The sequence below is a fragment of the Myripristis murdjan genome, chromosome 24, assembly GCF_902150065.1.
Source record: "Myripristis murdjan chromosome 24, fMyrMur1.1, whole genome shotgun sequence".
NCBI lineage: Eukaryota > Metazoa > Chordata > Actinopteri > Holocentriformes > Holocentridae > Myripristis > Myripristis murdjan.
Genome location: NC_044003.1, coordinates 14,298,672 through 14,370,760, shown reverse-complemented (window position 1 = coordinate 14,370,760; position 72,089 = coordinate 14,298,672). Strand labels below are relative to the sequence as shown.

Genomic DNA, 72,089 nt, shown 5'->3' with positions numbered 1-72,089 from the left:
ATGTGGCATACCAAGGTGTCTGCTGCTGAACTGCTGCCGCCTAACTGCAATGGACAGCATTTTAATAGATGCCAATCAAGCCACAGCCACATACCATGCTGTGTACACTATAAACAAATCATGTTGTAGTAGTTTACTGCTGTATTTTTTCAGGTGCAGACCAAATTAACCAATTCACCTTCAACACAAAGGGCAGCAGTTCACTAACCTTGAGCTGCAGAGAAAAAATCTTACACAGGCTATTGTTATTGTTTTAATAGCTTAAATCAAGGTGCTTAATTTATATCAGTAACTGGATGATTTCTGATGTTATCATTATCATTTTTATGAAAATATGACTTGGCAGTTTTGTTTTCCTTTACTGTTATTCCCTATAGTTATATGATAAATAAAAGTAGCCACAAAATTAACTACACAGATTCACCACACACCCAAGGGCAATAAAATAACCTTGTGATACATGTTTCGGTTATCATGTTAAGGTTAATGGTGGTAGTAATTGTCTATTGGTAAACACCAAACCCAGATGCAACAGGCAGCAAAGGTCTCCTCATCTCTCACCTTGTCAGCTGTGAACTGGAAATACTAATCACAGGACCAAGTTTCTCATAATTTCTCTCAAAAGGGTGCGTTTTCCTCTGTAACTCCAAACTCCCCTCGTTCAGATCCGTCAGCTGTCAGTGTCAAAGTGGCATGAAACTGCATCAAACAGGTCGGGAAGGTGATGCACAGTGACGCACGGAATCTGTCGCTGCCGCAGAGGTACAGACAATCGGCTCTGTTGTGAAGAGCAGCTTCAGACATTTGGACTATTATACTACAGCACCATGTGACCATCACAACTCTGCAGCTCCGACTGAAGTTTCTCAGCCCACTGCCAGACAGAGTTTGCCGGTGAGCAAACTTTCTTCAATCTGCCTGTCGAGGTACTTGCGCCATCTGCTGGCCATATGGAGTTAAACTGGGCTACCTTCAAGTTAGAGCAGAACAGGGCCCTCAATTATCAAACTGTGGATTCCACACTAAAAGGTTTCATGAGCACAAATCAGGCAAGGCACGTAAGCTGAACAAAATATTCAGACGTGCGCAAACGTGCGTACACACACGTGTACGCAATTGCCCTTCATAAATTACAAATCTACCTGAAATATCACGCACGTGCACGGGCCTCAACTTCCACCCAGTGCACGGCCACCATTAGCCATATTTGGTCAAGAAACGCTCCTCATGAATACCGATATGCATTTTGAAGAGTTTGTCCATTCAATTTGCTTTGGGGAGAAAAAAAGTACAGTTAGAGCACAAGGCAAGACAAGGCAACTATTACTTATGTAGGCAATAAATAAATATATACAGGCATTTCAAACCTCATTACAAAATAAAGATATGGAAAAATTAACAAATCTGAAAGAAAAAAATCCCAATAACATTTACGGAACACCGCCCTTTTAACTCAATTTTAAAAAAATCTTAAAACATAGACTAATTCTGCTTGAGTTAGGTGCAGCGCTAAGTTACCGCTGTAAATTCAGATGTGAGAAATAAAGTGGTCTGACATTGGAAAAAAGGAAAAACAAAGAGAGAGAGAGACGTGGATTTGGCTGATAATACTGCTTCAAGTGAACCAGGGGCCTGTTGCACAAAACTAGGATAAGGGATTAAGTCGGGACATCTTGGTCATCCTGGATTAATTTATCCTTCATCCGGTTGCACAAAAGTGGGATAGTGGGATGTGTTATGATATTAGTTACCATGGTGATTTATTCTGTGGAGCTAGCTTGCTCCAGACCAGGCTAAATTCCAGGATCTATTTAATCTCATCCAAGCCCCCAAGTGACTAATCGGGAGGACCGGGAACCCTGGGCCGCCTCCGCCTCCACTGGCAGCTCTTTTTTTTTTCTTTTTTTTTTTTTGCAGACGCACCCTGACGTAACACGTCCATGCACTCGGTCAGTGGTGTTAGAAAGATGGAAAATAGAAAGAGCAAGGGTGTCGCGGAGAAGGCAAGAATTAATAAGAGGAAAGCTCTGGAAACAGACGCAGCCAAATGTGCTAAAACTGGCAACTTTTCCACTAAAACGAGCTCGTTTGAAACGACAAATGAGGACGATGAAACGGGTAAGGCAAGATGTTGAACTTTGCCTGCAAACCACCGTTCAAGTTAATTAATTATCAAGTCAATTAATTGTGTGGCGTTGTGGCATATAACATAACGTTATATAATTTAAATAATAGTATGATGCGACGCCACATAACTGGGAAACTTTGTCTTGTAGCCCCTCAGAGTCAGAAGCAAGATCCAGCACCAAGCACCAGGCATGAGCTCACATGTCCAGAGTGGGCAGGTAGGATTGCTCATTGAGTGAATATTAGAATTAATATAATGAAGAGTATGGTGTAGACCTGCTCTGTATGAAAAGTGTCCTGAGATGCTAGATGATTCAGCACTACATTACAGTTTTTTTTCAATCGCTTTACCTCCTTTGTCAACTCAGAAATGCTGGTATCAAAACAGTTAATCCATAGGCCTAATGAGAGGTGCACTTCCCAAAATAACACATTTTGTTTGCAAAAGGCTCTTACCGTGACAAAACATTTCAAACATGCAGCAAAAGCACATTTTGTCACCGCCCAATACAACTCGCAGTCAAGCGACATAATCCAGCCACTCACTCACTTCATACTCAACACCAAAATGCAACACACCTTTTTTAGTCTGAGCAGGTTCAACCTTACTTTTTTCCTGTGTGTATTGCAGTCATATTTTTGACAATTTACATAGTTACATATTATAAAGCAAGTAGCAAAATCCAATATTTCCCTCAAACAACTCAACTTCTGCCCAAATGAGTAGATTTCTTCTATCAGCTTTACTGTACTGTAACACAGCTGACAGCACAATACAAAATACAGCTGTCAGTGTGAACAAGGTTCTCCTGTGTGCTACACATTCAAATGTGAACTTACAATAAAGAATTGCATCCAAACTCAGAAAGACTTTGAAGTGAAATTATACTGTATTGATGGGAAAAACTGAAATACGGTAAGTCACATACAGTATTACACAGAAAAACAGAATACAATTTATAGGCCCCTTTTTTGTAGGTGCAAACTGATTGATTGTTGAATGGTGATTTGTGGAAAGGGCAGTGATGCAGGTGCACTAGTGATTTCACAGTGATGCAGGTCATTTCTATCAGCTGTGAGCAGATGTTTTGCTTTTGACTACCACAGAGAAGTCAATGGAGTCAGGGCCATGTAAATGACACATGAGAAGTGTTGTGCAAAAGAGCCTGAAAAATGTGTGAATCCAATGAAAAGGTATGAACACATTTGCAAAAGAAAACTTCTGCTGTGGTTTGGAGGTGAAGATGACGACAAAGTGGATCCCAGTTTCATTATACTGGAAAAAGCGAATGAAAAAAACTGTAATGAAACTGACCTAAATTGATCAGAATGCTTTGTAAAAAGGGGAGATTTGTGCTGAGAATTTTTAAAATGTGATTTGGTGTCAGAAGCAGAGCCATGAGCCAGTAGTGATGGGGGGATTGCTCCTGTCAGTGTGGAAGGAACAGGTGAGCTGTTGTAACAGAGTGTGTGAACAAGCAAGCATTAGTTCCAATATAACCACTTTATATGCCCAAACGATAGTAGTGACCCGTTATATTTTTTTATCATTAAAAGTAAGATAGTAGTAGTAAGCCCACAACTGAAAGGGAGTAGGATGAAAGTAATATGAAATAAGCCTGCATATTTTGCCATTGAAAATATCTTAATTGGTTAAGTCAAAATGTGTTTTCCATATCAAATGTCATTTTTAAGCTTTGGATATCTGTGAACACTTATCTGAACAGAATATAGATTCTGATATTGTTGAAAAGGATGTGTTGTAAAGAATAATGTTGGAGATGTGCACTCATGTTGAAATAAATCTACATTGTGAAGCAACCCTTACTTGCACTGAATTGGAAATATTTTAGAAAAATACACTGAATTACAAGGCTTTACAGAACAGTGCGCTATTGTAGACTTAACATGTAAGGTTATAATTACATGATTTTAATAATAATAGGTTGTGATCTAAAGTGGGCCGGTCTGAGGCATGAAACTCCAGGGCTGAAAATGAGTCCCACTCCGGCCCTGGTCCTTGGTGATATATGTACAGCATTAGGTAAATATTATTTTAAAACAAAACAACCAAAAAAACTCCTGACGCTCTGTTCTGCGATTCTTTAATTTGATGTAATTTGGGATATTTACAGCCGATGATGATAATTTCAGTTAGTTACCTTAATGTGACGTGAAATTAAATGTGTGGGAGGGGTCATGATAAATATGATGATGGCTGTCACACAGTTTATTTCAACAATCTGGCTTCAATTCACCACTTCATCCTCTGCGTCTCCAGGTTATCCTGTCTCCAACATGCATGGGTCGGAGATTCCGTACAGGTGCGCACATTCTCCCGTCAAGTCTGTTTTTATAGAGCCAAACTTTTATGTGAAACGCCTCTTTCAGGCCACGTTTTGTGCATAGGCAAGGGTTATAAATGAGGGCTCCTGGTTGAATACAGAATTATACTGGAAAAAGCGATTGAAAAAAACTGCAATCCAGCCACTCACTCACTTCATACTCAACACCAACATGCAACATACCCTTTTATAGTCTGAGCAGGTTCAACCTTACTTTTTCCTGTGAGCTACACATTCAAATGTGAACTTACAGTAAAGAGTTTCATCCAAACTCAGAAAGACTTTTCTGAAATTTTACTGTATTGCTGGCAAAAACTGAAATACTGTAATTCACATACAGTATTACACAGAAAAACTCAAAGGAGTTGAAAAATAAAATATAGAATACAATTTATAGGCCCCCTTTTTTGTAGGTGCATACTGATTGATTGGTGAATGGTGATTTGTGGAAAGGGCAGTGATGCAGGTGCGCTAGTGATTTCACAGTGGTGCAGGTCATTTCTATCAGCTGTGAGCAGATGTTTTGCTTTTGACTACCATAGTGAAGTCAATGGAGTCAGGGCCATGTAAATGACACATGTGAGAAGTGCTGTGCCAAAGTGCATGAAAAATGTGTGAATCCAATGAGAAGGTATGAACACATTTGCAAAAGAAAACTTCTGCTGTGGTTTGGAGGTGAAGATGACGACAAAGTGAATCCCAGTTTCATTATACTGGAAAAAGCGATTGAAAAAAACTGTAACTCCACATTATGAAATGGAATGAGACTGTATATCCAACCTTACTGTAAGATTACAAAACACTAAACCCAAGTTGAGGAAATGAAACTAAAGGCAACAGTACTAAACCATGAACCTTGTCAGTCTTGCCCATATAAAAGGAGGTCCCTCTAAACCATGAGACATTTTGTCATAAGGGAATGGCAGGTCTACTTGTAATCACTTCATAAAAATATAGCTGTGAGCAACAATGCTGCTGCATAGATTCCACTGTACATATTTTTCTTCATTTTTTCCCCAGTGCTTATACATTTCAAGGTTTCCAAATATGTGACACACAGAAATGAACAAGTTAAATCATTTCACAACCTTGGTATCTAAATTTGCTCGGTTTCACAACACAACAAACATCACATATCATCTATAAAATCACACAGTCACGGTGATGGTTGCAGGGTGAGAACAGAGAATTCACATGGCTTATATTTAAGAACACTTCTCAGTCAATGTAAATTATACAGCTGTTTAAATGCTTGTGAAAGTTATTTCACCATGGAGTGAGGCTCAGTCTCTGCCTTTAGGCTCGAATGTCTTAGCTGAGTTCAGCCTCTGCCCATTTAGATGTTTCTCTTGGTTTCTGTGTCTGTGCTGTGCTGTCGCTGGTCCTGCACCTCCTGCACCTTCCACAGCCATTGGCTTTGCTTTATTCTTCCATTTATGTATTCTTGCTCTGCTTTATGCATTCTTGGTTGCCCCCCTGTGTTTTCCTTTTCTCTCCTCACCTTTTGCGTGTGTATCTCAAATGCTTGCGTGGTGTGAGTGAGACGGTCTTCCTCATAGGAGTGACCCCACACTCCTCCACTTCTCTGTCCCCTGTGTCCTCCTCATCCCTCTGTCCTCTTTAAAGTAATGTAATAAATCTATGCTTCACTGAGTTACTTATTTGAAAGAAAGATTTTAAAAAAATCTCGAGGAGAATATGTTGTAATTTCCAGTGAAATTAATGATATATATTTTTTTAAACAATATGCTGTTGGCCACACATGTACCTAACTGTTTCTGCGTGCCTATGCATCTGGCCTATGAATACATGTGTATTGATTTTGTGTCTTAAAAACTTGAAGAGGTCTTTACCCCAAATTGCTGATTGCTTAAAATAAATCAAAGTAAAAGGAGTTGGACATTGTGCTTTCTTTTGAATTACAACAGTTAAAAATGAAAACAAGAAAAAAAAAGGTCTGTGCTTTTGTTTGTTAATTGTGCTCAGTAATGGACGTGGGTCAGTGCCTTCACATTCCCATTCATCCATTCATTTTCTATTTCCTTTCTTACTTTCTATTTATTATATAGGCACACTTAATGTTCATAATTGTATATTGTATATAGGATTGTATATAGGAGTGTATATATATATACTTTCTATCTTATTTCTATTTTTATCTGTTTTATCTATTTTACTTGCACAGTGCTGGAGAATTTTTTTTACAATGCATAGACACTTAACTGATTGTATTAACATGACATCAATTAATACCTAAACAATTTTCAGTATATCATCACCATAATTACAGCATAATAACTGATTACTTTTGTATTTATTGATAGCCATAATTTTTAATTTAGAGTTACTGACTTTTATATTGTCAGTTTCACGTAATTTGAAATGTGCTTCAGATTAGTTCTGCAATTTTAACGTACACAAGTAGTGTGCATGGATTGATTCAGTTTGTAACCATGAGCTGCCCTGCGCCGCATTTCAAATGGAGTGCGTGGAAATGGCAGGAAATTACTTTATTGAAATGAAGATGAAAATTGATTTCATAGTTGTTGAAAGAATAATACCATCATTGTAAACAGGCATCAGCCATGCACTCGTCCTTATGAATTTGGCAAGCAGAAGCCCAAATATGCCCCATGTTACAGTATGATTTTTTGAATAGCTATGCATCAGTCCACCTTTAAAATCCAGAATCCAGCGAACAAGCTCGACATGAAACTCTGGGAACCCAGGAAACCCTTTGGACTTCTATCAGTGTCACTACACAGTAACAATTGTGGAAACTTTTGGCTAGCTGTTCTCCACAGGTTTGCAATGAATTTTGAGACAGTCACAATAACACCTCCATGTCTAAGCTACATTATTTTTTAAATTCACACAAGTATTTTATGTTTCCTGAAAGTTAGGGTTATGGTTGAGTCTGATCCCTCACTCACTGCTTGAAGACTTGAACTTGAGCAAGGAGGAAGCCCTGTGTGGACTGACTCAGGGCTCCTGATTGAGATTAGATCAGTGTTTCTCCACTTAACTCCACATTATGAAATGTAGTGAGACTGTACATCCAGCCTTGCTGTAAAATTACAAAACACTAAACCCAAATTGAGGAAATTAAACTAAAAGCAACAATACCAAACCATGAACCCTGTCAACCTTGCCCATATAAAAGGAGGTCCCTCTCAACCAAAAGACACAGAGATCTGTAGATCTCACACTCTTCACGTTGCTGTCGTTCACATCAGCTTCTTGACCCTCAATCTGAGGACAAGTAAGTAGGCTAGTACATATTTCGATATCACTTTTAACTACTAATATGGGGAACGTATTTTGAATGTATAGCCTATTGTGATTTTTACCTTGAACTGTGAAAATCCATGAACAGATATTCATTGAGTTCACTGTGATATGTTGGATTCTGTTTTTCAGGATGAAGCTTCTTGTGGCCTCTGTTTTGTTAATGGCGGTGGTCTGCATGGCCAATCCTGTTGCTGAAGAATGGTAAATCATAAGGCGTTCAAAAATTCAATTTACATTAGAAACAGAGTTATAATAATAGCAAAAAGTGCCATTTCTATATGTGGAGTTTTTTTTTTTTTTTTTTTTTTAACCACAGAGGGAAACATGACTCCTTAAAGTAGCCTAATTATAGGCCTAAATCCTGAATTAATTTTGAATTATGAATTCTGAGTGTAATCCCAGTCCTCTTCCACTAGGTTGTGGGGTGTTGACAGCGGCGGAGGCGGCGGCGGCGGTGGTGGCGGTGGTGGCGGAGGCGGAGGCGGAGGCGGCGGCGGCGGCGGCGGCGGTGGTGGTAAAGGCGGCGGCAGCGGTGGCAGCAGCGGTGGCGGCAGCGGTGGTGGTAAAGGCGGCGGCAGCGGTGGTGGTGAAGGCGGCGGCAGCGGTGGTGGTAAAGGCGGCGGCAGCGGTGGCGGCAGCGGTGGTGGTAAAGGCGGCGGCAGCGGTGGTGGCAGCGGTGGTGGTAAAGGCGGCGGCAGCGGTGGTGGTGAAGGCGGCGGCAGCGGTGGTGGTAAAGGCGGCGGCAGCGGTGGCGGCAGCGGTGGTGGTAAAGGCGGCGGCAGCGGTGGTGGTGAAGGCGGCGGCAGCGGTGGTGGTAAAGGCGGCGGCAGCGGTGGCGGCAGCGGTGGTGGTAAAGGCGGCGGCAGCGGTGGTGGCAGCGGTGGCGGCAGCGGTGGTGGTGAAGGCGGCGGCAGCGGTGGTGGTGAAGGCGGCGGCAGCGGTGGCGGCAGCGGTGGCGGCAGCGGTGGTGGTACAGGCGGCGGCAGCGGTGGTGGTGAAGGCGGCGGCAGCGGTGGTGGTGAAGGCGGCGGCAGCGGTGGAGGTGGCGGTGGCGGCAGCGGTGGTGGTACAGGCGGCGGCAGCGGTGGTGGTGAAGGCGGCGGCAGCGGTGGCAGCACCGGTGGTGGTGAAGGCGGCGGCAGCGGTGGTGGTGAAGGCGGCGGCAGCGGTGGTGGTGAAGGCGGCGGCAGCGGTGGAGGTGGCGGTGGCGGCAGCAGTGGTGGTGAAGGCGGTGGCAGCGGTGGTGGTGAAGGCGGCGGCAGCGGTGGCAGCACCGGTGGTGGTGGTGGCGGCAGCGGTGGTGGTAAAGGCGGCGGCAGCGGTGGCAACAGCGGTGGAGGTGGCGGCAGCGGTGGTGGTAAAGGCGGCGGCAGCGGTGGTGGTAAAGGCGGCGGCAGCGGTGGTGGTAAAGGTGGAGGCAGAGGTGACGGCAGCGGTGGTGGTAAAGGCGGCGGCAGCGGTGGTGGTAAAGGTGGAGGCAGCGGTGGTGGTAAAGGCGGCGGCAGCGGTGGTGGTAAAGGCGGCGGCAGCGGTGGTGGTAAAGGTGGAGGCAGCGGTGGCGGCAGCGGTGGACGTAGCGGTTAGAAACAAATGGACTGACAAGTGTAGGCTACTAGTAGTCTCATGACTGCATCCAAAATTTGAGAAAACAAGATGTATTTCGCCGCTAGATGGAAATTTTCAAAAGTCAGTCATATTTCACACTGCCCTGATGAATAAATCTGTCTAATGAAAAGCAACTCTCCTTTGTGTTATTATAGGCTACTGAATAAGGTGGTATTATTTGATTGAGACAGTCACGATGATGACGAACCTTGTTTTTCATTTTGTCATAAGGGAGAAGAATACAGCAGTGAGCAGCAATGAACAAATCACCACAGCCTGACAGAAAATGTGCCGTGCTTGTTCTGGTTCTTGTCTGCTTGTGCAAGTCTCCTATCATCACATCATCACATTGATCTTCTTTATTGATGCATAGATTGATAGGCTATAAACTTAAGCTAATATACGACCACCAACTGGTCACTTTACCACCCCTTTTTCACAGAGGTGAATGTATATGCAGACAAATGCATTAACAAGACATCCAAGAAATGGTAAGAGGGCTGCTGGAAAATGTCATCTCCAGGCCACATTTTAGACAGAGACTTACAGTAGCCTAGTCTCTCTTCTATCTCAGTATGAGGAGTAGGCTAGCTAAGATGTTGTGGCAGCGCCACAAAGTTTTACATTTATTTCAACAACATAGGCTACCCACTCTTCCTCTTGTTTTGATTTTTTTCCCCCTCTTAGTTGCTCCAGATTCAAAATGCCTCTCAGAAGTCATCTCTCCCCTCACCTGCAGCAGTGTTGGTGCATCTGACCACTGATTGGTCAGATGTAGATTGCTGTCAATCAATGCAACGACGCGTGCGGTGGTGTCAGATTACAGGTCTCTTTTTTTCTCGCCTACTGGCTTGGGCTGACTTGGTCTAGCCTTGCAGGCATCGAGCGCGTACCGCGTGCGACGCGCGCCATGCCCGCGGGCAAAATGAGGCCCCCCAATGGATCGTGAGGCCCTACGCAGCTGCGTGTAGGGAGGGGCGGCCCTGTTTAGCATGACAAAACATTGCAGATATTTAAGATATTTATGATTAACATCTAGAGTGGATAACAGTTTATTGATTATTGTCACTTTACTGTCAGTTGAACTTTGTGTGTGTAAGAAATTAAAACAACACCACCACCAACAAAAAACTCTTTTATTTCAAATAGCTCACCAGTTTGAAAAACAACAACAACAATAACAAAATAACAAACAAACAAAAACAAAAACAAAAAAAACTTCTCTTAAACATTTCTTTAACCAATTGCGTGGGCTTTCTGCAATCTAAAGGCCTACCCAGTTAATGTACTTGTCAAATTTCAAGTTGATTTTTTCTTATAACATAGGTTTTCCAAAAATAGCAAGTCACATATCTCTGAATAATTGAAGAGTTCATTTGCAAAAACAGATATCTCCATTTGAATTTATTAAATCTTTTCAAACTTTTTTGAATTTTATTACAGTTTACTTTATATTTATTTCTATTTTTTATATGTTTATTTAGCCTGGCATAATGTTTATTATCCTAAATCATGCTTTGTTTGTGTGTGTATATAAAGGTGTGTGTACTCCAAGCAGTATCAGTGAAAAAGGTGTATTGATTTTAAGGATGGCTTTTATCTGTTTTTGCAAATGAACTCTTCAATTGCTTTTAGGGCTTACTATAGAAGCCCCTTTGGACACATCAGTAACAATGTGTTTCAGCTAGAGAGTGAGCTGAGGCCTGCATAAAGCTGGATTTCGGCTTAGCAAGGTAACTTCAGGGTTAACCCTGGGTTTTCTGTACCATAAAGGTGGTTTACTTTTTATCGAGGTTGCAGTGGTTACATACGCTTAACACCTAACCTGCTCCGGAGCAGGTGAAGTTCAGGATAAGAGCTCAGCAGACATAAAAGCCCCACCTACTGACCAATCAGTTCTCTTGGAAAATGGCCTGCCCGTTTGATGAGAACCCAGTGGATCTAGGTGCACAACTTGTGCACCTTTTTTTCCAAGTTAGGCTGAGTATTTTTTTCCCCCTTTCTCCTTCTTCTTCTTTTATAAATTAATAACATAAATAATAAATTAAGAGTTCATTTGCAAAAACAGATATCTCCATTTGAATGTATTAAACCTTTTTAAATTTGAGTTTTATTAAAATTTACTTTATATTTATTTCTATTTTTTTTATGTTTATTTAGCCTGGCATAATGTTTATTACCCTAAATCATGCTTTGTGTGTGTGTGTGTGTACATGTGTGTGTGTACTCCAAGCAGTATCAGTGAAAAAGGTGTATTGATTTTAAGAATGGCCTTTATCTGTTTTTGCAAATGAACTCTTCAAATAATAAATTAATAAGAAGACTTCTTATTTTAATTCTGTTTGTTTTTCTCTCATATTTTTTCAAGTGTTGAAGAGAAGAAGGAATTCTTCTTGTTTTTTTTTTTTTTTTTTACTCATGACTCTACACTGTCCAACCAAAAATTGATCTTGTAGACTGATGTAGTGATTGAAAAATATTGATTGAAAAATAAAAGTGAAAGTTGTTGATGTTGAATGTGCAAATTGCACTTACAGAATTATTCAATATTGTGGAAAAATGTGGCAAATTCATTTGATTACAAACTGTGTTGTGGACATAATAGAAATGAAAAGCCAAGCCATAAAAGACTATCACTGCACTTACCTTTTGATACGTTTTGTGAAAATAAAACAAATGAAAGAGAAAAGTAGTCAAGTATCATTAATGTTGTCATTTTGTCAACTGGCCCCTGGCCCCTTGCCATTGCCCTAAAGTGGCCCCCAGGTTCAGGTATTTGAGTAGGCCTATCCCTGCCCTGGAGCCTGCCAAAATAATTAATAGGCTGCTTATGTAGGCACAGCGGCCTACATGTGCATTTTATATTGTGCACTGGTTAATATTGGTGTACCCCCCTCTTTTGAGAAATTGAGGACTTGACCCCCCCAGTGGTGGAGTCGGATTTGCGCCCCTGTGCGGATGTCTGGTTAAGTGAAGCCAGATAACTAAGAGAAACCCCGGGTATGTTAATCCAGCTTTATGGTACAGGCCCCATGTGCAAAAACAAAGCAGAAGAAGTAGCACAGTGTAACAGAATTTGAAGTGGCTGTATTTACATTTCAGCATAACCTGTGGTTTTGAAGATAACTTTAAAATCATTTGATCAAAATGTAGTTTCATGTGAAGTTTATTGTAATTATTTGATGGTAAGCTGACACTTTTGGGCTGTACATCTATCAAATCAAGTCAAGTTGAACTTTATTTTTAACTTTATATTTATTTATAGAGCACACGGCCAGGCAACACATTGTGGTTAGCACAGAATAATAATAATAATAATAATGATAATAATAATAATAATAATAATAATAACAACAACAACAACAACAACAAAAATAATATAAGTGATCACAAAACAAGTCAGGACAAGTGCAGGGACACAAACAGCTACCACCGTCACGCACGCACGCGCCCGCGCATGGACACGACAAGGGACGGCGTGACAGAGGACGCTGTAATGGCGCTAAACCAGCTGAAATCCTCCAGGGTGCAGGACCCAGAGCTGTCATATTTAGCGTCAATAGTGGATATAAGGTAACAGAAAATAAGATGCATGGGCTGCTGCTACTGTGAACACTGCATCTGGAGAAGGACGCACAACTGATGAAGTTAGGGGGGAAAAAAGAAATCCTTTTAAGTCCAATCAGCGTTGTGTTTATTTTAACAGACCATGATGCTTTGTAACGAAAACAATTATTAAAAAATAATAAATATGATTGTAAATTAAATCCTATAATATAACATAACTATAGAACTGACGAAAACACAAGAGCCAATTATTTTGCACAAACACTCAAATGTGCCTGAGAGTGCTCTTGAGTGTGCGCAGGTTCTTTTCTTACCAAAGAACAAATCTCAAATAAGAAAACATTGGTGAATGCCAGAATCTTCTTGAAAACTGCGTAAGTGCTCATATTTAAGAATAAATTTGTTCCTAAGGGCGGTTGGTGAATGAGGCCCAATATTAGGAGTAGCCTAAATAAAAAGAATAAATTGACCAGATGTAGCAGTAAAGCAGCAATTAAAGGACAAGCTTAATGAAAGGCAGAAGAGAAGAGGAAGGTTTTTAAAGGAGGACAGGCTGGTGAAACACCTCACGTTAACTGGAAGCCTGTTCAACAGAGAGGGAGCATAATGGCTAAAAGCAAGTATCAGATTTGGATGTTGTTCTTGATGTAGAGTGAGACAAGGCCATTAGCTGCTTTGGAGACAAGAGGTTCAATTTTGAAGTCAACTCTAGAGTGAACCAGAAGACAATGTGATATGTTCAAGTTTCCATGTCTAGGTCAAGACTCTAGCAACAGCATTTTGAAGAAGCTGCAGACATTTAACCGACCTTTTAGCCAAGCCACATAGAAGAAAATTACAGTAGTCAAGTCTGCTAGTACCAAAAGCATGGACAGGTTTTTCACAGTCTGATAAAAGAATTCTGATTTTTGCATGTCCTTCAGATGACAAAAAGCTGCTTTTGTTGCTGAACATGTCCAGTCATTTCACAACCTTTTTATCTCAAATGTGAGTTTCACAACACAACAACAAACATCACATATCAGTAAAATCACTTTGTCACAGTGATGGTTGCAGGGTGAGAACAGAGAACTCACATGGTCTACAGCTAAGGAAAAAAAAAATAAGTCATTTTAAAATTAAATTAAAATGATGCAGTTATTTAAATGCGTGTGACGGACATTTCAAATTCTTCCCAAAGTGACAAATGATGCGAATACGGAAATTTGTGTCATGCACATATTCATGGTAATTGAAAATTTTGACTGAGTGATTTTATTTCTTAACACACCATAAGTCTTCTTTTTTCTTTAACTTCATGCTAATTGAATTCTATTTCACTACGAGGCTCTGTGCCTTTGTCTGTGTCTTTAGGCTCTAATGTTGTAGTTTAGTTCAGCCTCTGAACTGAAGTTGTTGTGGTGTTTCTCTCGGTTTCTTTCTTCCTCACTCTCTTCTCCACTCTCAGTCTTGACCATGTTGCTTTATGTGTTACTGTCTGCTTTCCTTTGTCTGTGTTTTGCTGCATGGATGTGGCTCTCATCTTTAGACTGCCAGTTTTCTGTGGAAAAACAAGCAAAAGAGGCTAGTAGGACAGAAGGCATTGCATGCAATGCTCCCTCCATATATATATATATATATATATATATATATATATATATATATATATATATATATATATCTGGGGAAGCATTCAAATATTTCAAATAAACTAAGAGCATAAAACACAAAATGGCACAGCTATACAGAACATATCTACTGGATGCATTAAAATAAATGAATCAAGGAATCATTTTTTACATTAAGGGTTACTGACAAATGAGAGAATTTTTTTTATAAAGACTTAACAAAGTCATCTTCCCTAGTTGCTGTAGGTTTTAGTGAGTGAGGATGTGACCTTTTTAAATTAAGTATATTACAATAGTTAAGCAATGGAGAGAAAGTCACTTGTACCACACTTGTAGTACTACCAAATTGCCACTAGACGGCAGGAAAAATACCACGTGCTGTAATTTTAGCATCTATCAGGTTAGACCCCGATAATATAAAATACAGCCCCTTTTTGTCATCTGACGACCAGTAATGTAAGCTACATCTGAGTGGCATGTTTGCCTGGCTCAGTCTAGGCTTGCACACACACACACACACACACATTAGGAATCTGTCGTGTGGCAAAGAGCACCCTGGCGTTGTGCTGTTCTTTTTTTTCGATGATATCAGCAAAATATTTTTCTTGCGGTTTTGTAATTGCTGAAATTGATTTTTTCACTAAGATTTTTAGACATTCATGGTGGACAGACTCTCTTCAGTTGTCTTCATTTGGCCAGGGCTGAAAAGTATTTTTGGACTTTTGTTGTTTTACAAAGTGCAACTACTGTTAAATACTTGGTAGGAGGATTTAAAATCAGTAATTGCAATATCACTGCACGGGGTGATGTTTTAAAACAGTTCTAGTGTGTAAAATAAGATCTCTTTGACATGGGTAGGTCCAGAAGAAGCAGCATATTATAAGATTCTACTAAATTTAAAAAATCATTTGCTAAAAAAAAATGTCGGGACAGCATACATGCACATTAGAACTGACGAGGGATAACAAATGATAATACTTCTGAGAACAAATAAAGGATGTATGTTTCCTGAAAGATGGGATCATTTTGAGTCTAATCCCCCACTCACTGCTTGAGGACCTGTACTTAAGCAAGTGATGAAAGGAGGAAGCCCTGTGTGGACTGACTCAGGGCTCCTGGTTGAGATTAGATCAGTGTTTCTCCACTTAACTCCACATTATGAAATGCAGTGAGACTGCTTTTCTAACCTTTGTGTAACATTGCAAAACATTAAACCCAAATTGAGGAAAACAAACTAAAGGCAACAACACAATACAATAGCCTTGCCCCTATAAAAGGAAGTCCCTCTAAACAATAAGACACAGAGATCCACATCACTTGTAGATCTCACACTCTTCACTTTGCTGTTGTTCACATCGGCTTCTTGACCCTCAATCTCAGGACAAGCAAGTAGTACATATTTCAATACCACTTTTAACTAATATGAGAGAATATTGTTGGAGTCCACTGTGATGTGTTGGATTCTGCTTTTCAGGATGAAGCGTCTTGTGGCCTTGGCTTTGTTGATGCTGGTGGTCTACATGGCCGATCCTGTTGCAGCAAAGTAAATATATCAGGCTTTCTCAAACTTTATTTACACCAGAAACAATATAACAATAAAAGCCACTGTTGTTTCTACATGTCAACTTTTTTTTTTTTTTGTAACCATAGATGGAAGCGGGGCTATTGAAAGTAATATACAAATTTTGTCATGCCAGTCAAAATCTGAAACCTATTGCCTTTCTCCTTCACCAGGCCCAGCTACGACTGGCTAAAGCCTGTCGTGAAGCAACAATATGGAGGCTACATGTATGTTTCTTTCCAAAGTCAGCTGTCAGATTATGATGACAGTAGCCTGTAGTGTACAAAATAATACATCAATTTTTTTAATGCAAATAAAATCTGAATAATTCCCTTCCTCTTCCACCAGGCATGGCGGTGGTGGTGGTGGCGGTGGCGGTGGTGGTTGCCGTGACAGTGGCAGTGGTGGTCATGGCGGTCATGGCGGAAACCAGGTCTACAACCAGATCCAGTACCGTTGATTAATCTTTAAAATTCAACTAAAGGAGTCACTCTGATGCTCTGCTTTATGACAATAAATAAATAAATAAATAAATGAATAAATAAATAAATAAATAAATAAATAATAAAAATCATGTCTGAAAGCATACTGAAACTCTTGTTTTTCAATTTGAGAAACAAATGGACTAGTATACCGGTTAGAAAAGATTTGAAATATCTCCTCTGTTTTATTATAGTGAATAAGGTGGTAATAATAATTGATTAATTTGACTGAAAGATTCAATATGACACAGAACATTGTTTTTCATTTTTGGGGCTTTATGGAGCACTGAGCTCAAATCAGGGCTCGCTTTACCTTGTTACTTCTATATTTTAGATTTCTATTTTACAATGACTGCTGCACTTTCTACAATGCATTTATTGTATATGTTCCAGTTCGAAAATGTTATAAAATGAAATTGTGAATATTGTTAACATATTCTACTGTCTGCATTTTTATTTATTTTTAATTTAATTTATTTTTGTATGAGAAAACGTCAACTTCAGTTGCACAAATGAAAAAAATTTAAAGTTTCTAATTCTTGTCAGTTCATGCCTGGTATTACCCTGGCCGGACAAGTCAGCTGGCTTGTCAAGTTTCCTATCTGCCCCTTAACTGAACAATAAAAAACAAAACTGAAATGTTGCTAAATACAGAGACAAGAACGCAATTTTACAAAAATATTTTTTTTTTTTTGCAAAAGTATTTCTTGGTGTGTCCGTTAAGGGGTGAATGGATGGTAATGTGGAGGCTTTAGTCTAATCATTTAACAATCACTGTTCGTCTGTACTGGATAAAGTGGCTCCTCACACTGGTAGAAAGACCTCCTCTATTAATTCACCCCTATGGATAAATGGAAATATTTTGAGTTTCAGGTGCAAATGTTGGATGACCAAGTGCTTGTGGAAAGCCGCAAAGATTCAGGTATACAGGCTATATCTTAAAGAACTTATGGGCATCCTCAATGACATGGTGAAGGCCGAAAGATCTTACTTCTCTTATTTTATCTTTTTGCAAGAGAAATCCTAAGGTCTTGTTTGATCCAGTAAACAACATTGTCCCTCCATCCACTCCAGATATACCAATTGTCTCTAACAGTGACCGCAATAACCTTAAACATTTGATAAAGAATGTTATAAATGTCAGGGCAAATGTCACACGCTTGTCCTGTCTACTCACAAGTGGTTCCTCCACCCCCTGTCATGGTTCTGCATTTTTGGACTTCTATTGAACTTCTTGGCCTCTTGTGTTTCCCCTGGACTCTGTGTTTATGGACTTTGTTGTTTGACTTCTCTTCCTGCTCCATGTCCCTCTCATATTTAGCTGTTGCTTTGCCCTGCTGTCGCTCTCGTTAGTGTTTTCACCAGTGTCTTGCTACCCAGTTTGCTCATCCTGCCTCCTGTGCTTTCCAAGCCACTCAGCATGTTTCAGTTCAGTTCTTTGTTAGTTTGTTTGTCATTGTTCCTTGGTGTTCAGTGGTTTAGGTTCCTTGAGTTTAGTTTTGTGGTGTTGCAAGCTTGCCTGTGTTGGAACTGTTTGCATTTCCACTTGTAGTGGCATTTTTGAGCCACAAGGGGGCATAGTTTATTCATCAGTCAGTGCCCAATTTCAGGAAGTGAAGTAGAGAGAAGTTCTTCTGCTTTTTTGTTGTGAAAGAAAGTGTTTTTAGGACAGAGATGCTACCTCCTCTTCCAACCGTTTGTTCTTTAGCCCTTTAAGTGGCAATATAATTAAGTAAGCTGTTATTTATAATCGTTAGACTGCATATTGTTTTTAGTTTTACAAGATCTGTTTAATTTTATTGACTACTATTTATGGTCTCGTGCTCATATGTAGATCTATTAATAATAGATCCGCCATTCAGTTGTTACATACTGACTTATTCAACGGACAAAGTATTGTGTATTGGTTGTTAATCAATGCTCTTTTGTACTTTGTTTATTTCAGTTTCACACTTTTTGGCATTAAATCCTGTCCTACCACAACTCTTGCCTGTTCCTTGAAGGATGCAGTGTCAAAGAGAGTTTAACTGGCTGTGGATACCAGTATAGGACAGTCGTCACACTGGGTGAAGCAGTACACTGCCAGTCACGTGAGCCAGGCAATAAATGGCATTTGCTTCATCTCCTGTGCTTGCCTGTTTGCTCCTGCATTTGGGTCTACCTGCCTGTATCACATGTGACACCCCATTCATCTCGGATCCATGGATCCCTTTTGTCCTGTTTCTATTGAGGATATTACTACCTTGTTAAGGAAAATGAAACACTCCTTAAGCCCACCAGATGTCATACCAACTTCTGTGTTCTTCTGTGTCTTCTAAATTCATCTATCCCTGTTAAGTCAATTTTATAAGCCACTCTCTTTTATTAGGGTGTGTCCACAGCTATGTTAAGCATGCTACTGTTCAACTTTTGTTGTAGAGGCCAGATCTGGACCACTTCCTGCCAGACAGCTATAGGCCTATTTATTAATCTCACTTTGTTTTAAAAATTTTTTTTAGAAAATGTTGTTGAAAAGCAACTTGTTCAAACACCGGATCTGCACAGGGTGTTTGACATATTTCAATTTGGTTTTCATAAAATACCCACTGAAACTGCTCTCCTTAAGGTTGCAAATTATATTTTAATACCTGCAAATGCTGCAGAGGCTATGCTACAGCGAACATAGCGAGAAATCGAGTACCGTCTTGATGTGCTTTGTGCAACTAATGGTGCCCATATACTTTTATTTCGTCACATTTGGACTACTGTTATTGCCAGACTGTTAACATAATCCAACAGATGGACATACATTCACGTATTTTAACCTCTCTGCTCTGGCTTCCAGTTCATTTTAGACTTCAGTGTCCACTTTTAGAGCCCTACATGGCCACATTGTACAGTATATCATGGACCCTTTGCACCCTTACACCACGAGCTGAACTCTTAGGTCCTCTAACTGGGGTCTTCGAAGTGCCCCGTGGATACATTTTAAGACTTTAAGACTAAGCTTTGAAACAGTCTCCCAAAACCTCTGTCGTCTCTGGACTCTGTGGTTACTTTGAAAAAGCAGCTAAAGAGCTATCTGTTCAGACAGACATTTCAGTAGCATGTGGTTTTTCATTTTTTGACCTGTGTTTTATATCTGTTTACATTTGTTTGTTTTATCTGTTGCTTATTTCTGTTTCATAAATTTGACTGTGAAGAACAAACTCTATGTACACTATACAGTATAATCAATATAACTAAAGGATACTATATGACTAATTTACTATTTACCAAATTTCCCCCTGGCGACAAATAAAGTATAATTGATTGATTGATTGATTGATTTAATAATAGCCAGGATTCTAAAGTGTTAACAACTTTTATTGTCAGTTTCATGCAATTTAAAAAGTGCTTCAGTTTAGTTCTGCAACATAAATATACACAAATGGTGTGCATGGATTGATTCAGTTTGTATGAGCTGCTCTATGAGTGTGTGGAAATGGCAGGGAAGTACTGGATTGAAATAAAAATGAAAATGGATTTCATAGTTGTTGATAGAATAATATCAACAATCTAAACAAGCCACAGCCATGCATTCATCTTTATGACCTTGACAAGCAGAATCCCACATGTGCCCCATGTTACAGTATGATTTGTTGAATATGCATCAGTCCACCTTAAAAATTCAGAATCCTGTGAAAAAGCTGTATGTGGTGTTACCCTTTGCACTTCTATCAATGTGGTCAAAACACAGTAGCAATTGTGGAAACTTTTGGGTAACAGCTACACTCCAGGTATGGGAGGAATGAATGAATGAATGAATGAATCAATCAATGAATCAATCAATCAATCAATCAATCAATCAATTTTGAGCCAGTCACAATACTACCTCCATGTCTAAACTATATTATTGTTGAAATTCACACAAGGATTTTAACTATCTAAAAAATTGTCAGGGCAACACACAATCGACACGAATCCAGACATTGTCAAATTTAGGGATAACATTTGATGAGAATAAATGAAGGATGTATTTTTCCTGAAAGCTAGAATTATTTTGAGTGTAATCCCTCACTCACTGCTTGAAGACTTGAACTTGAGCAAGTGATGAAAGGAGGAAGCCCTGTGTGGACTGACCCAGGGCTCCTGGTTGAGATTAGATCAGTGTTTCTCCTCCTAACTTCACATTATGAAATGTAGCTAACTGTAATATTACAAAGCACCAAACCCAATTTGAGGAAATTAAACTAAAGGCAACAATACCAAACCATGAGCCTTGTCAGCCTTGCCCCTATAAAAGGAGGTCCCTCTAAACCAAGAGACACAGAGATCCACATCACCTGTAGATCTCACACTCTTCACTTCAGCTTCTTGACCCTCAATCTGTGGACAAGTAAGTAGTACATATTTCAAAATCATTTAACTAATATGAAAGAATATTGTTGAAGTCCACTTTGATGTGTTGGATTCTGTTTTTCAGGATGAAGCGTCTTGTGGCCTTGGCTGTGTTGATGCTGGTGGTCTACATGGCCAATCCTGTTGCAGCACAGTAAATATATCAGGCTTTCTCAACTTTTATTTACACCAGAAACAGAGAAATAGTCATAACAATGTTTGTTGTTTTCATGTGTGGACCTTTTACCATAGATGGAGGGGAGACTCTGTGAAGAAATTGTTGATGCCAGTAAAAATCTGAATCTTCCTCCTTTTCTCCTCCACCAGGAGCGGACCCCAAGGACCAGATCCAGATTATAACCCCCATCACGCAGGCCCTGAGTACAGTTCTTTCTAAACTCAACTGTGAAATTATGATTATGATGACAGTGGCCTGTAGTCTGCTAAAAAAAACACATACATTTTGTTATGCCAAATCAAATCTGAATCTAATTCCTCTCCTTTTCCACCAGGGGAGGTGGTGGTGGTGGCGGCGGAGGAGGCAGTAATTGGTGGGGCAGCAGTGGTGGTGGCGGTGGCGGCGGTGGTGGTCGTTGAAACCAGGTCTCCAACAAGGGCTGGATCACATCTTAATTACAGAAATGCCTGCTTTCCTTTTTTAGAAAGTAATAGATTGACTAGTGTTATCACTATTCTTGTGTCTGCATCAGTCATTTGAGAAAACATGATGCTTTCTGTAGCCAGATGAAAATTTTGAAATGGCAATCAGCATATTTCACACTGCCCTGATCAATAAATCTGCATTATGAAAATTCAAAGCCACTCTCCTTTGTCTTATTGTCATGAATATAATTTGATTGAAAAATTCACTGTGATGATAAGAGTTTTACGTTAAGGGAACAGAAGGTCTACTTGTACCACTTACATCTGTAGTGTTTTGAGAAAATTGTGATCAATGTGAAGTCCGTTGTTTTTTTTAGACCCTTTTCAGTTTGCATACAGGTTTAATAGGAGCACAGACGATGCCATCATAGCCATGATGCATCTCATTTACAGGCAGGGGTGAAAATCGCATTTCATTATTGGGGGGGACAATAAACTGCAAAATTTCAGAGAGTAATTCCCAGGGGAGACATTAAAAAACTGCTGTCTGGCACTAATGTACCACCCTCGTTCTCTCTTATGCTCCTTTGACACTTGCTGTACAGTGTTGAGCCCTCAGCATGTTCATATGTTTTAAATAATGCTATTAAAAGGAATAATCCTCTAACCAAATTTCTTTTGCTATTTTTTCCACTACAATTTCCACTACAGTCCATCAAAGTAGCTTCACAAGAACTAGAAACTCAAAAGAAGCTCTAAAACTAGAGGAAATACCTTGAATAATCCAACTACATCAAACTATTCTTCAAAAAACATATTTATTGTAGTGTCAACAAAAAACAAAGCAAGATATGGCATCAAATAGTGACATACATTATATGTTTGAGCTGTACACTGTCCCTTTTAGATAAAATAAGAAAATGAAATGAAACTATGTCACAAAATAATGCAACTTAAAATGCATAGACCTTATACATTTAAATTATAAACTGTAACTGAGGGCCTATCAAACTCAAAGTACAAATAGCCTACATTAAATCTAGAGACAAACTCAAAATATCAGTAAAATATGAACTATTTCTGACATGAATATCCTGACAGACTTTTTAAAAGCATAAAAAAATCAGTATTTGCTCCTCCTGTGGTCTGTCCTCTCTTTTCCTCACTGTCATGCCCTTGCTTGAGCTTGTAAACAATCATTAGCTAATAGCTTAAACAGTGAGCTGAAAGAGGCAGGTTTTGGACCATGCAGGGGGAAAATATCGTTTTTCATATTACAACCTATTGCTTGGTAAGCAAGTGGTGTGATAAATGACTTATTATTGGCTTTCACTATAGGGTTGCCAACTTTCACACAAACAAATAAGGGATAATTTTGTCACAGGCTACATGACTAGTCTAAAAATCGCACTTATAGTGGAAAGCAAATACATTATATCTCTCTGCCAGTTTTTAAACACACCTGGTATTCCCAAATTGTTGGATATCTCTCTCTATGATTGGGCTTTTTTAATGAGATCCCGGTCGGACTGTAATCTGCTGTCCCACAGCTCTGCACCAGTGGCATGCACAGACATTTTGGGGGGCAGGTGCTCAAGTGAAAAAAAGGGCACCTTCTGCAGTGTAGCTGCTCTGGACTGTGTACTCTGACATTTCTGCTTCATCTGTGTATGTCACATATTCTGGTGATTCATCTCCCTTATCTTCCATGCTGGTAGATGGCCTATTGCAGGACAGCAGAGAGCTGCTTCCCTGTGCTGCCTGCTGTAGCTGCCTAGACCAACAATAGAATATGATGTTTAATTGGGTAAGACTGCTTGGTGTCATCACACCAGACTGTAACTGCCATGGCCTAACTTCAATACCCTACCACATAGCTGTGTTCTGCAGACAAATTTTAATGGGCTATTTGTCATTGACAGTGTTTTAATAATAGCCTATTAAGGTAAATACAACATTACTGCAAGTGTTGTAACATAGAAGTGATATTCAGCTAATATAGCTTCATGCTTGATTTACAATGTCCAAACCATTTTGTGTAGTTAAAATAAATTGTGGACCGCTAATAAGATATTTCAATAAAATTAGATGAACAGTTTTAAATCTGAGCTTGAAATTCCCCTACACAGTTGTCCCTTAACATGACTCTGGTGTTGACTCTAACCTTTCTTCTTCATCTATGTGTTGTGCTTCCTCCTCATCCTCCTTGCTGCTCGTCGATGGCTTGATCCAGGAGAGCAGAGAGCTGCTCCCCCAGGCTGCTTGCTGTAGCTCCCTTTCTTTTTCTTTTCTTTTTCTTTCTTTTCTTGGCATTGTTCTGCAATTGGTAAATGAGCTAAATCAATGTTGTGCTCTGCATGATAATAACGGGTTAATCTCCCAAAATAGACCAACAGTACGGATAAGACTGCTTTGTGACATTACAACAAGCCAGGCTACTTTTTCTGCAGGCATTTTGGACTTTGTCATTTGGCAAATATTTTACTGCAAGTGTTAATTATGTAGCCTAATGTAAACCTAAGGTAAAAAATACTAAATATTCAGCTAAAGTATAGCCTACTGATAGCTTCACATGCTGTACCAACAACAAATTCTACAGTCATTGGCCGTGTGCTGTCTGGCAAAATTACAACAGGGGCATTATTATTACACGCATTTAATCAAGAATTGATCAGTGTCACCATTGGGCCACATACAGTACACTGTTAAAAAAAATAATAATAACTTTTAAAAGGGCACTTGCTGGTCCAGACTAGGGCAAGGGCAGGTGCTCTAGCACCACCTAGTGTCTACCTGTGCACATCCCTGTATATGATGAAAGTTGCCGCATACTTAACCTGTCTGTGCAGTTCAAAAGTAAACTCATGTGAATGACTCAGACTGCTTGGAAAATAATGGGTGGTAAAAATCACACACCCCTGCAGACTATTTTTGAACAGGCCACTATGAAGCAGGCTAATAACATTATCAATGGACCATCACATGTTTTACATTCAGAATATGAACTGCTGCCCTCAAACAAGAAGTTCACAGTAACTTGTTGTAGATTGAACAGGTTTAAAAACTCATCCCTGTGTCTACTAAGCTCTTAAACAGTGGCAAATAGGCTTGGAGGCACTGGCTACACGTTTGCACTGATCCTGAGCAACTGATTTTATTTTATTTATCTGTTTTAGAATGTTTTAAATCTTTAAAATTGTTTATTACAGCTGACTGTATTTTTTTTTTTTTTTTTTTTTTTTACGTTTGAATGTATGATGCTGATTGCTGTCTTTTTAAGGGGTGTAGCATGGGTGAAGAGCCCATGACAAATGTCTCACCTTGCAGGACAATAAAGTTAGGCTAATCTTGAATCTTGAATCTTGAATCTATTCATAAAAATACAGCAGTGAGCAGCAATGAACAAATCACCACAGCCTGACAGAAAATGCGCTGTGTTTCCTGACAGAGCTGCAGGTTCTGCTTATTAAAGTTATTATCATGACATACCAGAAGATCAACTGTCTGTATTTTTAGCATGACAAAATGTTGAAGATATATGATCAGTGTCTAAAGTTAGTCCCAGTTTATTGATTACTGTAAGCTTTACTGTAATTTCACTTGCAAACAAACAAACGGATTTGTTTGTTTCTTTTCCCTTGCTTCTTTTCCCTTAACACAAAGTGAAAAACTCTCATCATCAAAGTGAATTTTTCAATCAAATTATATCCATGAGAATAACACAAGAGAGAATGGCTTTGAATTTTCATGATGCAGATTTATTCATCAGGGCAATGTCAAATATGCTGGTTGCCATTTTGAAATTTTCATCTGGCTACAGAAAACATCATACTTTCTCAAATGACTGATGCAGACACAAGAATAGTGATAACACTAGTCATTCTATTAATTTCTAAAAAAGGAAAGCAGGCATTTCTGTAATTAAGATGTGATCCAGCCCTGGTTGGAGACCTGGTTTTAGCGACCACCGCCGCCTCCGCCGCCGCCACCACCTCCGCCGCCACCACCACCCCCGCCGCCGCCGCCGCCTCCTCCTCCCCCGCCGCCACCACCGCCGGCCCACCTAATGGAAAATGAGAGGAATTAGATTTGGCACGACAAAATGTATGCCAGTATGTATGTGTTTTTAGTGGACTACAGGCCACTGTGATCATAATTTCACAGTTGAGTTTAGAAAGAACCGTACTCAGGGCCTGGATCTGGTCCTTGGGGTCCGCTCCTGGTGGAGGAGAAAAGGAGGAAGATTCAGATTTTTATTGGCATCAACAATTACTCATTTCCATCTATGGTAAAAGGTCCATGAATGAAAACAACAATCATTGCTATGACTATTTCAGGTTAAAGGTTAAAAGACAGGTTAAAGGTTGAGAAAGCCTGATATATTTACTGTGCTGCAACAGGATTGGCCATGTAGACCACCAGCATCAACACAGCCAAGACCACAAGACGCTTCATCCTGAAAAACAGAATCCAACACATCACAATGGACTCCAACAATATTCTCTCATATTAGTTAGCCTAAGTGATTTTGAAATATGTACTACTTACTTGTCCACAGATTGAGGGTCAAGAAGCTGAAGTGAAGAGTGTGAGATCTACAGGTGATGTGGATCTCTGTGTCTCTTGGTTTAGAGGGACCTCCTTTTATAGGGGCAAGGCTGACAAGGTTCATGGTTTGGTCTCACTGCCTTCAGTTTGATTTCCTGAACTTGGGTTTGGTGTTTTGTAATATTACAGTGTGTCTGGACATACAGTCTCATTGCGTTTCATAATGTGGAGGTAAGTGGAAAAAACACTGATCTAATCTCAACCAGGCTTCCTGAGTCAGTCCACACAGGGCTTCCTCCTTTCATCACTTTCTCAAGTCTTCAAGCATTGAGTGAGGGATTAGACTCAAAATAATTCCAACTTTCAGGAAACATACAACTTTCATTCAATATACTATACAATTAAAAAAAAAAAAAGTGGCCTAAGTATTACTGTGACTAAAATTCATTCATTCATTCATTCATTCATTCATTCATTCATTCACTCATAGCTGTGGAGTGCAGCTATTATCCAAAAGTAATTGCTACTTTGTGGTGAACATATGGATAGAAGTGCAAAGGGCCACACCACATCCAGTAATTTCCTGCCATTTCCATGCACTCCATTTGAAATGTGGTGCAAGGCAGCTCATGGTTACAAACTGAATCAATCCATGCACACTACTTGTGTATGTTTAAATTGCAGAACTAAACTGAAGCACTGACGCACTTTTCAGATTACATGAATGCTAATAAAGAGTAAATTGATGATATATAATACTTTAGATATGGTGGTAATCTTGCAAACTAATGAAATCGTTCTCTTGTAAATACCTTGGCACTACGTTTGACTCACAGCTCAAATTCATGGAAAACACTGAGCTTATTGTTAAATGGAGTCAACAGAGAGTTCATTTAATGGGGAAGCTATATTCTTTTAAGGTCTGTGATACCATTTTGTGTAATTTTTTATCATTCTTTTATTGAAATTTTTTTTAACTTTTCCTTTATCTGCTGGTTCAATGGGTTGGCTGTGAAGGAGAAGAACAGCTTGAAAGCAATTGTTAAAGTGTGTTTGAAAATGATTGGCACCAAGCAGAGGAATTTGGGCACAGTCTGGGAGGAATGAGTCGCCCAGAGAGCAAAAACGATAATCAGTCAACCAGACCACATTCTGTCGACTGAGTTTTTACTGCTGCCTTCCGGTTGTCACTATAATGTGCCCAACAGTAGGACAAATCGCTACGCAAAGTCTTTTATTCCTTTTGCTATTAAGCTTTTAAACACAGACCCTACTCATTTTAGATGAAACTGTTATATCTTAGAGGATTATCAATTTATTGGTCTTATTTATTCATGGGATTTTATTTATTGGATTTTACTACTGATTCTATTGATTTTACTGAGCACTGATTTTACTATGTAATTGATTATTATGTGCCACTGTGCTTTATTGTTTCCTTGGCTCTGATTGTTGTATGGGATACATATGGAAAAGCTGCAAATGAATTGCCCTGTTGGGATGAATAAAGTTTTCTGAACTGAACTGAACTGAACTGAACTGAATAAGATTTGTTGCCCACTTGTTGAAAACCAAAAATCAAACATGTAGTAAGGTTATAAAGCCATAGCTTCACTATGCACTTTCAATAATGTCATTATTGTCAGATGTTTAAATGCTTGTGAAATGCTTTTCACAAACATTTAAACAGCAGTATAGCCTTAAATGACTAAACTATTTTTCTTAGCTGTTGACGATGTGAATCTTGTGTTGTCACCCTGCAACCATCACTGTGATTAAGTGATTTCATTGCTGATATGTGATGTTCGTTGTTGTGTTGTGAAACCCATACTGGTGAGCTGCTTCAGATAACAAGGTTGTGAAATGACTGAACATGTTCATCACAGTGTGTTGTAACATTTCATGTCACTTATTTGGAAGCCATGGAATGCATAAACATATTAAAATAAAAACAAAAATGAGGAGAGAAAAACAAGTGCAGTGGAATCTATAGAAATCCATGAAGTCAGGTGACTCACCTAGATTAAACAGGTTACACTCCTGCTGCCATTACAGTTGTTGCTGCTGCTGCTGATAATGATGGAAATGCATTTATTTATCTCCACATATTCCAATTTCTACAGGAATTTGCAGAGCCTGATTTCATTCTGGAAAAATGATGTTTTTCATCTTGTGCAGACAGTGAAAAACCGAATCATGGATTCTGGCCTCAGCTTAGAAAGCTGTATTAACAGCATAACAAAAGCAGCTTTTTGTCATCTGAAGAACATTGCAAAAATCAGAGGTCTTTTACCTCAATTAGACTGTGAAAATTAAATTCAATTTCAATTCAATTTTATTTCTTTATATAGTCCAGAATCACAAATTACAAATTTGTCCCAATGGGCTTTACAGAAATACAACATCCTCTGTTCTGAGACCCTCACATCGGATGAGGAACAACTCCCTAAAAAATCCCTTTAAGGGAGAGAAAAAATAGGAAGAAACCTCAGGGGAGCAATAGAGGAGGGATCCCTCCCCAGGATGAACAGATGTGCAATGAATGTTGTAAACACAGAAACAGAACGCAGATAAGATAATGCTAACACAGAGTCAGTATAACAAAATTATAATATAATAGAAGTAATGGTCAACAGTTGGTGTATCAAGAGTGAGACAAGGATGCCGAGCGGCGCCAGATGTACTGGAGCAGCCTGGGACCTGAGCCTGTCCATGCTTTTGTTACTAGCAGACTTGACAAATGTAACTTTCTTCTCTGCGGCTTGGCTAAAGGGTCTGTTAAATGTCTGCAGCTTCTTCAAAATGCTGTTGCTAGAGTCTTGACCCAGACATGGAAACCTGAACATATCACACCTGCTCTTCAGTCATGGCATTGGCATCTGGTTCACTCTAGAATTGATTTCAAAATTTAACCCCTTGTCTTCAAAGCAGCTCATGGCCCTGCCTCACTCTACATCTCCCAAATGTTAGTCAAATATTTGCCAAGCTGCTCCCCAACAACATCTGACTCTAATCTCTTAGTAATTTTAAGAACAACATCCAAATGTGATGCTAGCTTTTAGCCATTATGTGTTTCTTTCACATTTTGACCCTGAACCACGACGTCCTCCAGTCGGCTGATCGGCAGTGGTGGCCAGTCATTGCCCATCCTCTCCTGGCTTCCAGCTCAGCTCCTCCCTTCTGTTTCAGCGACAACATGATGCTCTCCCTGTTTCTTCCCCCAACCTGCGCACAGCTGCCTTCCTCTCCCTCCCAGCTATTCCCAGAGCTGTGAGTGTGCTCCACACAGACTGTGCTGGAAAGCCTCTGCAGACGACTTCCATGGGAAAAGCCAGGCCTGCCACCCTTTATCCTTGCACTGTTGGACCAGGTCCTGGTACTTGATGGCTCTCCTCTCCCGGGCCTCGTCACACTCGTCCTCCCACAGGACAGTTAGCTCCACCATGATGATCTTCTTTACCTCCTCAGACCACAAAACAAAGTCAGGCCTCAGGGATATTTAGATGACCCGAAAATGTAGTTTCCTTCCGAGGTCCACCCTCATCTCCCATTATTGGGCTGTCTGCAGGAGGCCTCCAGTGTCACCAGTCTTAAACTTACATTTAAATAAAGTTTCACTTGACTTGATTTGATAGATATACAGCCCAAAAGTGTCAGGCAACCATCCATTAATTATAAAAAACTTCACATGACACTTTATTTTCATCAAAAACATGATTTTAAACTTATCTGCAAAACCACAGGTTATGTAGAAATGTAAATACAGCCACTTCAAATACTGCTACACTGTGCTACTAACAAAGACTGTACTAACCATAAGGTCTTGAGTTCTTCTGCTTTGTTTTTGCACATGGCTCTCCATGTGTAAAACCTGCTCACTCTCTAGTTGAAACAAAATGGTACTGATGTGTCCAAAGGGGCTTTCATAATAAGCCCTAAAAGCAATCATTCAAAGATATGTGACTTGCTATTGACATATCTGTACATGCTGAATATTTTTAGCTTTTGAAACCATTTTGTTTGCCATCAAATTTAAGCTACCATTTTAAAATTTTTGGAAAACCTTTCATTGTCGGCCAGAATGACACCAAATGGTGAAAGATTGTTACTTAACAAACAAGCTAAAGGAATTGTCCAAAATTTGCTGTTCACAGGATAAAACAAGATAAAGTAAACATGTTATGAAATGTTGCACTGTGATCTTACACAAAACCTTTGTTGCTCTTTGTCGTGTGAAAAATTTCAGCTGCCATTTTGCAGTTTTTGAAAAACATTAAAAAATATTGTCTTCATAAGATAAGATAAGGTAAGATAAGCCTTTATTGGTCCCACCATGACAAATTTCACACTGCTGCAGCAGCAACAATAAAAAAATATATAGAAATAAGGAAATATATAGAAATAAGACTCAGGATAAAAAAAATAATAATAATAATTGAATGCTACATAATCAGTATTGCACAGATGGAGTTAAAGTCTTTGTATATGCATGTGCAAATGCTCTACTGGGAGCAACTCTGATTGTTAAGTGTGACAGTCGCTGGAAGGAAGGACCTACGATATTGCTCCTTCCCACACCATGGATGGAGCAGTCTGTCACTGAATGAGCTCTGCAGAGGTTTCACAGTTTTGTGCATGGGGTGGGAGTTATTCTCCATCATGAACCACAAATAAGATCAACTTGAAATCTGGCAAGAATATGAACTGTGTAAGCCTTTACTTAGACTGAAGCATGCTAGGTAACTGGTCAAGAAAAATTCATATACCTGCAACATTTTGTCATGCTAAACATATAGCCAAATGATCTTCTGTTATGTCATGATAATAACTTGAATAGGCACAACCTGCAGCTCTGCCAGGAAACATGGCACACTTTCTCTCAGGCTGTGGTGATTTGTTCATTGCTGCTCGCTGCTGTATTTTTATGAGGGGATTACAAGTAGACCTTCTGTTCCCTTAACATAAAGTGAAAAACTATTTTCATCATCACAGTGAATTTTTCAATCAAATTATATTCATGAGAATAAGACAAAGGAGAGTGGCATTGAATTTTCATAATGCAGATTTATTCATCAGGGCAGTTTGAAATATGCTGATTGCTTTTTAAAAACATTCTCAAATGACTGATGCAGACACAAGAATAGTGATAACATTAGTCATTCTATTAGTTTCTCAAAATGGAAAGCAGGCATTTCTGTAATTAAGATGTAATCCAGCCCTGGTTGGAGACCTGGTTTCAACGACCACCGCCGCCGCCACCGCCACCACCACTGCTGCCCCACCAATTACTGCCTCCTCCGCCGCCACCACCACCACCTCCCCTGGTGGAAAAGGAGAGGAATTAGATTCAGATTTGATTTGGCATAACAAAATGTATGTGTTTTTTTAGTAGACTACAGGCCACTGTAATCATAATTTCACAGTTGAGTTTAGAAAGAACCGTACTCAGGGCCTGCATGATGGGGGTTATAATCTGGATCTGGTCCTTGGGGTCCGCTCCTGGTGGAGGAGAAAAGGAGGAAGATTCAGATTTTTATTGGCATCAACAATTACTCATTTCCATCTATGGTAAAAGGTCCATGAATGAAAACAACAATCATTGTTATGACTATATCTCTGTTTCTGGTGTAAATAAAAGTTGAGAAAGCCTGATATATTTACTGTGCTGCAACAGGATCGGCCATGTAGACCACCAGCATCAACACAGCCAAGGCCACAAGACGCTTCATCCTGAAAAACAGAATCCAACACATCACAGTGGACTCCAACAATATTCTTTCATATTAGTTAAGCGATTTTGAAATATGTACTACTTACTTGTCCACAGATTGAGGGTCAAGAAGCTGAAGTGAAGAGTGTGAGATCTACAGGTGATGTGGATCTCTGTGTCTCTTGGTTTAGAGGGACCTCCTTTTATAGGGGCAAGGCTGACAAGGTTCATGGTTTGGTCTCACTGCCTTCAGTTTGATTTCCTCAACTTGGGTTTGGTGTTTTGTAATATTACAGTAAGGCTGGATATAGAGCCCCACTGCATTTCATAATTTGAAGTTAGGAGGAGAAACACTGATCTAATCTCAACCAGGAGCCCTGAGTCAGTCCACACAGGGCTTCCTCCTTTCATCACTTGCTCAAGCTCAAGTCTTCAAGCAGTGAGTGAGGGATTAGACTCAACATAATTCCAACTTTCAGAAAACATACAACTTTCATTCAATATACTTTAGTGTATAAAATGCTTGTTTTATGAATTTAAAAAATAATTTTTAGTCACAGTATTACTGTGACTAAAAATTCATTCATTCATTCATTCATTCATTCATTCATTCATTCATTCAGGCTTGTGGAGCACAGCTATTATCCAAAAGTAATTGTTAGTGTGCTTACCACATGGATAGACGTGCAAAGGGTCACCGTAATTTCCTGCCATTTTCACACACTATACATGAAATGTGGTGCAGGGCAGCTCATATGTACAAACTGAATCAATCCATGCACACAACTTGTGTATGTTTAAATTGCAGAACTAAACTGGAGCACTTTTCAAATTCCATGAAACTGACAATATAAAAGTCAGTAACACTTTGAAATCCTGGCTGTTAATAAAGAGTAAATTAATGATATATTATACTTTAGTTATAGTGGAAATACTGTATGGCTCACATTATTTCGCCATTAATTAATGTCATGTTAATCAATTCAATAACATGTCTATGCACTGTAATCCAACAGTGAAGGGAAATAATGAGGATGCACACCAATTTGCAGGAGGTGCAGGCTATCAGCATAGACAATTAGAAACAATGAGGTGCAAGTCTGGCCACTGGGTCCTATGGTAAATGGTAAATGGACCGCATTTGCAAAGTGCTTTTCCAGTCTACCAACAGTTCAAAACACTTTGCAATGTATTTAAATTTACCAATCCACACACACACTGCAACACACTGAAGGCAGAGGCTGCCATGCCAAGCTGACCATCAGGAGCAGTTAGAGGGTTATTGTCTTGCTCAAGGACACTTAGGCACACTCTGTGAAGGAGCTGGGGATCAAGTCAGGACCCCTCTGATCCCCAGGCGACCTCTTAGGCCGTCTCAGGTGAAACCACCTTTTTCTACAATAGAAAAAACACGATCGACCAAAGTAAAGACAACAAAAGCAGCAGGAGGCCTCAACAAGACAGGTGTGAAGAAGAGTGCGGTCACACCTGGGAAGAAGACAGTTTCACTCACACAGATAATTCACCCTCCAACATATGAGACACACACAGAGGAGAGCAGAACAGGATAGTAACACATAAAACAACATGGTCAAGACTGAAAGTAGAGACAAGAGTGAGGAAAAAATAAACTGAGAGAAACACCTAAACAGGGAAGTCATCAACACTATGAACGAGCTAAAGACATTAAAAAATTCACTGGGTTTCTTTCAAAAACATGGGGAAAATGCAATGACAAAATTAGTCAGAAAAACATTGGAACATTATTTAAAATACAAGCATAGATGTATAAAAACTCAAGAAAATGATCTTTATGATTTTTAATGTGACAATTAACCCTAAAACCTTTAGACCGATAAAACGTTTTGACCCCGAAGCCTGTGCGTCACACAAAAAGTTTTTAACCACCAAGTCTGAATGTTTGGCATCTAAATTCCAGGATGTGTTTTTGGGTGAACAGGTGTCTTTTCTGGCCTCAGCTTTGAAAGACATATTAACAGCATAACAAAAGCAGCTTTTTATTCATCTGAAGAACATTGCAAAAATCAGAAGTCTTTTATCTCAGTCACTGTGAAAAACCTGTCCATGCTTTTGTTTCTAGCAGATTTGACCATTGTAACTTTCTTCTCTGTGGCTTGGCTAAAAGGTCGCTTAAACGTCTGCAACTTCTTCAAAATGCTGTTGCTAGAGTCTTGACCCAGACATGGAAACCTGAACATATCACACCTGCTCTTCAGTCATGGCATTGGCTTCTGGTTCTCTCAAGTTGACTTCAAAATTTAACCTCTTGTCTCCAAAGCAGCTCATGGCCTCCCCTGACTCTACATCTCCCAAATGTTAGTCAAATATTTGCCAGGCTGCACCCTAACAACATCTGACTCCAATCTATTAGTAATTTTAAGAACAACATCCAAATGTGATGCTAGCTTATAGCCATTATGTGTATTGTTTTTTATTGTTATTGCTCTTGACATTTCTCGACCATTTTCAGTGGAAGGCTTCTGTCTAAAAGTTGCTCCACAGATAGACTGAGGAGATCCTTCATCCCCAGAGCCATCAGGCTGTACAACTCCTCTGGCGGAAGAGGTGGGGGCAGAAGGGGGAGAGATGATGGCCTGGGCAATTAGGGATGTATGAATAGACGGCCACACCACAGGACTTTTAAATCCTCTAACTGCACTTTTATGTGGATATGCTCTATTATTTATTTATTTATTTATTATGCTTGTTTGTAACTATGTTTTAGGATATTCTATTGTGTCTTTTATGGATGTTTTTATGTGCGTGAATGTGCGTAGCGGACTCTGAATTTCCTTCGGACGTTAGCTAATGCTAACAACAGGCTGTTTTAACAACACGCATTTTGATGCCCCGGTCATGGTCGCACAACCGCCTGGTAACTTTACAGGAACCTTCCTCCTACTCGGCCCTTTTCCACCTTTTGGTGGAAACGGGCCTATGGATAGCAGTGCAAAGGGTCACACCACATCCAGTAAAGAGTTAATTAATGATATTTTACACTTAGATTGTGGTGCCAATACTGTATGGCTCACATTATTTCACCTTAATTAATGTTAGTTAAATTAATTCAATTACATGTCTATGTATTGTATTCCAACAGTGAAGGGAAAAAATGAGGATGCACACCAAAACAGGAGGTGCAGGCTATCAGCATAGACAATCAGAAACAATGAGGTAAAGGTCCCTAAAACATTTGACCAACAAAACATCTTGACCCCGAAGTCTGTGCATCAAATATTTTAACAACCAACAATCTTGTAAAAAGCATATTATCCACAGAGTCTGAATTTTTGGCATCTAAATTCCAGGATGTGTTTTTGGGTGAACAAGCTGACAGAGCATGTCCCCGTTCACCAGGCAGCCCTCAGTGGGGCACAGGGCAGAGACAGGCCAGCTTCACTGAGGTGTGTAGTGCCAGCTGATTATTTGAGTGTTCACGATTTTGTGACGCTGAAACTCAAAAGGTATGACAACAAAATCTTGCAAACTAATGAAATAAGATTTGTTACCCACTTGTTGAAAACTGTATTGTGAAGTCCCAAAAATCAAACATGTAGTGAGGTTATAAAGCCAAAGCATCACTATGCACTTTCAATGTCATTATTGTCAGATTCTTGTGTTTTAATGCTTGTGAAATTCTTTTCACAAGCATTTAAATAGCTGTATAACTTTAAATGACTAAAAAAAAAAATTCTTAGCTTTTGATGCTGTGAATTCTCTGTTCTCCTGCTGCAACCATCACTATGATCATGTGATTTCATTGCTGATATTTGATGTTCGTTGTTGTGTTGTGAAACCCATACTGGTGGTTCAATTCAGATAACAAGGTTGTGAAATGATTGAACATGTTCAGCACACTGTGTTGTAAAAACATTTCATGTCACTTATTTGGAAGCCTTGAAATGCATTAACATATTGAAATAAAAGGAAAAATGAGAAAAGAAAAATAAGTTCAAAAAGTGTTACCCAGTTCATGTTCTTGCTAGATTTCAAGCTGATCTTATGTGTGGTTCATGAAGATTTTTTAATGTTTTTCAAAAACTGCAAAATGGCAGATGAAAAATTTCACACGTCAAGGAGCATCAAAGGTGGTGTGTAAGCTCGTGGTAGCCCAACATTTCACAATGTGTTTACTTTATCTTGTTTTTTCCTGTGAACAGCAAATTTTGGACGAATCCTTTAGCTTGTTTGCTGACTAAGTAACAATCTTTCAACATTTGATGTCATTCTGGCCGACAATGAAAGGTTTTCCCAAAAATTCCAAAATGGCAGCTGAAATTTGATGGCAAACAAAATGGTTTCAAGAGGCAAAAATATTCAGCATGTACAGATATGTCAATAGCAAGTCACATATCTTTGAATAATTGCTTTTCGGACTTATTATAAAAGCCCCTTTTTGACACATCAGTACCATTTTGTTTCAACTAGAGAGTGAGCAGTTCTCTTCATGTGCAACAACAAAGCAGAAGAACTCAAGACATTATAACTATTACATTCTTTGTTAGTAGCACAGTGTAGCAGAATTTGAAGTGGCTGTATTTACATTTCAACATTATCTGTGGTTTTGCAGATACGTTTTTTGGGGCTGCACATCTATCAAATCAAGTCAAGTTAAACTTCATTTACATTCAAGTTTAAGACTGGTGACACTGGAAAGACAGTGATCCTCTAGGAAAGACTGGTGTGGGTGGCTAAAGCTAGCAACCTCAACCGCAGCGCTCACAAGAGGGCACCAGCAGAAGCTATGGAAGGAAAAGATGGGCAATACCCCCAGAGTCTCCTGAGATATGGAGAGGATGAGGCTGGCTATGGAAAGCATACAAAAAATGAGACAGCTAACTCAAACAACACTCACAAGTTAGTGTATTAGAAATCAAGTGCCAATGTGTGATGGTTTGTAAGAACTCAAAGGGACTGACGATACACCAACCCAGGACCAAATGTGGAAGAGGGGAGCATAAGTTTCAGCGCACAGTGGAAACACTCAGTAAGACGCTGGAGGACTCCAGTCAAGAGACAAGCCACAGGACCGGAGACGTCTTAGCAGCTTTTCCACCCCAAAGCCGCAGGAGGGACTCTCCCAGTGCCCCTGGCACTCAACCTGTGAGAGATAAGGTGAAATGGCCCACAGCGAAATAGGAAGGTGGAACCAACTAGACCAGGACCTCGACAGGGTTCTGGAGGCCACATTGGCAGGAGCGGCAGTGAAGACAATCAACATCATGACAATGATTATCCTTGGGACTTAAGCGATGCAAAGATCCAGGGTGTGGGTGTCACAACAGGATGAGGACGCAAGTGGACAGCTGACACCTCAGTGGCACAAGCAAAGACCATGCTGAAGCTGAAGGACATTACTGGGTAGACAAGGACTTGACACCAAACCTGGCACACCCGAGGCAGAGGAGAGAAATGATCCAAGCAGAGGTCCGACACCTGGAGGAAGAGAAGTGAAGGGCAAAGGCAGCCAAGCTAGGATCACAGGGGGCCTGGACAAAGTGGGACCTGCTGCAACAAAAGGTCATATGGAATGAATTCTGGAGACTGGAGCCTTTTCTAATCTGTTTCCTGCTCCAGTCAGTGTATGACACCCTACCAAATTAAACAAACCTGCCCAGATGGGAAATGAGAGAGGATCCAGTGTGTAGATTATGTGGAGAGAGAGCGGCACATTGGTGCACATACTGGCATGGTGCAAGACTGCCCTTAACCAGGGAAGATACAGATGGCACCAAGAAAGAGTCCTCAGAGCACTGGCTGAAATCTTGGAGCAGGAAAGACGGAAAAGACGTCAGATCCACCCAAAGGCAGCCTCAACCGTCCAGTTCATCAAGAAGGGGGAAATTTTTCTCCAGGTCATCCAAACATACCTGAAGCCCGACCTTGTCATGTGGTCAGAGGAGGGAAAGAAGATCATCATGGTGGAGTTAACTGTCCCGCGGGAGGACAAGTGTGACGAGGCCCGGGAGAGGAGAGCCATCAAGTACAAGGACCTGGTCCAACAGTGCAAGGATAAAGGTTTCCATGTCTGGGTCAAGACTCTAGCAACAGCATTTTGAAGAAGCTGTAGGCATTTAACAAACCTTTTAGCCAAGCCACAGAGAAGAAAATTACATTAGTCAAATCTGCTAGAAACAAAAGCATGGACAGGTTTTTCATAGTGACTGAAATAAAAGACCTGATTTTTGCAATTTTCCTCAGATGACAAAAAGCTGCTTTTGTTATGCTGTTAATACAGCTTTCTATGCTGAGGTCAGAATCCATGATTCGGTTTTTCATTGTCTGCACAAGATGAAAAAATGGTATTTCCAGAACAAAATCAGGCTCTGCAAATTCCTGTTGAAATCCATCATCATAATTATCATCATCATCATCATCATCATCATCATCATCATCATCATCATCATCAGCAGCAGCAGCAGCAGCAGCAGCAGTAACAACTGTAATGGCAGCAGGAGTGTAACCTTTTTAACACCTGACCTGATGGATTTTTATAGATTCCACTGAATTTATTTTTCCCTTCTCATTTTTGTTTTTATTTTAATATGTTTATACATTTAATGGCTTCCAAATAAGTGACATGAAATGTTGTTACAACACACTGTGACGAACATGTTCAGTCATTTCACAACCTTGTTATCTGAATTGGTTCACCATTATGGGTTTCACAACACAACAACGAACATTGCATATCAGCAATGAAATCACATAATCACAGTGATGGTTGCAGGGTGAGAACAGAGAATTCACAGCGTCAACAGCTAAGAAAACTTTTGAGTCATTTAAAATTATACAGCTATTTAAATGCTTGTGAAAAGCATTTCACAAGTATTTAAACGCAAGAATCTGACAATAATGACATTGAAAGTGCATAGTGATGCTTTGGCTTTATATCCTCACTACATGTTTGATTTTTGGGACTTCACAATACAGTTTTCAACAAGTGGGCAACAAATCTTATTTCATTAGTTTGCAAGATTTTGTTGACATACCTTTTGAGTTTCAGGGTCACAGAATCGTGAACACTCAAATAATCAACTGGCACTAAACACCTCAGTGAAGCTGGCCTGTCTCTGCCCTGTGCCCCACTGAGGGCTGCCTGGTGAACGGGGACATGCTCTTTCAGCTTGTTCACCCAAAAACACATCCTGGAATTTAGATGCCAAACATTCAGACTTGGTGGTTAAAAACTTTTTGTGTGATGCACAGGCTTCGGGGTCAAAACGTTTTATCGGTCTAGAGGTTTTAGGGTTAATTGTCACATTGAAAATCATAAAGATCATTTTCTTGAGTTTTTATATATCCAGGCTAGTATTTTAAGTAATGTTCCAATGTTTTTCTGACTAATTTTGTCATTGCATTTTCCCCATGTTTTTGAAAGAAATCCAGTGATTTTTTTAAAGTCTTTAGCTCGTCCACAGTGTTGATGACTTCCTGTTTAGGTGTTTCTCTCAGTTTCTTTCTTCCTCACTCTCGTCTCTACTCTCAGTCTTGACCATGTTGTTTTATGTGTTACTATCCTGTTCTGCTCTCCTCTGTGTGTCTCATATGTTGGAGGGTGAATTATCTGTGTGAGTGAAACTGTCTTCCTCCCAGGTGTGACCGCACTCTTCTTCACACCTGTCTTGTTGAGGCCTCCTGCTGCTTTTGTTGTCTTTACTTTGGTCGATCGCGTTTTTTCCATTGTAGAAAAAGGTGGTTTCACCTGAGACAGCCTAAGAGGTCGCCTGGTGATCAGAGGGGTCCTGACTTGATTCCTCCTGATGGTCAGCTTGGCGTAGCATCCTCTGCCTTCAGTGTGTTAAAGTGTGTGTGGATTGGTAAATTTAAATACATTGCAAAGTGTTTTGAGCTGTTGGTAGACTGGAAAAGCACTTTGCAAATGCGGTCCATTTACTATTTACCATAGGACCAAGTGGCCAGACCTGCACCTCATTGTTTCTGATTGTCTATGCTGATAGCCTGCACCTCCTGCAAATTGGTGTGCATCCTCATTATTTCCCTTCACTGTTGGATTACAATGCATAGACATGTAATTGAACTGATTAACGTGACATTAATTAATGGCGAAATAATGTGAGCCACACAGTATTTCCACTATAACTAAAGTATAATATATCATTAATTTACTCTTTATTAACAGCCAGGATTTCAAAGTGTTACTGACTTTTATATTGTCAGTTTCATGCAATTTGAAAAGTGCTTCAGTTTAGTTCTGCAATTTAAATGTACACAAGTTGTGTGCATGGATTGATTTATTTTGTAAATGAGCTGCCCTGCACCACATTTGAAATGGAGTGTATGGAAATGGCATGAAATTACTGGATGTGGTGTGACCCTTTGCTCTTCTATCCATGTGGTAACCACACTAACAGTTACTTTTGGATAATAGCTGTGCTCCACAAGCCTGAATGAATGAATGAATAAATGATTGAATGAATGAATTTTTAGTCACAGTAATACTTAGGCCACATTATTTTTTAAATTTATAAAACAAGCATTTTATACACTAAAGTATATTGAATGAAAGTTGTATGTTTCCTGAAAGTTGGAATTATGTTGAGTCTAATCCCTCACTCAATGCTTGAAGACTTGAGAAAGTGATGAAAGGAGGAAGCCCTGTGTGGACTGACTCAGGAAGCCTGGTTGAGATTAGATCAGTGTTTTTTCCACTTACCTCCACATTATGAAACGCAATGAGACTGTATGTCCAGACATACTGTAATATTACAAAACACCAAACCCAAGTTGAGGAAATCAAACTGAAGGCAGTGAGACCAAACCATGAACCTTGTCAGCCTTGCCCCTATAAAAGGAGGTCCCTCTAAACCAAGAGACACAGAGATCCACATCACCTGTAGATCTCACACTCTTCACTTCAGCTTCTTGACCCTCAATCTGTGGACAAGTAAGTAGTACATATTTCAAAATCGCTTAACTAATATGAAAGAATATTGTTGAAGTCCACTTTGATGTGTTGGATTCTGTTTTTCAGGATGAAGCGTCTTGTGGCCTTGGCTGTGTTGATGCTGGTGGTCTACATGGCCGATCCTGTTGCAGCACAGTAAATATATCAGGCTTTCTCAACTTTTATTTACACCAGAAACAGAGATATAGTCATAACAATGATTGTTGTTTTCATACATGGATCTTTTACCATAGATGGAGGGGAGACTCTGTGAAGCAATTGTTGATGCCAATAAAAATCTGAATCTTCCTCCTTTTCTCCTCCACCAGGAGCGGACCCCAAGGACCAGATCCAGATTATAACCCCCATCATGCAGGCCCTGAGTACGGTTCTTTCTAAACTCAACTGTGAAATTATGACGACAGTGGCCTGTAGTCTACTAAAAAAGCACATGCATTTTGTTATGCCAAATCAAATCTGAATCAAATTCCTCTCCTTTTCCACCAGGGGAGGTGGTGGTGGTGGCGGCGGAGGAGGCAGTAATTGGTGGGGCAGCAGTGGTGGTGGCGGCGGAGGCGGCGGTGGTCGTTGAAACCAGGTCTCCAACCAGGGCTGGATTACATCTTAATTACAGAAATGCCTGCTTTCCATTTTGAGAAACTAATAGAATGACTAATGTTATCACTATTCTTGTGTCTGCATCAGTCATTTGAGAATGTTTTTAAAAAGCAATCAGCATATTTCAAACTGCCCTGATGAATAAATCTGCATTATGAAAATTCAAAGCCACTCTCCTTTGTCTTATTCTCATGAATATAATTTGATTGAAAAATTCACTGTGATGATGAGAAGAGTTTTTCACTTTATGTTAAGGGAACAGAAGGTCTACTTGTAATCCCCTCATAAAAATACAGCAGTGAGCAGCAATGAACAAATCACCACAGCCTGAGAGAAAGTGTGCCATGTTTCCTGGCAGAGCTGCAGTTTGTGCTTATTCAAGTTAATATCATGACATAACAGAAGATCATTTGGCTATATGTTTAGCATGACAAAATGTTGCAGGTATATGAATTTTTCTTGACCAGTTGCCTAGCATGCTTCAGTCTAAGTAAAGGCTTACACAGTTCATGTTCTTGCCAGATTTCAAGTTGATCTTATTTGTGGTTCATGATGGAGAATAACTCCCACCCCATGCACAAAACTGTGAAACCTCTGCAGAGCTCATTCAGTGACAGACTGCTCCATCCATGGTGTGGGAAGGAGCAATATCGTAGGTCCTTCCTTCCAGCGACTGTCAGACTTTACAATCAGAGTTGCTCCCAGTAGAGCATTTGCACATGCACATACAAAGACATTAACTCCATCTGTGCAATACTGATTATGTAGCATTCAATTTTTTTTTTTTTTTTTATCCTGAGTCTTATTTCTATATATTTCCTTATTTCTATTTTTCTTTTTTTATTGTTGCTGCTGGAGCAGTGTGAAATTCGTCGTGGTGGGACCAATAAAGGCTTGTGTTATCTTATCTTATCTTATGAAGACAATATTTTTTAATGTTTTTCAAAAACTGCAAAATGGCAGCTGAAATTTTTCACGACAAAGAGCAACAAAGGTTTTGTGTAAGCTCATGGCGCAACATTTCATAACATGTTTACTTTATCTTGTTTTATCCTGTGAACAGCAAATTTTGGACAATTCCTTTAGATTGTTTGTTAAGTAACAATCTTTCACCATTTGGTGTCATTCTGGCCGACAATGAAAGGTTTTCCAAAAATTTTAAAATGGTAGCTTAAATTTGATGGCAAACAAGACGGTTTCAAAAGCTAAAAATATTCAGCATGTACAGATATGTCAATAGCAAGTCACATATCTTTGAATGATTGCTTTTAGGGCTTATTATGAAAGCCCCTTTGGACACATCAGTACCATTTTGTTTCAACTAGAGAGTGAGCAGGTTTTACACATGGAGAGCCATGTGCAAAAACAAAGCCGAAGAACTCAAGACCTTATGGTTATTACAGTCTTTGTTAGTAGCACAGTGTAGCAGAATTTGAAGTGGCTGTATTTACATTTCTACATAACCTGTGGTTTTGCAGATAAGTCTAAAATCATGTTTTTGATGAAAATGAAGTTTCATGTGAAGTTTTTTGTAATTATTGGATGGTTGGCTGACACTTTTGGGCTGTACATCTATCAAATCAAGTCAAGTGAAACTTTATTTAAATGTAAGTTTAAGACTGGTGACACTGGAGGCCTCCTGCAGACAGCCCAATAATGGGAGATGAGGGTGGACCTCGGAAGGAAACTACATTTTCCCCAGGTCTTCTAAATATCCCTGGGGCCTGACTTTGTTTTGTGGTCTGAGGAGGGAAAGAAGTTCATCATGGTGGAGCTAACTGTCCTGTGGGAGGACGAGTGTGACGAGGCCCGGGAGAGGAGAGCCATCAAGTACCAGGACCTGGTCCAACAGTGCAAGGATAAAGGGTGGCAGGCCTGGCTTTTCCCATGGAAGTCGTCTGCAGAGGCTTTCCAGCACAGTCTGTGTGGAGCACACTCACAGCTCTGGGAATAGCTGGGAGGGAGAGGAAGGCAGCTGTGCGCAGGTTGGGGGAAGAAACAGGGAGAGCATCGTGTTGTCGCTGAAACAGAAGGGAGGAGCTGAGCTGGAAGCCAGGAGAGGATGGGCAATGACTGGCCACCACTGCTGATCCGCCGACTGGAGGATGTCGTGGTTCAGGGTCGAAATGTCCGGTGAATGTCATACACCACCTGATGGCATCTTCTGGCTGAAAGCTGCAGTCAAAATAAGAAACTAATGAGTCAGCATCTTGATTAGATGTATTTAACAATAACTTGACAGTTTAACATCAAATGTTTATATGTGATGGCCAGGCAATTCAGTGTGCTCAACAAAAAATAAAGAAAATAAAAATAAAGAAAAACAAATGCATGGTAAGCATAATATTGACAATAATAAAAATGCTCGAGAAATGCCAAGAGCAATAACAATAAAAAAACGATAAGAAACACATAATGGCTAAAAGCTAGCATCAGATTTGGATGTTGTTCTTGGAATTACTAATAGATTAGAGTCAAATGTTGTTAGGGTGCAGCCTGGCAAATATTTGACTAACATTTGGGAGATGTAGAGTGAGGCAGGGACATGAGCTGCTTTGGAGACAAGAGGTTAAATTTTGAAGTCAACTTGAGAGAACCAGAAGCCAATGCCATGACTGAAGAGCAGGTGTGATATGTTCAGGTTTCCATGTCTAGGTCAAGACTCTACAAACAGCATTTTGAAGAAGCTGCAGGCATTTAACAAACCTTTTAGCCAAGCCACAGAGAAGAAAGTTACAATAGTCAAATCTGCTAGAAACAAAAGCATGGACAGGTTTTCCATAGTGACAGAAATAAAAGACTTCTGATTTTTGCAATTTTCCTCAGATGACAAAAAGCTGCTTTTGTTATGCTGTTAATACAGCTTTCTATGCTGAGGTCAGAATCCATGATTTGGTTTTCACTGTCTGCACAAGATGGAAAAAATGGTATTTCCAGAACAAAATCAGGCTCTGCAAATTCCTGTAGAAATCCATCATCATCATCATCATCATCAGCATCATCATCATCATCAGCAGCAGCAGCAGCAGTAACAACTGTAATGGCAGCAGAAGTGTAACCTGTTTAATCTAGGTGAGTCACCTAACCTGATGGATTTCTAATAGATTCCACTGTATTTATTTTTCTCTCCTCATTTTTGTTTTTATTTTAATATGTTTATACATTTAATGGCTTCCAAATAAGTGACATGAAATGTTGTTACAACACACTGTGATGAACATGTTCAGTCATTTCACAACCTTGTTATCTGAATTGGTTCACCATTACGGGTTTCACAACACAACAACGAACATTGCATATCAGCAATGAAATCACATAATCACAGTGACGGTTGCAGGGTGAGAACAGAGAATTCACAGCGTCAACAGCTAAGAAAACTTTTAAGTCATTTAAAATTAAACAGCTATTTAAATGCTTGTGAAAAGAATTTCACAAGCATTTAAACACAAGAATCTGACAATAATGACGTTATTGAATGTATATAGTGATGCTTTGGCTTTATAACCTCACTACATGTTTGATTTTTGGGACTTCACAATACAGTTTTCAACAAGTGGGCAACAAATCTTATTTCATTAGTTTGCAAGATTTTGTTGACATTCCTTTTGAGTTTCAGGGTCACAGAATCGTGAACACTCAAATAATCAACTGGCACTACACACCTCAGTGAAGCTGGCCTGTCTCTGCCCTGTGCCCCACTGAGGGCTGCCTGGTGAACGGGGACATGCTCTTTCAGCTTGTTCACCCAAAAACACATCCTGGAATTTAGATGCCAAACATTCAGACTTGGTGGTTAAAAACTTTTTGTGTGACGCACAGGCTTCGGGGTCAAAACGTTTTATTGGTCTAGAGGTTTTAGGGTTAATTGTCACATTAAGAATCATAAAGATCATTTTCTTGAGTTTTTATATATCCAGGCTAGTATTTTAAGTAATGTTCCAATGTTTTTCTGACTAATTTTGTCATTGCATTTTCCCCATGTTTTTGAAAGAAATCCAGTGATTTTTTTAAAGTCTTTAGCTCGTCCACAGTGTTGATGACTTCCCTGTTTAGGTGTTTCTCTCAGTTTCTTTCTTCCTCACTCTCATCTCTACTTTCAGTCTTGACCATGTTGTTTTATGTGTTACTATTCTGTTCTGGTCTCCTCTGTGTGTGTCTCATATGTTGGAGGGTGAATTATCTGTGTGAGTGAAACTGTCTTCCTCCCAGGTGTGACCGCACTCTTCTTCACTCCTCATCCTCGGCGCCTGTCTTGTTGAGGCCTCCTGCTGCTTTTGTTGTCTTTACTTTGGTCGATCGCGTTTTTTCCATCGTAGAAAAAGGTGGTTTCACCTGAGACAGCCTAAGAGGTCGCCTGGTGATCAGAGGGGTCCTGACTTGATTCCTCCTGATGGTCAGCTTGGCGTAGCATCCTCTGCCTTCAGTGTGTTAAAGTGTGTGTGGATTGGTAAATTTAAATACATTGCAAAGTGTTTTGAGCTGTTGGTAGACTTTGCAAATGCAGTCCATTTACCGTTTGCCATAGGTCTACTTCGCCAGACCTGCACCTCATTGTTTCTGATTGTCTATCTATGCTGATAGCCTGCACCTCCTGCCTTGGTGTGCATCCTCATTATTTCCCTTCACTGTTGGAATACAGTGCATAGACATGTAATTGAATTAATTAACATAATATAAATTAATGGTGAAATAATGTGAGCCATACAGTATAACCTCCATAACTAAAGTATAATATATCATTAATTTACTCTTCATTAACAGCCAGGATTTCAAAGTGTTACTGACTTTTATATTGTCAGTTTCATGCAATTTGAAAAGTGCTTCAGTTTAGGTCTGCAATTTAAATGTACACAAGTTGTGTGCATGGATTGATTCAGTTTGTAAACATGAGCTGCCCTGCACCACATTTGAAATGGAGTGTGTGGAAATGGCATGAAATTACTGGATGTGGTGTGACCCTTTGTTCTTCTATCCATGTGGTCTCCACACAGTAGCAATTACTTTTGGATAGTAGCAGGACTCCACAGGTATGAATGAATGAATGAATGAATGAATGAATTTTTCATCACAACAACTTAGGCCACATTATTTTTAAAATTAATTTAATTAAGCTTTCCTTTTTTTCTAATTGATATCCTACAGTTAAAAAAAAACAAAAAAACAAAAAAAAAAAACAATCTGTGTGTTCATTAGTGTGTGTTAATTGTGGTTGCTCGGCAGCCTGCACCTCTTGCTTACGTGTGTGTCCTCATCCTTTCTCTTAACCGCTGGAACTGGATCATTCATTGATTTAATTTACATGGCATTAAAACATAGCTAAATAGTGTTACCTCTGTAGTCATCCTAACTAAATAATAATAAATGATTAATTTAATATTTATTTTTTATTGATAGGCACATAAAATACTTTGGACATCTATCAATATCACTACACAATAGCAATTGTGGAAACTGTTGGATAATAGCTGCGCTCCACAGGTTTGCAAAATATGAATTTTCAGACAGTCACAGTAACACCTCCATGCCAAGGTCACATTAATCCTCAGATTCACAAAACACATATTTTACATGATAGAGTGTGTTTAATGAAGGATGTATGTTTCCTGAAAGTTGGGATTATTTTGAGTCTAATCCTTCACTCAATGCATGAAGACTTGAGCTTGAGTAAGTGATGAAAGGAGGAAACCCTGTGGGGACTGACTCAGGGCTCCTGGTTGAGATTAGATCAGTGTTGCTCCACTTAACTCCACATTATGAAATGCAGTGGGGCTGTATATCCAGCCTTACTGTAATATTACAAAACACTAAACTTTGAGGAATTTGAGGAAATTAAACTAAAGGCAACAATACTAAACCATGAACCCTGTCAGCCTTGCCCCTATAAAAGGAGGTCCCTCTCAACCAAGAGACACAGAGATCCACATCACCTGTAGATCTCACACTCTTCACTTCAGCTTCTTGACCCTCAATCTGTGGACATGTAAGTAGTACATATTTCAAAATCACTTAACTAATATGAGAGAATATTGTTGGAGTCCACTGTGATGTGTTGGATTCTGTTTTTCAGGATGAAGCGTCTTGTGGCCTTGGCTGTGTTGATGCTGGTGGTCTACATGGCCGATCCTGTTGCAGCACAGTAAATATATCAGGCTTTCTCAACTTTTATTTACACCAGAAACAGAGATATAGTCATAACAATGATTGTTGTTTTCATACATGGATCTTTTACCATAGATGGAGGGGAGACTCTGTGAAGCAATTGTTGATGCCAATAAAAATCTGAATCTTCCTCCTTTTCTCCTCCACCAGGAGCGGACCCCAAGGACCAGATCCAGATTATAACCCCCATCACGCAGGCCCTGAGTACGGTTCTTTCTAAACTCAACTGTGAAATTATGACGACAGTGGCCTGTAGTCTACTAAAAAAACACATACATTTTGTTATGCCAAATCAAATCTGAATCTAATTCCTCTCCTTTTCCACCAGGGGAGGTGGTGGTGGTGGCGGCGGAGGAGGCAGTAATTGGTGGGGCAGCAGTGGTGGTGGCGGTGGCGGCGGCGGTGGTCGTTGAAACCAGGTCTCCAACCAGGGCTGGATCACATCTTAATTACAGAAATGCCTGCTTTTCATTTTGAGAAACTTCTAGAATGACTAGTGTTATCACTATTCAAAGCAATCAGCATATTTCAAACTGCCCTGATGAATAAATCTGCATTATGAAAATTCAAAGCCACTCTCCTTTGTCTTATTCTCATGAATATAATTTGATTGAAAAATTCACTGTGATGATGAGAAGAGTTTTTCACTTTATGTTAAGGGAACAGAAGGTCTACTTGTAATCCCCTCATAAAAATACAGCAGCGAGCAGCAATGAACAAATCACCACAGCCTGAGAGAAAGTGTGCCATGTTTCCTGGCAGAGCTGCAGGTTGTGCCTATTCAAGTTATTATCATGACATAACAGAAGATCATTTGGCTATATGTTTGGCATGACAAAATGTCGCAGGTATATGAATTTTTCTTGACCAGTTGCCTAGCATGCTTCAGTCTAAGTAAAGGCTTACACAGTTCATGTTCTTGCCAGATTTCAAGTTGATCTTGACGCATCATGCAGTCATTTGAGAAAACATGATGTTTTCTGTAGCTGGATGAAATTTTAAAAATGGTAATCAGCATGTTTGAAACTGCCCTGATGAAATATCTGCATTACGAAAAGGCAAAGCCACTTTCCTTTGTGTTATTCTAGTGAATATCGTCTATAGTTTTATTGAAATATTCACTGTGATGATTTTTAGCAATGATTCATTTTGTCTTAACTGAATGGAAAGTGCACTCTTAAGTTCAAATGGCTTTATTTTTATATTTAAAATGATATTTCAAATCAGTGTTTAGGGTGGGTTCTAGTTCATGTCAGTTAAACGCTATCTGAGATAAACAAACAATACAACAAAACATTTTGTATTATATTGCTGCAAACCAAAGATACATTGAAATGTCACATTTGCAAGTTTCATCATGTAGTTTAAAGCGAATGAAAAACATTGCATTAGGAGGCAGGTGAGGTGGTGGATGGCACAATCAGCAGGACTTTACTCCATCAGACTGGGACTGCTGTCCCATGTCAAATGAGAGGGTTACTATTAGCAAAAGTTTAGTCATGTTAACAAGACAGCAGTTTTGGTGGCTAACAAAGCTAATGAAGCAAATGAGTGTAGCTAAAGTAGCTTGTGAGCAAACATTAGCTCGTGTTGGTGTGTGCAGGACCATTAACAGTCATGTGACATTGACCCAGGCTCCACCTCATTGGCTACAAGTCTAAATGTTGATGTGCAACATTATATTTTTGGTTCAGAATATTTCAACGTATTTGTTGGTTTGCAGAAATATAAATAGCAATGTTTTATTCTGACTGGGTTGGTTTTTCAAAAAGTCCATACAATTGAAAATGTTCATATGTAAAGGAGCATTGGAACTGTTCTGGTTCTAGTGTCCAGCACTAGACACCAAGACACTTTCTGTCACTTCTGACCCTCTGCTTTTTTTTTTTTTTTTTTTTTTTTTTTATGGAAACTAAGTATCCTAACAATCTTGCAAAATTTGATGTCATCCTGACCTGCTATTATGTGTTTTCCAATAATTCCAAAATGGCAGCTGAAAATAGATGGCAAACATTACTAGATCTACACTGTGGAGACAAAAAATTTCAGCATGTCTAGATCTTTACCATGTCTCAAATCTCTGCATATGTGCCTAGAACTGAGCATTAGACTAGTGCTTGAACCTCTTTTGGACAAATCAGAACCATTTTTGGTTCATATACAGTCCATTCAGAAAATATTCAGACCACCTTCACTTTTTTCACTTTTGTTATGTTGCAGCCGGATGCCACAATCTTTTAAATTATTATTTTTTTCACTCATTAATCTACACTCAGTACCTTATAATGACAAAGTGAAAACAGAATTTTAGAAATTTTTGCAAATTTATTGAAAAGGAAAAATTTGATTAGATGAGTGTTTCTCCACTTAACTCCACATTATGAAATGCAAGGCAACAATACCAAACCATAGACCTTGTCAGCCTTGCCCCTATAAAAGGAGGTCCCTCTAAACCAAGAGACACAGAGCTGTTGTTCAGATTAGCTTCTTGACCCTCAATCTGAGGACAAGTAAGTAGTACATATTTCAAAATCACTTATATGAGAGAATATTGTTGGAATCCACTGTGATGTGTTGGATTCTGTTGAAGATGAAGGATGAAGGATGAAGTGTCTTGTGGCCTTGGCTGTGTTGATGCTGGTGGTCTACATGGCTGATCCTGTTGCAGCACAGTAAATATATCAGGCTTTCTCAAATAACAGATATTATATTCACAATCATTGTCTCTAGATGTGGACTTTTTACCTTACAATAATAGAGTATTTTATCATACAGTAGTTGGAAGTGGGGCTCTGTAAAGTAAAATGTACTTTTCTCATGCCACTTGAATCTCATTAAGATGGAGGTAGTAATGGAAACCAGGTCTACAACCAGGCCCAGTCTGGAGGCACCATGAATGGTTGATAAATCTTAGAGATTCAATTAAAGCGGCCATTCTGTGTTTCATGGAAAAAAAGGGAACAGAATCCTGTCTTAAGTACGGAAATGCTTGCTTTTCAATTTGAGAAACAAATGAACATATGTCACTGATTCTTGAGAATTTGGATAAATCATGTCCCACTAAGAAAAATGCTATTTCTGCTGGAAATTCACAACATTTTAATGAATAAAAAGAATCAAGGGCATAATCAGGGGGTCCTTTGCACATTTGTAAGGTTTTTTCATAGGTTTATTTTTAATTTGTATTAATTTAATGATTATATGTTGGCCCATGCCCTACAAAACCAGTTGTCCTCGGATAGGATATAATCATTTCAACTTGATTAAAACAACAAAAAGTAATAATTTCACTGAATAATATCTTTACCACATGAAAGAGTACATCATAATATGTATAAAAACTACAAACGATGGGTTTTGAACAATATTTACTATTATTTTGTGGTTGCTCAAAATGTGTCCCAGATATTTGTCACCACCACCATATTTATTTAAAAAAAAAATAATAAAAAAACTACAAGGTCAATTACATTCCTGAGGAGCCCTTTTCAAACCTTCAGCTCTACTGCATGCTTCAAGACCACTCAGGCTCCTGGAAGTTTGCTATTTTCTCTTAAATCATCTATTTTGGGGCACTGCTACTGTCACAACCATAAATTGTCAACACCGTCACTTCTGTATAAGAAATATTAAATTAGATTATGGAATAAATGTATACTTTTTAAGAAGAGGTCTGATGTAGGTAGCAACAGGGCGAAAACAAGCTGGCTAATGTGAGCAACTCATGCTTATCATGTGAAAGAGCAGGTTTTTGTCACCACCGTCAGACGTTACCACCGTCAGGTTTTCTGTCTGACGGTGATGACTGAAGTCTGAAAAATGCTTATAACAGTGCTCAGGATTCTTATTTTTTGTACCAAATAGTTAAATAAAGTTGTTAAGCAAGAAGCCATTGACTTGAGTGGTATAAATTTTGGAAATGTATGTTTTAATGAGGCAACTGTCACCACCGTCAGATTAGCGTCACCACCGTCAGAGGCAGTTATATTGGTTTTAAATGAATATGTTTACAATATGTTTCTTTGGTGCTGTTGAGTTATTAAAGTAATAGTCTCTTTAATACAAAAATATGTTTTTCAAATAAAAAAAAAAAAAAAAAAAACATTACGGTGACGGTGTTGACAAAAACAAAGTAGCCTAATAACAGGAAAAACCTATTTTATGAAAAAAATGCAAAATGAGGAGGTTGCACCGGTGCATTGCTGAACAGCCAAGACCTTGGCCTATAATGATATACCTTCAGATTTTGTAATTTAACGCACTTTTTTTTTTCTCAAAATTAAAACCTGTTTTATCCAAATTCCCAAGAATCAGTGATGTGTCGCATTTGCATCATTCATTTGCAAAAACTAGCTACAAAAATGTTTTTTGTCTTTAGATGACATTTTTTTAATTTCAGTCCACATTTTTCACACTGCCCTGATGAATAAATCTGCATTATGAAAATTCAAAGCATCTCACCTTTGTTTTACTATAGTGAATATGTTTTGATAATTTTACTGAAAGATTCACTATGATGATGAACGTTATTATTAATTTTGGATTAAGGGAACAGAAGTTGTACTCTTAATCACTTCATAAAATAATATCTGTGAGCAGCAATGAACAAATCACAACGGCTTGCCTGACAGAGCTGCAGATTGTGTTTATTCAAGTCTGCATAATCATCATGACATAGGAGATATTCAAATGGCTACATTTTTAGCATGTCAAAATCTTAATTAGCAGATGTATAAAATATATCTGATCAACATTTAGAGTGGGTTACAGTTCACTGATTGTTGTCATTTTACTGTCAGATGAAATTTGTGTGGAAAAAAACAAACAAACAAAAAAGGTCCAAGGTCCAAGGTTCAAGGTTCAAGGTTCAAGATTCATTTATTGTCATTCCTGTCATGTTGCACATGACAGAACAAAATATGTACTCAGGTCCCAGCACAATAGTAAACAGTAAAGATAAAAATGTACACAGATCTAAAGACAGACAGACAAATTAAAAAAACAGACATAAAAAAAAATACATTCACTTAAAAATGGCAAGGTATGGTCAGTGCACGAGAGGTTCAAAACTAGTGTCCACAAGATGGCAGCAGATAGCAGCAGAGCCATAAAGTGCATGCATGTATGCATGGGTGGACTGGCCATCGGGCATTTGCCCGGTGGGCCGATGTGCTATGTGGGCCGACAGTCCCCCGACACTTTTTTTTTTTTTTTTTAATTATTATTTAAATAGCTGACCTGCCCATACAACCAGTAGATCAGCGGCCCGATTGACACTGGGCTGGCCCAATCACATTGCTAAACAACTCCTTTTGCATAGTTTGGTCCCGCCTGCATAATGATTTCGGCAAATAAAGTCATTGCAAGAGTTTGTTTACTAACCACCGGGCCGGCCCTAGAGACACGCTGCTCTGCGGCCCATTGGTTATTTTTCTTCACTGACACGGGGCTGGCCCAATCATATCACGAGCCTGTGGCTCGGTGCGCCGGTGTGCAGTGCAACGCGAGTCGAACGTTATCTCTTGGGATCTACTGAGATGGAGAGAAAACGCAAAGGTGGTGCAGAGAAACTGCGAGGAAAAAAAAGCGGCTGTCAATTTTCAAACCGATCGGACTTTTTCGCTTTCGGAGTTTTTCGTAATTCATCAACATGAAGTGTGAGCCCAAACTATGTGATAAAGGATATAATCCCTATGGCAGAGCGGATAGTGTCTCCGTCTTCCATGCTGGAGTTCAGGGGTTCAATTCCCCCAGACAAGGGTGCATTTTTACTTTAGTACCTCACTTTGTTGTTAACCATGACAGTGAAGTGATTCTTATTATTCTGCCTGTCACTGGCTAGATGACACACACAGTGGCATTTAGGGTTTCTGTAATTTTCATTTCTGTACTCTGTGAATTTGTTTTGTAACCCAGGTTTGCCTTGTTTTTTTTTTTTTTTTCCTTTTTTAATGCCTTGTTCTAACTTTATGGGTAGATATATATCCATGACCTTCCTATATGCAGTCTGGGCTCATTTTCCATTCATGCTGATAGGTACCTGCACTTACTAATCTGAAGTAGATGCCCAAAAGGCGTTGGCCAGTTGTGGCCTGTTCAATAGAATAAAAAAGTTCCAATTCATCTATTGTATTTTATTGTTCCACTATAGTACTATAGGCCAGTATGACTGGGGCAGCCAAGTAATTTGACATATTTGAACATTTTTTTAAAAAGTAATGTAATAGTTGATTTTCCTGGTAATTAATTACTTTGACAATGATGTAACTCAGTTACTTTTTAGTAGAAGTAACTAGTAACTATAATTAATTACTTTTTCAAAGTAACATGCCCAACACTGCTGATGACAGCTAACTAATTGCATGGCATTATGGCTTTAAAGAGTTGCACAGTTGGTATACACATGTAAGAGAGCAAAAACACCGGAAAGCTGTGCGTGATCGAATGTGGTGGGCCGGTCTGATCCAAAATGCCCGGGCCAATTTTTTGTCCCAGTCCGCCCCTGCATGTATGTAAAGTGCAGCTTATAGTGTCATAGTCATAAAGTGACTTATTTCAGGTAGTGAGGGTAGGGAGTTCATCAGCCTCACAGCCTCTGGGAAGAAGCTGGATTTCAGCCTTGTTGTTTGGCTTTGAGGCATCTCACCCTCCTGCCAGAGGGGAGGAGGGCAAACAGTCCATTTGCAGGCTGGGTGGGGTCCCTCATAATGCAGGAAGCTCTGCTCCTGCACCTGCTGATGTAGATTTCCTTGATGGTGGGAAGGCAGCAGTTTGTGACTTTCTGTGCTGCCTTAACCACCCTCTGCAGAGCCCTCCTGTCTGCAGCGGAGCAGTTCCCGTACCAGACTGTGATGCACGATGTAAGGATGCTCTCCACCGCGCAGCTGTAGAAGGCAGTCAGGACAGGTGTGCTTAGGCCAGCATATTTCAGCTTCCTCAGAAAGTAGAGGCATTGGTGAGCCTTCTTCCTGGCGTAGGCGGTGTGGTTGGTCCAGGTGAGGTCGTGAGAGATGTGCACCCCTAAGTATTTAAGGACACCGCTTCCACAGCTGCTCCTCCGATGTGAAGGGGGGAGGGGTGTGACCACCTCCCCAAAGATCCATTATTACCTCCTTTGTCTTCATCCACAATATTGAACAAATTAATTGAAAAATCAAAGTTTTTGACCAATTCCTTAGTATTCTACAATCTACAATCAATTGGGACTAGAAAAGAATTAAAACAAGGATTCTTCTTCTTTCTTTCTTGACTTTGATGAAAAATGATAAGCAAAGTTACAAAAGCACTTTACCTGAAATACGTGGTTTAGAAACATTACCATAAAGGTATCTGTAACACTGCATGTTATGTTGAGATGTGGACAGCCACTCGAGCTTCTGTTATGTTGCTATACTAAGAAACACCATAATTCCCCAAATGTCTTGAGTCCTTGCGTTTTTCTGTTTTTGCACATGGAGAGTACTGATTCATCCACAGGGAACTCCATAATAAACCCTAAAGGACTAAGGCTCAGCTCTGAGCAATTAGTGAAAGATGTGAGGGTTACTACAGATATATCTGGATATGCTGAATATTTTTGCCCCTACAACCCATAGTGTTGGCCATCAGTTTTTATATTGTATTTCTATGATTTGATGTAAGTACACCTTTCATATCATTAAGACAAAATGGGGAGCAATTCCCATTTTCATCATCTTAATTAATCTTTAAAGGTGTGGACGCACAGACGACTCTAATCACATTGGCCAGACAAGTGATCAAAACTTGTTGAGTTACAGAAATATTCAAGACAAAAGACAATGTCCTTTCAATGGGTGTTCAGCAAGAAAATGTTTGTCCAGGTCATCCAGGTTATCCAGGTCATGATATGCAAGTGAAGTTAAAATCAAGGTAAACTGGACTTGATAGTGGGTTTTTGAAGATGTTTTGCTTCTCCTTCAGTTCTGACTGACTGGCAGGGAATCACAGGTATTTAACCTCTGTGGGGTTGTTATCAGAGTCATTGATACCACTAATATGTAGGTGCTCCTGGGTGTTAACCATCATCATTGAGAGTCGTTGGAGTTGCCTGGTGTCAAGTGTGATCGACTGTTGTCACAAGGTCAGGTGTGATTGGTGTTTCAATCTCCTGGGAAGGGATGAAAGGACAGTATTGTAAATGGGGGATAGGTGGTGTCTGAGGCCTCCTCTGTTAAGTGCTGGTTTCTCTACTTTGACGGAGACAGCCCTCTTTCAAACCACCTGTCCTCCCTGTCCAGAATATGTACGTTGTGGTCCTCAAAAGTGTGCCCTTTGTCCTTCAGGTGTAGGTAGACTGCAGAGTCCTGGCCTGAGGAGTTGGCCCTCCTGTGTTTTTTTTTTTTTTTTTTTTTTTTTTTTTGACGTTAAAGTGCTGTGTGTTACAATGACATGCAAACTTCACCACTGTTGTAAATGTGAGTAGATATGGCAACAGTGTTTGGTCTGAGTGAACAATTCCTTTAAATTCTAAGAGTATACCACTAGTGTTGCAGACAATTAATAGTAAGGACTTTAATTCAGGGTACCACAACAATAAATGTCAGAAAACCACCAGTCCTGTGTTCCAAGATTTTAACTTGTCGCAATTTAACAACTGTGTGGCTTAAAGGTGTTGTTAAATGTAGACCATATGAGTTCTCTGTTCTCACCTTGCAAACATCACTGTGACTGTGTGATTTTTTTTTTTTTTTTTTTTTTTTTTAATGATATTCAGGAGCCATTTTAGATTAAAGGGTTGTGAAATGGTTACCATCCTCATTACTATGTTGTGAAAGCATTTCATGCACAGTGCATGAGACAAAAATATCCAAATTTAAATTGGTTAACAGCCTGTTCAAGAGTATAATCTAATAGCATTATATCTGAGAAACAATATGAATATTATAATTTAGAAGGAAAAGAGAGACAATTCAGAGGGACTGGATGTAAGCACTGGTGACCACAGTTGTGGTCTCCCTGAGCAAAATAATAATAAATACATAAAACAACAACAACAACATGACAGTCAAGTACACTTAGAAATTCACTTGGCAACTTGACATGCTAGACTTTATGTTGGGTGTCTTGAATCTTCTGAACAACAGATGTTAGTTCTAGTAACAAGTCATTTTTATTGTTTTCATCATTATTGTAATTATTATTATTAGTAGTAGCATATTATATATTTGATTGTCACAGTTGAAATGCAACTCTTATATGGTTATAGAATGGCATTGTATTATATTATACTATTTGTAGTTAATTATTGGCATGAACTAATCATCAGGTACTTGATATTTGACCATTCAGTTAAAAGTATTGGAATAATGCTTAATTATTTATTAATGATCACTATCATAACGCTTCACTTTCATTAGTATATGATGATAATGTATGTGTGTATGTATATTAAAGTTTGATCTTTATACAAGGATACTGAGTTTTATACAACATTAAAAAAAAAACTCTGTTGTGTAATAGCTGGCTCTGCAACAGTTTCAGGGTAATTCAGTGTTTATAAATTCATCCAAAATGATAAATTGAACAGTATGGACCCACAGAACTTATTGTGTTAATAAACTGACAGCAATTGAATGATATTGCTCAGCCAGGGTTGCACTGTGCTGCCAAAAGCAGCTGAATTACAGAAAACATAATATAGAATAATATAATATAATATAACCTACAATACAAAAACAAACAAACAAACAAACAAACAAACAAACAAGCAAACAAACAAAACAGTATTGGAACAGCTGGAGTTTCAGGGAGTCTGCAGTTTTGCACTTTGTTACAAAGCTTGACTGAAGTAAACAGAGAATAGAGTTAATGCTGACAGAAGAACACAAGTAGCTGCAACACACATTAAAAGTAGCTAAAGTAAGAATAGCTTTATTTGTGTGTTAGTATATCAGCAAATCTCTCCAAGCTCTCAATCATACATATTCAGGACAGTGAGAGTTCTCTATTCCCCTTCTCTATTCTGCAACTGTCATTGTGACTATATGTAATTTTGCTGATGATAGGTGATGTTTGTTTGTTTGTTTGTTGAGAAATCCATATCGCTGAGCCATTTGAGATAACACGGTTGTGAAAAGACTGAATGTGTTCATCGCAGTGTGTTGTAACCACATTTAATGCCACTATTTGGAAAGCCTTGGAATGCATTGACATATTGAAATCAAAACAAAAATGAAGAAAAAAGAAAAATTATGTACACTGGAAACTATAGAAATCCAGCTGGTTTTAAAGGTTAAACAGGTCAACACTAACACTACGACATTCCCACCACCACCACTGCTCTACTGCTGCTGCTTCTGCTACCCATATGCCTCAACAACACAGCAAGTTTACTTTATGGGAGGGAGAGCATTGAATTGCTTGAATGGCCAGGGATTTGTATCTAACAGTGTCCAGTAAATGTGAATGACTGACCAGGCATTGTAGGGATTAAAAAACTTGGGACATGTAATTATTTCTAGACCTGGATGCTCCAGAATTTAATTAATGCATGTATGCGTGAAAACAAATTTAGCGTGTCCTATAAGCACTATAAGGCCCGTCTTACACCCAGAACAAAGCGGTGCTAAGCATGACCCGAGTGATTTTGATATTTTCCAAATGACGCCGTTGTCATCTTCCCATACAGTGCCCAAGAGCAAATGCACTTGTGCCCATCTGTACGCCCATGTGTGTGTTCATCTTAAAATGAGCTGTGGTCAGGTGCATTGCTGGTGCATAGCTATCTTGAGGCAGCTGAAAGTGACTGACTAACAAAAAACAGATCTGAAGTCAGTGGCGCTTTTCACTGTTATTTTAAGGGCACATTATCAAGACAGTAATGTGCACATACATAAGCGAGTGCACAACATGCGTACACTCTGCTTGTTACACACACAGGGACGCCTGCTTCACCTCAGGGAGTTTTGGTGGAATCCTGTGCACTTTCACTTTGTGCACAAGCAGGGAAGTGTTCATTCTTACCTGGCAGATGCGCCCGTACACCTGGTGCACCAAGCTTGTGCACCTGGCTTTTAAAGGGAATGGGAGATGGCACTCTGATTGTTTTGTTGCATGGTACACCCAAAACACAGCCAGGACTAATTAAGAGACTAAGTGCAACCCTTTTGAACTTTGGTGCAATGCCCCTGTTGTTAAAATAGCAAAAGTGGAACTGGACACGCTCTAAATGCACTTGCGCCATGCTCCTCAGACCATGCACTTACTTCATTAGAGCCCTTTGGTATGGGATAACAACACAACGAGTTCACTCAGTAATTAAAGAGGGCAGTGTTTTCACTATGGGACAGTTTTTACTTTCATGGGGTGTGAGAATATTTGGATTTTCTGCACATTTTGTTCTGTACATAGTGATACTAAGAAACTGGACTGCTTGCTAAAATAAACCACAATATGTTTTCACAGAGGCATGCAAAGTATCCTTGTTTTACTCTAACCAAAAATGAGACTACTTCCTCCTCTACAATTACTACTATTACAATTATTGCTACTATTATGACTATTACAAGTTAATTTTAAAGTTAATGTAAAATAGTGAATAAGTCAGCTGTAGGAGTCAATGAGCCAGACATTTATCGGGCTATCACGATATTGAATTTTCACTAAATGATTATTACGGTACCTATAATATTGCAGTATCTATAGTGATCCCTAAACAGTGATATCACTCAACATTCATTTTCAGTATTGTTCACTGGACCAAGGAAGCAGTCATCTCATTATTCCTCTTTTTACAAAATCTAGGCCGAATTTGTGTTATACCTCTCTGGTTAGCAATTCATCTAACATATTATCATATTATGTTAATACCAGTGATTCAAGGTCCAGTGAGCCAAGGTAATTCATTAGCAATCTGATTATTAAACTTAGATTATAATGTTGCATTGCATTCAACAGAAGAAAATAAAAAAGCTGCTGTGCTAATGCTGAAACATACTATTTTTTCATTGGTAAAGTTAGCAGGGGAACGATTGCAGAGATGACTTGCAAGGTTTGTGATGTTGCCAGTTTTCACACATTGTGAAACTCCATGTTCCCTCACACAGAGGTCCGGACGCATGACTTCTCAATGATGGCTGATACCTTATAATTAAACCAAAGTAGGCATTTCAATATATAGGCATATAAACTAGGCATACTGAATTATTTATTTATTTTACATGCTCCTTTTTGTTTTACTTTGTTTACCAAAGTATGCCGATTATATTCTGTACTGCACTAGTTGTGTTTCATGTCAGTGAATTTCATACAACCCAGTAAGGCCTATATCTACAGTATATTCCTCATTTGATCACACTGTCCAGTCAGTTTATCTTTGTTTTGTTGACTGATCCCATTCATTTCATCAAGGTTGTGGAAGGTTGTGTATTTAATATGCCAAGTTAAAGCTTCATTATGCTGTTACATTTGAACATTAAACTAGTGCAAGGGTATAGGCACAATGCATTTTTAGATTTCTTGTTTCATTTCTTTTTCAAAATGAAGTGGCTTGCACCACACATAAAATTATTCTTCTTATTATTATTATTAAATATTATTATTTAAATTGTAATAATATTTTTTCATCATTATAATAGCTTAGAAATTTTTTATACTTGTCCACGGTACAAGGTAATTTAAACATAAGCTTTCTTATGACTGACTGTCTGATAATTCAGATAAGCCACTGTGTAGTCAACCCTGAAAAGGACTTTTGCCCATCACAAGCAGTAAGTGTGGTGAATGCTAAAAGGTCTGAAGTCCTTCATGTGTCTAGGAGGAAAATATATGACGGCCCCATGCTTTGAATCAGTCCATTGCTTCACTTGCACAGAACATAAGAATACCTATGGTAGAGTGGTTTATCAGAAATAGAAATCAGCTGTCAGCACCATCGTGGGCTCTCAAGTGATGTAACAACTCCAGAGGCCACTCTGGAAGTCCTTGGCTTGGCTGCCTTTGTGCACCACTTTAGGATAGACATGTTTCATTTTGGTGTGATTTTAGACTCAGAACTGATCAATTAAGTCTAACAGCAGAAGTGTTTTAAACAATCCAAAACAATACAAAACAAGTCTAATCATTAAAGTGTTTGGTGTCTGCCCTTCGGGATCAAAGAAATGAAATAAGAAAGAAATGGCTTCTTCCTACACACACCATTTTGCATCAACATTCAATATTCATGCAGGGAGAAATCCACTGTGGAATAAGCAGATATAGACATTTGTCCACTGGCATTAGCCTTAATAGTCCAAAATGGAGGCGGGACAAGACCCACATTTTTTCTTCATTGTAACTTTTACTCTCACAGTGTTAGTGCTTTTTCCATCTACATGTTTAACCCAAGTTTGAGTGCAACAGTTTAATTCATAATTTATTGCTGCCATTTACCATTGTGCCATTGTTTTGTCTAATGCTTGTGCTGCATAACATGACATGTGGTGTAGAGTAAATACATAAAACTGAATGAATCTGAATCTGAAAATTACTTCTGGGAATTTAGGGAATGAACTGGAAGAAGGATCAGGCAGGATGAGGGAATGTGGGTTTAACAGAAATATAACCTCATTACAAAATAAAATAAAATAAAATAAAATAATTCAATAATTTAGAATTCCTTTAATAATCATTGAGGGCTTGGTTTATACACCGATATACAAAACAAATACAGCAACAATGCTTAATGTTTTGTGTTTAGATTGTTTCCCCATTTCAACTTTGTGGTTGTAACTTCAAGATACTATTCCACCTGGGTCACTGCTACATGCACTTGTGCAAACCAATATTTCACAATGTCAAATTGGATTCAGCCACAACAGTGTCTTATCAGTGCTCTGAAAACTGCTGTTGTCAGGCCACAACTATGGAACAGGCCCACATCAAACTTGCCCTGTAAAAATGTAGTTAACAGTTAAATTATTATTTTGTTTCAGATGATTTTTTGAAAGGTATCAATTCAGTTTTACCATACCAAAGTATGGAGACAGCACTTGGGAAGATTGTAAGTATAATACTTGATTTTGCATGAATTCAAATAGACCTTCCTTAAATGTATCCCTTAATTTAGGTACTGTCCTCGACACTGTAGGTCATGAGATACTGGAATGGAATGGGAAAACAGTGGATCTCTCTGACCCAATAATTAAATAGTTGGAGGACTACGAAGAAAATTGCGCACTATGTGACATCCCAAATAGATCAATAATATAATACTTTCTACTTTTCAATCTGCATATGCCTCGCCTGGGTTGAATATTACAGAAGAGTTGAGGTGAGGCCCTGAGCTACTAAGGAAATGTGATGCACTACTTTTGACCTAACATGCATTTAAAAGAAGATCAAAAAGAAGCATAAAAGGATAAAATGAAAATAAAATAGCATAAAAGATAAATAGAGCACATTTTCATGAGAGGAAATTCATAACAGAAATTTTATTATCCAGGATTCAAAAGTAATTAGAGTCGGTCTGAATTTCTGCTCCAGTGGAAGCTTGATCTAACTATGTCTAGCGGACATTTTTTAGCAGACTGATCCCAGATGACCTGAGACAGACTCAACAGTACATTTTTTTTTTTTTTTTTTTTGGTTTTGTTTTAGATTAACCAAAGCTGAAAACACAAACCTCCTGCATTCCTAGATGGTGAGCGACAGATACATAAAGTCCCAAAAGAACGAAGAGAAAAAAAAAAAAATTGACCCCACCCCCTGTCCCAAAACAGAATTTTCTCCAGATAAAATTAATAATTATGGTCTTAATTATCTTACTCCAATCTTGAAATCACATAAAAGTAAATTATTTGCTTTAACAACACAAAGGAGAGTTGCTCTGACCTTTAGATTGCACACTTATTAATTGAGGCACAGTGAAAAATGGTGACTGACATTTCAAAAGCAGTTATAGCTGTGAAAAACATCTCGTAACCTTGACTGGTGCAAACATGCAACTACTAGTGCAGTAGTTGGTCTCATGTTGCATTTGAAGCCTGAACTTGAAGGTTTAATCATTTGCCAATGGTTATATGAAACTGAACGCCACCATGGTGAATGTGCTGCTGTCCAACATTTGAATACCTGTAGGAGGAGTAACAGAATGAGATTTAGATTTTCTTTTGCATGACAAAACTTTACTTTGGAAACTACTAGCCTCTGTAATAATAATAATAATAATAATAATAATAATAATAATAATAATGAACAACTGCTGGGTTGGTGCAGCATTTGAAAGGAAACATACACATCGCCTTCCTTCTGGATCTGGTTGTAGGTTTGGTGTCCACCGTTTCCACCGTACCTGGTGATAGAGGAAGGGAACCAGATTAAGCTTTAATATGGCACGACACAATTTATATATACTTTGAAGATACTGTATGACAGCTGATGAATTCATATAAAAAAACAAAATCCAAAACATAACATACATGGTGCCTCCTGATTGGTTCTGCTGGCGGCCACCACCGAAATGGCCAAGATTACGACAGATGTTGCATATTGCTCTGAGGGAAAAGGCACAATTCAGAAATTACTTAGCATGATGACAAGTTTTATACACATGCTGAGAATCGATCCCCATTTAAATATGGTGAAACAACAGCACATTAAAACAGCAACTATTGTTGTTGTTGTTGGTGGTGGTGGTGGTGTTATTACTCTCAAAGTCAGTTCATGCAACTTAGTGGCCATTCACACAGAGAAACTCTGTGAAAGACACCAGTGGGGTCTGTGAGGGTCAGCTGGTGAGGGTGAGATGGGAGTTACAATGAAAAGTAGGAGGATATCAAGACTTGGCTGGTTAGAGTGAGGGGTGGTCAAGTACAAGCAGGTGTGTTGTTGCACTCAAATTATAACTTGGAGTTTAGGGCCGTTCTTCCAAGTTGTGCTTCTCTGTGGGAACGTCCCCTTTACCCAAAATCTACATCCTTTCTGGCAAAATTTGGATAACCTTGATTTTTTTTCATTTTTTAAATGAATTTTTCCCAGTTTGTTTAATACTTTATTGGCTTCCAATTATTATTATTATTATTATTATTATTATTATTATTATTATTTTACATTACTTCACATCTTTAAATCTTTTTTTGTTTCATGATAGTAATAGTAATTACTTGTCAGAAGTCTTTACCTGTCACGAGAAAAGTGGAGACATCTTTCACAAAAGCCTCTTAACAAATCTGACAAGAGATAAAAACTGTATGAACACATGATATCACAGCAAAGTAGTATTACATTTCTGGGCCATTTTGTTATCTTTGAATGCATCTTTGAAATGATTAGTCAAGCTCAGCATGTCTTGTATAGCAAACACAGCTTGCTGTTGACAGGAAAAAATGTAACACTGCGACACTGGAAATGCAAATAAATAAAAGCTGATAACATATACAATTTGGTGAGCACATTTCATGCTCCCCATGTTTTAAGTTTAGTGACCTTATGGGTAGTGCTAGACCTTTTTGTCTTAAACCAAAATGCACAAAGAATTGGAATGTTTTTTTTTTTTTTTTTTTTGCCTAGTAAGGCCAACAAGTGCCAACAGCTGAGATCCAAATAATGACATGACTTCTTAGGGCTAGATTAATTAACTTTTCGTTAGTAATCATATTAAATCATCACTATGAATTATTAATATCAGTGGTTTATTAGAGAGCATATCATACATGGTTAATGCTTATAATGAATTGTTAAAACAGAAATGTTTTACCACACATTATTTAACATTAATTAATGTTTTTTTACAAATCATGTTAAAAATGTGTCTAAGTAATTTGTGAATGAATGTGTAATATAATAGGTAATCATGTGGAATATCGGTAATGTAGTAATGTGTAAATTATTTCTTAATGGTTTTCCAGTAATTAACACTGTCTGTAATGATTCCAAAAGACATTAAATGGCAAAGGATCAGTATATCAATCTACTGAGGATCTTCTTCTGTTGCAAAATTAAATTTCTTTTTAGGTAATACCTTGTAAATGATGGCAAATGACTAATCATGAAGTGTTGCCAAATACACTAAGCTAACAAAATTTGCAAATATATGGTTTAATGCAATCTTTTGTTTTTCCAGTGCACCTGCATGGCTGAATATAGTGCAGTAAATGTGTGTAACAACATGTAGGTAGTCATAAATGTTCAAAAACTGAAATTTACAGTTGGCCACCACTTTATTAGGTACATCTAGCTCATACAAAATAGGACCCCCTTTTTGCCTGCAGTGCTGAAAAATGCATCTGCAGGTGCATCTGCATCTGGTTCTTGGTTGTTTATAGCACCATTCTCAGTCAACTCTAGATACTCTAAAAGCAGCTGAAACCCTCTGTCTTGCCCACTGAAACATCCATGTTGAAGAGAACAGCAACTGAATTTGAATGTAACTGAAACAGTAACTGAAAATGAATGTTTGTTTGAGATTTACCTTGTGCCCCAACATTGCTGGTGCTGGTCATGAGGATGACCAGCACCAGCAAAGGGAAGCTCACAGCCCACTTCATCCTGAAGGCAGAAACCAAACACATTACACAGTGGACTCATGTATCAATGAAATCAATAATGTGTTAAATGAATTGCATTAATGTTGTGCTTTATGTTCATGCTCATGCATTTTTGCTGAAAGTTGTTGTTTCTATGGTTCAGAGTACAAAAGTACAATCCAGTGCCCATCTTCAGCATGCACCTCTAAGTCATTATCTTCCTTAAATTGGTAGAATCATAATATCACATTCATAACTTACCTGTCCACAGACTGAGCATCAAAGATAGACAGACAGTCGAGGACACATCAGCTGGTGATGTGGAATCTCTGTGCAGTTGTTTGTCTTTATATGGACAAGGCTAGTGTGGTTTATGGGTGGGTATTAGATGCCCGGGTTCATTTCCTCAATCTGTGTGTAGTATTTTGCAATAATACTTCAAAGCTGGACACACTGTCTATGAATTCGAGTTTTCAGTGTTTCAAGCTTTAAGAAATATTAGCCTGTAAACTGAGTATTAGACTTTTGAATTTTTAATCATTATTTTTGAATATGTAACATAAATTTGCATGAACACGTCTGAGTCAAAAACAAAAAAATATATATAAATATGAAATATGAATATATATATATATATATATGTATATATATATATATATACACACACACACACACACACACACACACACACACACACATATATATATATATATATGTGTGTGTGTGTATATATATATATATATATATATATATATATACACACACACTGTACATACACATATATATATATATATGTGTATGTACAGTACAGGCCAAAAGTTTGGACACACCTTCTCATTCAATGCGTTTTCTTTATTTTCATGACTATTTACATTGTAGATTCTAACTGAAGGCATCAAAACTATGAATGAACACATGTGGAGTTATGTACTTAACAAAAAAAGGTGAAATAACTGAAAACATGTTTTATATTCTAGTTTCTTCAAAATAGCCACCCTTTGCTCTGATTACTGCTTTGCACACTCTTGGCATTCTCTCGATGAGCTTCAAGAGGTAGTCACCTGAAATGGTTTTCCAACAGTCTTGAAGGAGTTCCCAGAGGTGTTTAGCACTTGTTGGCCCCTTTGCCTTCACTCTGCGGTCCAGCTCACCCCAAACCATCTCGATTGGGTTCAGGTCCGGTGACTGTGGAGGCCAGGTCATCTGCCGCAGCACTCCATCACTCTCCTTCTTGGTCAAATAGCCCTTACACAGCCTGGAGGTGTGTTTGGGGTCATTGTCCTGTTGAAAAATAAATGATCGTCCAACTAAACGCAAACCGGATGGGATGGCATGTCGCTGCAGGATGCTGTGGTAGCCATGCTGGTTCAGTGTGCCTTCAATTTTGAATAAATCCCCAACAGTGTCACCAGCAAAACACCCCCACACCATCACACCTCCTCCTCCATGCTTCACAGTGAGAACCAGGCATGTGGAATCCATCTGTTCAAGGGCGTAAATTTAGGGGAGGTCAGGGGGGACAAGTCCCCCCCAATATTTATAAAAGATAAATTTGCCCCCCAATACAGAGTGACAAAACACTTGTAAAATCGTTCATAATTGTTTTCCAAAAAACCTTACACCCCTATGCTTGGACCATACCATTTTTACTTTGGCACCCCCTCTTGCGCTGCATGCCTTATGTCAATGGCTGTAGACGGTAGGCCGGCTTTCGTCTTTGATCGATCCTCAGCGATAGAGTAGCTGCTTTTTTCACAGTGTATTAATATATTTTTTCTGAACACGTTTCCATTTGTCGGCAGCCTCAATTGGATCACGTTTTTTGAAAAATGAAGTTATGTTTGATAAATTAGTCAGGCATGATGAAGGTGCAGTGTTACTGCGCACAGAATTAAATATTCGTCGGGAGATGGTTATAAGACCGCGCATAGATGTTTTACCTGTTTGAACAGTGTTTTTATATTTCATCTTAAGCTGCTGCCAAGTGCGCTTCTCCCCCGCGGGATTGCACCTAAATGAAATAAATAAATTGGCTACAATTCAAGCAGTTTCCCCCTGTAATATTATTGTGATTGCAACGGACTCCATTTAAACTTACGCACTGACCCGAGCAGCAATGCTCTCCCTTGCCGTCTCCCTCACCTTTGAGAAAAAAAAAAAAAAAAAAAAAAAAAAAAAACATGTTCAAACTTACGGAGCCCCTAAAGTCGCAAAAGTTTTGTTTTGTTTTTTGTTTTGTTTTTTTATCTTGTGCGCACAAGTTATTTATCTTGTGCGCACTATGAACCAACGACTTCCATTCAAACAGCAAACAGCATTCCAAGATAAAAATAAAACTTGATTAGCTTAGTTTTCTCCATTATATGGTTGCTGTTTGCATCCGAAGTCGTTAGAGACGCATGAGTATAGTTCATAGTGCGCAAAAGATAAATAACTTGTTCCCACAAGATAATAACTTGTGCGCACAAGATAAAAAAAAAACAAAAAACTTTTGGGACTTTAGGGGCTCCGTACAAACTCGCTGTATGAACGCATTAAGATTTCCAATTCAACTGGGGTGAAAAACGCAGCCTGACGCTTCCCCGTTGCCATGGTGAATCACCAAATCGAGGCTCCATTGACGCTGTCTTTTTCCAGCTGTGGGTTACGCGCTTACCTCCGGGTGAAACTACTCCGAGTTGATCAAACTGACTCAAATCAGCTGTTCTGGAACCGAAAACTCAGAGTTTCCTCTCTCAGAGTAGATCAACTCAGAGTTCGGGGTAAAGGAGTTTGTTGAACCTGCTTCGTGAAACGGACCCCAGAACGTAAATTATCAGGACAGTGAGGCCAGTCTTGGCTGCTGGAATGTTGCTGGAACTACCTGTTAAAGTTATTGATTTTTACGAGCAAATTTAACTGTGAAGCCCCCGTTTTTAATGAATATTTTTACCTCAAAGGATAATCCTCGCCATATTCATATAAATACATGTTTGATTTGCAACTTTCTACTCCATCACTTACTGATGCAACAGCACACTAGAGAGTAATCAAAATCCAGTAAAGCTTTTACATTTGCTGTTCTAAACGTCCAGTGTCTGGCAAGGACGTGATGCAATTTACATTTTCGATTTGTGTGAAATAAGGGGTTCCCCCTGGAAAAAAATTGGCACTGGACAACGTGACTGGCAGGTTTTCAATTTACCAGACAAATGTTTGAAATTCCAGTCAAATATTATCTGAATTGATTTAGCTTAAAATTATATATATTATATATTATATAAGAATGATATCGAGGCATGTCAATTTATAGCGTAATATTTTTTATTGAAAAGTATAGGCTATATCAAATAAAATAAGTGCCGTCAATTGACTCATGTGAGTAACGTCTAAAATAAATAAATATTGCACAAGCCCGTGCTTTTTTAACATGAACATTGCATACAATTGCAAGCAATTGCAACTACAATTTGCCAAAAAAAAAAAAAAAAAATACAACAAAATAACAAAAAAAAAAAAACAACAAAAACAAAAAAAAACTGGCTCATACCATTTTAATAACGCGGCATGCTGCCAACTTGAAATCCAATAGATGCAATAAAAGCTTAATTCAGCAGCTGAATTAAAATCAAAAGTCTCAAGTGTCTCTCCACAACTTGCAATGCGCATCAGTCTTGTGACCTTGTTCTCTAGGCGACTTCGCTGCGCTGTTTTGATCCGTTTCTGCAGAGAAAAGCCTCTCTCTCTCCCTCTCCGGCACACTGGAGACAGGGATCACGCAGGCAATTTTTTAAGAAAAATAAATAAATAAAATTTCGTGGGAATTGACTGTTTTAAAAATAATAAAATAATAATAAAATTCAAATTGTGCTTAGAGGGAATATTTTCACTGGACATTTAAAAATTACTGGACTTTGGCAGATTTTACCAGTCAAAGTCCGGTGATTACTGGATAACGGAAACCCAGTGTGGAATATTTATATATATGGAAGAAGAACTGTGTAGTTAACAGGAGCAGCGCCAGACAGCATGACTGGAAAAAAGACATCACCGTACTGGACACACTGTTTGACTGACAGGTGATCAGGTTGGGTTTCCATTACGCATGCCAAACGGTGCCAATCTCCTTTGATCTGACATCAGATGTGTCGGGACAGTCGATATGGAGATACATTTATGTGCTGATTGAGATAGTAGCATTGAATAGTGGTTTTTGTGGTTATTTATTGCATTTTTACTGTGCCTGACAATCTGTGAGGTTGTGGTGACGTGTGCGCACTGCCCGCCTGTCAGCCAAACTTCCACTGCGCCAGCCCCTCTGCGCCTTGCGCCGAAAGTAGACGTGGTTTCAGATGGCGAGCTTTTGGCGCACCTCGGCAAAGCCTTTTGGCACGAAACTGTCACTGCGCCAAGCTGAATCTGTAGACACCTCCCCCTGCTGCGCCGCCACTCCCATCTCGGCGCCTCGGTCTGCGAAAATAGAAACTGTGCGCCCCATGGGTTGCGCTGGTCGAAAATAGGTTTGCTCGGGGTGCACCTCACTGCGCCACCCTGCGCTGCGCCGGGAAAATAGACCCCATGGTGTTTACTTGGCTAGCTTATCTGAATGTTGTTTTCCCTTTACATTTTATGAAATATAGGCCTATTTTCCTAGTAAACTGATGCATAAAATTCACCAGAATGCAGGAAATTAAATGTAAGATACTCAAAATTTCCAGGGGGAGGACCCCCTGACCCCCCGCTAAATGTGTCCCCCCCAATGTCTAAGGGAAATGTGCGCCCTTGCATCTGTTCACCTTTTCTGCGTCTCACAAAGACACGGCGGTTGGAACCAAAGATCTCAAATTTGGACTCATCAGACCAAAGCACAGATTTCCACTGGTCTAATGTCCATTCCTTGTGTTTCTTGGCCCAAACAAATCTCTTCTGCTTGTTGCCTCTCCTTAGCAGTGGTTTCCTAGCAGCTATTTGACCATGAAGGCCTGATTCACGCAGTCTCCTCTTAACAGTTGTTCTAGAGATGGGTCTGCTGCTAGAACTCTGTGTGGCATTTATCTGGTCTCTGATCTGAGCTGCTGTAAACTTGCGATTTCTGAGGCTGGTGACTCGGATGAACTTGTCCTCAGAAGCAGAGGTGACTCTTGGTCTTCCTTTCCTGGGTCGGTCCTCATGTGTGCCAGTTTCGTTGTAGCGCTTGATGGTTTTTGCTACTCCACTTGGGGACACATTTAAAGTTTTTGCAATTTTCTGGACTGACTGACCTTTCACTTCTTAAAGTAATGATGGCCACTCGTTTTTCTTTAGTTAGCTGATTGGTTCTTGCCATAATATGAATTTTAACAGTTGTCCAATAGGGCTGTCGGCTGTGTAGTAACCTGACTTCTGCACAACACAACTGATGGTCCCAACCCCATTGATAAAGCAAGAAATTCCACTAATTAACCCTGATAAGGCACACCTGTGAAGTGAAAACCATTTCAGGTGACTACCTCTTGAAGCTCATCGAAAGAATGCCAAGAGTGTGCAAAGCAGTAATCAGAGCAAAGGGTGGCTATTTTGAAGAAACTAGAATATAAAACATGTTTTCAGTTATTTCACCTTTTTTTGTTAAGTACATAACTCCACATGTGTTCATTCATAGTTTTGATGCCTTCAGTTAGAATCTACAAATCTACAATGTAAATAGTCATGAAAATAAAGAAAACGCATTGAATGAGAAGGTGTGTCCAAACTTTTGGCCTGTACTATATATATATATATATATATATATATATATATGATTATGTGAAAACATTTTCTACATGCAAGAACAGATTTGTAACTGCACATATAATTTTGTGAGCAAATATGCACAGATAATCTCATTGAGTGAATTCTGAGCGTTTGTCAATGTTTGAGTGTAGCCTTGTTTTCAAGCTGCACACCTGCTCATGTGAAAAGGTGAAGCAAGCATGCACAAGCTCAGTTACACTGGTGAGAAGGCTGCAGGCTTTCACTGACTTTGACTTCAGGGTTTGTGCTTGTGGGTGTTGCATTGTATGACATGTGCTTTTCTTTTCTCAACTGTGTTTCTCACGGTTGAGAAATTTGCAGAATTTTACAGTCAGGATTTGTTGCAGGTTAGGGTTATGGATTTTGTGTATTATATGTTTATGGTGTACATGTACATTGTGTACATCTGAAAGCAACTCTAGACTAATAACAATAGGGCCCTTCTCCCTGGGAGGGCTCGGGCCCTAATAAAGCAGCTTCATCTAAGCTGATAATGATGGTGGTAGTGGTGGTGATGATGATGAAGATGATGATGATGATGGCTGTGTTGATGGTGAGACAGGTGACAGTGGCAGCAGAGTGCCATAGATGTACAAGCAAACTAGTTAAGGATTTGTTAGAGGAATGACTGGCCAATATGTATTAATAACCGCTTTGTAAACACAGGTAACCAACTTTAAAATGGTCATGAGAGCAAAGTGTGCACAACCTTTTCTCTGTAATAGCTGGCTGTGAGTAACAGTTCCATTGCACAGACATCTAGCCTACTGTATGTTGCCTGAACTACTTCAAGCTCCATTTTTGTCACACTTGTGTAAAATGACATTATTACATTTTCAAGTTAAATTTAATCTTTAACAAAAGTCACAAAGTAGTCCTCTTTCAGACTTCAGCTTTTTGATGACCCTTGATAGAAAAGACTACATCATATTATTATCCTTGTACCAACACCAAGGCTGTTGCAATACTAATGCAGCCATATAAACAAACCATATAACAAACTGAAAAAAATGTAGGCTCCCCATATGAGGGAAACCACTAACATCGTCTTCAGCACACAATCATTATGTAACATGCACCTATGTAGCAGACCTTAGAACTGAACTCATTTGTATGCATTCACCCCAATTACCTCCTCTTGTGGTTCAGAGAAGCCGATCCTCTTGGATTACGTCCTCATTGTAAATAAAGGAAAACACACAGCTGGTTACAGATTGATGCTGATCACTGTTTAGCAATGCAGGGACCTGAGAGACAGTAAGGTGGAAGTTTTTAGATGGAAGGTACAAACACATTGTCAGTCACACACACACACACACACACACGCGCGCGCACACGCACATGCACACACACACGGACACACAC

At 39.1% G+C, this 72,089-nt stretch overlaps 2 protein-coding genes and 5 long non-coding RNA genes across 9 annotated transcripts in view; 4 read left to right on the top strand and 3 right to left on the bottom strand.

Moving 5' to 3' along the window:
- Positions 1-746, bottom strand: part of scara5 (scavenger receptor class A, member 5 (putative)) — a 90,157-nt gene extending 89,411 nt beyond the window's left edge. Inside the window, exon 1 of the mRNA XM_030047738.1 lies at positions 562-746. The gene's annotated coding sequence lies outside the window, so the exon portion shown is untranslated. The remainder of the gene's footprint in view (positions 1-561) is intronic.
- The window catches only part of LOC115356632 (leucine-rich repeat extensin-like protein 3), a gene marked incomplete at its 5' end in the record, with an annotated part of 14,179 nt that extends 4,845 nt beyond the window's left edge, over positions 1-9,334 (bottom strand). Inside the window, one exon of the mRNA XM_030047849.1 lies at positions 8,882-9,334. Coding sequence (XP_029903709.1) covers positions 8,882-9,334 — 453 coding nt within the window. The remainder of the gene's footprint in view (positions 1-8,881) is intronic.
- A 6,524-nt stretch (positions 9,335-15,858) lies between these two features.
- Positions 15,859-16,487, top strand: LOC115356530 (uncharacterized). The gene is made up of 4 exons (XR_003927982.1): positions 15,859-15,931; positions 16,017-16,085; positions 16,277-16,330; positions 16,452-16,487. It is a non-coding gene; the product is annotated as an uncharacterized LOC115356530 (long non-coding RNA).
- A 4,361-nt stretch (positions 16,488-20,848) lies between these two features.
- On the top strand, positions 20,849-21,762 carry LOC115356528 (uncharacterized). Its single transcript, XR_003927980.1, has 4 exons — positions 20,849-20,942; positions 21,030-21,098; positions 21,272-21,325; positions 21,457-21,762. It is a non-coding gene; the product is annotated as an uncharacterized LOC115356528 (long non-coding RNA).
- A 3,797-nt stretch (positions 21,763-25,559) lies between these two features.
- LOC115356526 (uncharacterized) lies at positions 25,560-32,009 on the bottom strand. Of its 3 annotated transcripts, XR_003927977.1 has the most exons (5): positions 31,913-32,009; positions 31,757-31,825; positions 31,541-31,594; positions 31,406-31,416; positions 25,560-25,575 (listed from the first exon to the last, which is right to left on the bottom strand). It is a non-coding gene; the product is annotated as an uncharacterized LOC115356526 (long non-coding RNA). The 3 variants fall into 3 exon arrangements; XR_003927978.1 differs by lacking the exons at positions 31,406-31,416; positions 31,541-31,594 and adding an exon at positions 25,734-25,766 and having other exon boundaries at positions 25,572-25,610; XR_003927976.1 differs by lacking the exon at positions 25,560-25,575 and having other exon boundaries at positions 31,140-31,416.
- An 8,628-nt stretch (positions 32,010-40,637) lies between these two features.
- LOC115356527 (uncharacterized) lies at positions 40,638-41,118 on the top strand. The gene is made up of 3 exons (XR_003927979.1): positions 40,638-40,734; positions 40,822-40,890; positions 41,064-41,118. It is a non-coding gene; the product is annotated as an uncharacterized LOC115356527 (long non-coding RNA).
- A 6,123-nt stretch (positions 41,119-47,241) lies between these two features.
- Positions 47,242-48,082, top strand: LOC115356529 (uncharacterized). The gene is made up of 4 exons (XR_003927981.1): positions 47,242-47,332; positions 47,420-47,488; positions 47,662-47,715; positions 47,840-48,082. It is a non-coding gene; the product is annotated as an uncharacterized LOC115356529 (long non-coding RNA).
- The last annotated feature ends 24,007 nt before the right edge of the window (positions 48,083-72,089 follow it).